Source organism: Cucurbita pepo, chromosome LG05 (assembly GCF_002806865.2).
Source record: "Cucurbita pepo subsp. pepo cultivar mu-cu-16 chromosome LG05, ASM280686v2, whole genome shotgun sequence".
In the NCBI taxonomy this organism is placed as follows: Eukaryota; Viridiplantae; Streptophyta; class Magnoliopsida; order Cucurbitales; family Cucurbitaceae; genus Cucurbita; species Cucurbita pepo.
In genome coordinates this window covers 4,863,275-4,930,210 of record NC_036642.1, presented here as the reverse complement: position 1 = coordinate 4,930,210, position 66,936 = coordinate 4,863,275, and the positions used below count along the sequence as shown (strand labels likewise).

The following is a 66,936-nucleotide window of genomic DNA, read 5'->3' as shown; positions in this document are numbered from 1 at the left end:
AAGGTTCTAGCAGATGAGATTGGTTCGTGGCATCTTAATGTTTCCATAGACGGGATTGTTTCTGCACTTTTGTCTTTGTTCCAAACAGTTACTGGAAAACGTCCACGGTATAAGGTGAAAATACTTGCTTCTTTTCCTTCAAATTTTATTGTATTGCACACACAAGGAGTGGCTAAGGTCATTCTCGTCTTGTTTTGCAGTTAGATGGGGGATCTAACGTCGAAAATTTAGGCCTGCAGAATATTCAAGCTCGAATCAGGATGGTTCTGGCTTTTATGTTTGCATCGCTCTTACCTTGGGTACATGGTAAATCTGGATTCTACCTTGTTCTGGGTAGCTCCAACGTCGACGAAGGATTGCGTGGTTACTTGACGAAGGTTTGATATTATTTGAGATATTTAAGCTGCATTGTTTCTTTTTATGAGTATCTCATGTTTAGATTCTCGACTCGACACAGTACGATTGCAGTTCGGCAGATCTAAATCCAATTGGAAGCATCAGTAAGCAGGATCTTCGAGCTTTTCTTAGATGGGCTGCCACGCATCTTGGCTTCTCATCGTTGGCAGATATCGAAGCAGCTCCTCCTACAGCCGAGCTAGAGCCAATTCGTTCCAACTACAGCCAGGTTCATCTCTTCCACTGTTCCACATCTCATATTTTTCTTCAGATGCATTTCTTATCCTAGAAATGGATTATAAATTTTTATAAATTGTTCCTGATGTTAATGTTTTTGGATCTATTCTTGCAACCTGTGGTTCCCCTTATGGGTGTAAATCAATCGGGTCGGTTTTGTCACCGATCAAACTGTTGGTGAGGTTGGTCCAAATTACTGTTCGACCAACTTTACAAACGGTCGGTTTAGTTGTGTATTTTAACATCGGTTTTGTTGCACGTGTTTTTCTGTTTTTAACAAATAGTTGCAGATAGGTAGATTGAATATGTTGTTGCCAGTACTTGTTGTTAAAGTAGTACTATTTTACTTGTAAACAGTTGGATGAAGTTGACATGGGAATGACATATGAGGAGCTCTCAGTCTATGGAAGGCTGCGAAAAATTTTCCGTTGCGGTCCCGTGTCGATGTTCAAGGTTTGTCCCATGTCGATGGAAATGACACTTTTAGCTTTTACTCACTTGACGATCTCATAATTTTTGGGAACTCTTTGTCCTTGTTTCAGAATCTCTGCTACCGTTGGGGTTCTAAGTTAACTCCGTCGGAGGTGGCCGAAAAAGTGAAACATTTCTTCAAGTACTACTCAATGAATCGACACAAAATGGTTGTTCTAACGCCATCTTATCACGCTGAGGTAAGTATATTCAATTGTATTGATACACAATTCATGTTTCTCGTTCTTTAGAAGCTTACAAAAATCTCGTTGCAGAGCTATTCCCCGGATGACAATCGGTATGATCTTCGTCAATTTCTGTACAACTCGAGGTGGCCATATCAGTTTCGAAAGATGGATAATCTTGTGAAGGAGTTGAATGGAGACAGTATTGCTATTAAGGAACCAAGTGGGATGGGGGTCGTAGCAGCAGGATCAGGGAAACCCAATGTTGGACTTTAGTTTATAAGCAAGGAAGTTCCAGTCTTTTTCGGGTCAAATTGGATGCCACAGGAATTGGACTTTTTTTTGTCATAATAATGTCTTGTTTATTTGTTCAGAGAATCAGAATGAAAAAAAAAAAAAAAAATTCTTTTTTCTTTTTTTTTGTTAAGGATTAATAAAATTATAGTAGGAATTATTTAGGTCAATCCAAAATTATTCTTTAATAATAAATAATAAAGTAGTATTTAAAAATGAAGAATTTAGTTAGATATTGGAAAAGCCAAGTGTGCGGAAATAGGATGAAATTATTAAAGTTGCACTAATTGAAAACTCTCAACATAAGTGATAATAAAATCCAAAATGTATCGCAAAAGAAGCTATCTAAAGAATTACTTACTACAACGTTTTCCATGGCCTCCTCCTACCACCTCCTATACTTCCTCTCATTTCTCAACCCCAAAGAAGATCAAAATAAAAATTACTCGGTTATTCGTTTAGAGCTCATCGTGAGACTCATCATCTTCCGCCGACTCCCCAGCCCCTGGGGCACCACCAGACCTTTGGTAAACAGCCGTGATGATGGGGTTGCAGACGGCCTCCACCTCCTTCAGCTTCTCCTCATAGTCTTCCTTCTCGGCACTCTGGTTGTCGTCCAGCCATTCGAGAGCGTCCTTAACGGCAGTCTCGATCTTCTCCTTCTCATCAGACTCGAGCTTTTCGGCAAGTTTGTCTTTGTCGTTGATCTGGTTCTTCATGTTGTAGACATAAGTTTCCAGGCTGTTGCGGGCGTCAATTCTTTCCTTCACCTTCTTGTCCTCCTCAGCAAACTCCTCGGCTTCACGAACCATCCGGTCGATCTCCTCTTGGCTCAAACGACCCTTGTCGTTGGTGATGGTGATCTTCTCAGATTTTCCAGTGCCCTTGTCTTCGGCCTTAACATTCAGGATACCGTTGGCATCAACCTCAAAGGTGACCTCAATTTGTGGGGTACCCCTGTTATGTTAAATGTTCAAAAACAAAGTTTAAACATCTGAAAACATTTGCGGGTGAGACAGAATAAAGGGTGAGGGGAAAGAGACGTACCTTGGTGCTGGAGGAATTCCAGTTAGATCGAATTTCCCAAGGTTCCTACAGTCCTTAGTGAGACTCCTCTCACCTTCGAAGACCTGAATAGAAGAGGATTTTAGCAAAAAAGAACATGATATGAAGATTGTAGAACGACTATACAATTTCAAGTTTACGTTTTTTTTTTGTCGAAGCATACCTGAATGGAGACGGTGGTCTGCTGATCCTGGTAAGTGGTGAAGACCTGAGATTTTTTGGTTGGGATGACAGTGTTTCTGGGGATCAATTTGGTCATCACTCCACCAACAGTCTCAATTCCAAGAGTAAGAGGGGCAACGTCAAGAAGAAGAATATCTGCATGGTAAGTGAAAAGATTTGTGAGTAAGTGAATACCAGGTTGTTAAAACAAGAAATTAAAAAAAAAAAAAAATCTACCTTTAGTTTCTTCACCACCCTCTCCACTCAAGATGCTTCCCTGAACAGCAGCACCATAGGCAACGGCCTCATCGGGGTTCACACCCTTGTTAGGTTCCTTGCCGTCAAAGTAGTCTTTGAGGAGCTGTTGAACTTTGGGAATCCTGGTGCTACCACCAACAAGAACGATCTCATCGATTTGGCTCTTTTCTAAGCCAGCATCTTCCATTGCCTTCTTCACTGGTCCCATGGTCTTTCTGAACAAGTCGTTGTTCAACTCCTCAAATCGAGCCCTGGTCAATGGCTCAGAGAAGTCAGTACCATCAAAGAGGGATTCAATCTCAACGCGGACCTGGTGCTGGCTACTCAATGCCCTCTTGGCGCGCTCACATTCCCTTCTGAGCTTTCCAAGAGCTCTGTTGTCCTTACTGATGTCCTTTCCGTGCTTCTTCTTGATCAATTTAATGAAGTATTCCATGATCCTCTGGTCAAAGTCCTCACCTGAGGAAATGTACGCATATGATCAAGTCAAGTCTAATAACGTGAAATCAGATGCCATCAATTTCTATCCTATAGCTTGATACCAGTGTTAGAAACTTGATAACTCTACTACATTTCTTAGAACCTTCGATATTTCTTTCTACCCCAACTCATCAACAGAGAACTTTGATAAAAAATAAAAAAAAAAAACAACTTCAAGCAAATTGTTTGGGCAGAATTAGTAGGGGCAGAGATTACACTAGTCCAATTGTCGTGCATGAGGAACGAAGACTTCGGATCCTAACGAACAACCCTTTACATTTTGAGTACATATAAGTGGATGATGATAGATTATAACTTTATTGTACGAGAAAATGCAATGTATGAACTGTTTAGAGAAATAACCTAGGGTGTTAAAATATTCCATTAATGTATTGAAAAAAAAGTCTATAAAGCAACAACCATACAAACATTAAACCAACAAAACTCTTACCTCCCAAGTGAGTGTCACCGTTTGTGGCAAGAACCTCAAAAACACCATTGTCAATAGTCAAGATACTGACATCAAAAGTACCACCACCAAGATCAAATACAAGAATGTTCTTTTCACCGCCTTTCTTGTCCAAACCATACGCAATGGCAGCCGCAGTGGGCTCGTTGATGATCCTAGCAACGTTGAGGCCAGCAATAATACCGGCATCCTTGGTTGCTTGCCTTTGGGCATCGTTGAAGTAAGCTACACATAAAATAACAGAACTCTGTAAGCAAACAAGAAACAACAAATATCGAGAATCTCAGAATGATAAGCATTATATTATTTACTAACCTGGAACAGTGACGACGGCGTCCTTGATCTTCTTGCCAAGGAATGCTTCGGCTGTTTCTTTCATCTTTGTAAGAATCATAGCACTGATTTCCTCAGGGCTGAAAACCTTGGTTTCACCATCCTTGATCTTTACTTGAATGTAAGGCTTTCCATCCTTATTCACAATCTTGTAGGGAAAAAGCTTGATATCTTTCTGAACTTCCTTATCATCAAACCTGTTTTAAAAACAGAAATTTTTCATAAGAAAACTTGAAATCGTTGATTCTGAATCAGTGAAAGTTGTCCCAAGTCTCAAGAGATGGCTGCATACTTTCTACCAATAAGTCTCTTGACATCAAAGACTGTCCTTTCAGGGTTGACAGCTGCTTGATTCTTCGCAGCCTCACCGATCAATCTTTCACTATCAGTGAAAGCGACCCAAGAAGGAGTGATACGGTTTCCTTGGTCATTCGCTATAATTTCTACATGACCGTTCTTGTAGACTCCAACACAAGAATAAGTTGTTCCCAAATCGATCCCAATGACAGTCCCCAACTTAGTCGCTTCCTCTTTCGCGATGGAAATTGCGGACAAGCATCCTGAAATTTCAGCCAGGTTAATAACAATAGACCCATGCATTCGTCCAAAACGATAAAATCAAATGCTTTCCAAATATTTTCTTCAATTCAAACTAAAAAATTCCAAATCAATGATTCAATGAACCTCGCTTATACATTCCACAGATCAAAAAAAAAAAGTATCAATACAAAAACATGTACTTCTTCGAAGCTTTAGCGGGTGAACCTATTAAGAGAAGCTAATGCACAACACTCCGAGTCTTCATTATCCTGACATTACATCTACATGCAAGACATAGGAAAAACACTTGCAACAAATTTTCAACACAAGAATTCAAACAAATGTCACTCTAGATCACCTTGAATCCCACATCCATCACCAATAAACAATATCAAGATTTACAGAGCAACCGTTCTCCGTTTAAAATCAACAAAATCAACAAATGTCTAGAAAACACTCCTGATCTGTCACAACAACTCTATAACAAACACCAGCCATTACAGTCCAGCAAAAAAGCAATCATGCTTAAGACTTCAAAATTACAATCTCATAAAACAGCACACAGATCTAAACACCTTGACCAACTAAAGAAACAATAATAAGCCAGATCTAAGGCATCGGAAGGAGAAAACATTACCGAAGAAAACGATTGCCAGTACGATCAGAGACCCTTGAGCTCTCCAGGAGCCAGCCATGGCGCTAGTGCCGCCGAAAAACTATCTCTGGAAGTTGAGAGAGTTGAAAGAAGAGAATGAAGAAAATGAAGAAAAATGCTTTGGAGTTCGTTTTTGGATTTAGAAATTTTTTTCGGAAAACTATCAGCGCGAGGTGAGGTCTTATATAGTGAGATCAATGAAATTTCAGGTTGCCACGACCCTTCATTTTGCGTAGAACCGTGTCATTCATGATGACGTGGACCAATCAAACTTCGTGTAACGTGTTTGCAACCAATAATATTGCGTTGAGTGTTGGGATGATCCACGCCGTTGATTTGGTTTTTGATTTATACGTGNTTAGTATATCATATAATAAATTTGTTTTTTCTTTTTTCTTTTTCTTAAATTTCGATGTTTGTGAAGAGGCTTCTACATAGTTCCATAAATTAAATTGTTTGGGATTAAAACATACCTTTCGAATAATTTTAAATTTAATTAAATTGAAGTTTGAAATTCCAAATTTTAATTCTAATGCCAACAAAATTAATGTTCATAATTATTTTAATAGATGAAAGTAAAGCTGGAAGTTATATATAATCAACCAGAATTTTTTAAAAATTAACTACATAAATATATTAATTTTGTCGTTAATTTAAATTAAATTAAAGTTTAACATCAAAATTAACTAAAATAGGTTCATAGGTAAAATTATGGCACTAAGATTTCTAAGGGTTTAGCCAAGGTTTAGCTCAGGACCTCATCGACAATATCTTCTGTTTCGTTCAAGCGTAAATCAAAGAGAATTGAAAGACTCAACAAATGAAAGAGAAAGGGAGTCTTGGCCGTGTTCGTTGGAGGCTGGGTACTTTTTCACAAGGGAGGTGGTTTTTTGGGATGGTATGACTCGGCTCCTTGGCCCGTAGCACCTGCTACCCTTTGAAGCTCCTTTGAAGCTTTTAAGTCAGGGGGACTCTAGAAGAGACTCCAAAATCTAACCCAAGCTAACCCACGGGGGGGGGGCCACAACCGAAAAGAACTGGCAAACTGCGGGAAGGAGGACACATGGGATACTTCCGATTAGGGGCTAGATTCCATGTGGGAAATATAGCACAAATTAAGATCCTCAAGTTGTTTGGTTTATCTTATTTTTATTATTTTTAAGATTTAGTTAGTAGCATATCTTGAAGATTTGGTTCGTAGAATATTTTGTCGTTCTCTTGTTTTTAGGATTAAGTCTTGTGATCTGTATTCTATTTAAAATGAACATTAATGAAGATCGAACTAATGATATGTATTATGTTTTCCATTTAAAATAAACATTAATGAAAATCGGACTTTTAATCCTGCTATTATTTCTCGAACTTCTAATTCTTAATTCTTAACATTTTTAACGTAGTATCAGAACTTCTAATTCTTAACATGTATAAGAGCATCATTTTTAACATTTAAACATTAAAAAACATGACATCAAAGCATCATTCTTAACATTCAAACGTTAAAAAAAAAACAATCGATGATCAACACATGCTTTTATATCATATTTTTTAATATTCTTTTCATGAAGTAAAAAGGCAACTTCTCAAATATGCCATCAACTAAAAATATTAGAGATTTAAATGTTTCCACCCTTAAGTAAGCTAGAGTTGATTAAGTTTGGTATATTTGGTCTAACTTTTGTCAAAATGATTTGAGAAAACCAAAGGCTCAAAACAGAACTCAAGAGATCCCTTGATGAATGGGAACGCCAGAAGATGGCAAAATATACGAAAGAATCATATCAAAATAAGCATAGCTCGGTTGTGCAATACTTCAAAAAGAGAATAGAAAAGAACCACTAATCATCTGTGGTGTCTTCTTCTGGTTTTACAAAGAACTCAATGAAAGCAATTCTACTGGGTTGCTGATAACCAGCAGAATCTATATGTGGGTGTGAAGTGGAGGGTCTTGCCACGGAAACCAGGTGCTGAACTTTTAGCATTCCTCCTCTCCCAATAGTCAACTTGCTTCCCCTATTTTCTCTGATCACACTGCTCGGTATGTTCGAAGTTGTCGCTCGTAGAAATTTGTATTTGTACCTGCACATATCGAAGCACAAAACAAAGCAGAAAAATTGCTCACATGTTAAGTATGAGCTAAGATTAGAACGTTTTAACTTTGTGGAGGAAGCATGTTACCTGTAGGATACCGGACGATCGCAATGGAACGAGATCAAAAGATCAGTGTTTGCATAGTACATGAAATCTACCTGTACAGGAAATAAGAATAGGTTGTATTGGTATTGTTACAACGTTACAAGGAGTTCAAATTTCAGTTTGTTTATGACAAACCATGCCTGCAAGTCTCCATGACCTTCACCTTTGAAGGTGACAGAAGGGGGAGATGGTTCTAGAGATATCTGGACGCTTGATCCAGGCCATTCAAGATCATCAATAGCTTCCTTCAGAGCTGCAGACTAGCATTAAAACTACATGCTTCAAGTCGAGTCGATTGATATTAACCACAGATAATATTTAACCTCCAACTGTTTGTGTAATTTTTATATGATGATCTGTAAAAAAATTATTCAGATTCGCATGCCTCATCCCTTCATATTGTTAACTTTCCTTCTAAGTATTTTCAGATTTGAATCTTCTAGCAATTGTGTCAGATATCATCTTTTAGTGCACATAAAAGGTTTCGAAGTTGCAATATGAACTAATACCTTGACAGTGAAACTGAGTGGGCTACTTCCTGCAGGTTCAAAATTGTAATCCCATGAAATGGTTTCTGGGATTCTGGTTCGGATCTCCGCATAAATACACGCATCTGATGAATCAACTGACCTGATAATAAACCCCAGATGAAATGACCAACGTTATTAGAGTCGTTGAATGGAAAACGAACATACAAATGAACTGTATTTCCTCTCTCAGATCTGCATAAAATAAGTGCACCAACACGTTCTTCAGGATAGAATACAAAGAAATTTTGAAAAAAAAAAATCTACAAGGGCCATAAATTTTATCATAAAACGGTTCAACAAGTTGATAGAATATCAAATTTTAGCAAAGGCTCGACTCCTATGGAGATAGTATTCCTTGATTATAAACCCATAACCATTCCCTAAATTAGCCGATGTGGGACTTTCATCATCCAACACCTCCCTTCGAACAAAGTATGTCTCCCCTTAATCGAGGCTCGACTCCTTTTTCTTTTGGAGTCTTAGTCATTTTTTACTATGCCTTCGAGGAGGCTCGACTCCTTTTCTTTTGGAGTCCTTTGTTCGACATTTGAGGATTTACCCATCTATTGACACGACTAAGTTTGGGGCATGGCTCTGATACCATGTTAGACAAACCCGACTCTCCACAATGGTATGATATTGTCCACTTTGAGCATAAGCTCTCGTGACTTTCCTTTGGGCTTCCCAAAAGGCCTCATACCAGGATAATATTCCTTGATTATAAACCCATGATCATTCTCTAAATTAGCCGATGTAAGACTTTCATCATCCAACACAGTCAAATTAAATTAACATCAGAATAGTCGAAAGCTTTATGTACTTGATTTTTTCTGCCAATACAAAGCCAAACATAGAGTCTAACAATAGATTCAAAACGTGATGCAACAGAGATGAAAGTAAATACTTGAGCAGAAGTTGCATGTCAGGTCCCGGGTATTTGATTTCAACGATGCTTAAACGTCCAGGAACAGAAAATGTATTCAAGCTATCAACAAAAATGCCTAAGCTCACTCCAAACCTTGGCCGAGCTTGTGCACTGTATTCATAACGAATGAAAACCTGTAGCGTAAAGAAGAGCAGCAGAATTTCAGCAACTCCAAAAACGGAAAGGAAGATGGAAGCATAAGAAACAATTTCCTTCTTCGAACATTAACTTTTCAAATAATGTACATTTCAAGTAATTATTCTTTATTTTGAACTTCAGCTACCACTTAATAACGCAAAACAAGCACGATATTTCTTTTCGCATCCAAATTACGGAATTAACACCAACAATCGATAAATAGGAGATTCAGATCATAAACTCAAAGTTCAAAACCTCACGCTGCAGATACACTTTCGCCTGAAGACAGCCGGATTCTTCAACGATCAAAACGACGCCATGCTCTGACAGTTCGATTACGGCATCCTGAGTGATAAACAAGTAAATCAATAACCTAACAAACAAATAAGGACATCAATCCAGACAAACAGAGAGAGAATCTGAAAAGTTCTTCGGAAAATGAACAGAAAGGGAGAACTGTAACTGAAAGTGGAAGAAAAATAGGAAAAACCTGATGGCGTTTCCATCGAACGGCAGTGAATGCATCCACCAGACCTTGGACGTTGTCAAGTTGACAAACCAGATCGGGCGCCTCCGCATCCACCGCCGATGAGCTCATGGTTTCAGCTTTCCCGCCAAATTGCCGGTGAATTTTTCTCCCTCCGTTCTCTTTCTTCTTTTTTGAATGCGTTCTCAGTCGACACTCAACAGGCTTTCGCCACCACCGCTTGCTGCTTAGTGAAATGGAGCGAAGGCAAATTGACGCTACAAAGACAACAATGATGTTTTCCACTAAATTAATTTCCACCTTTCTTAGATAAATACAATGGTAAAATACTCTAATTTGTATAATTTAATTTTCATAAATTATTGACTACCAAGTGGATCAGTGCACATGATACGGATTAAGTTGGGTTAAGAGATTTTTTTTTTACCCAACCCAAAAGTTTAGTTGGTTGGGTTACCCAACCCAATCCAACCCTCTATTTTCAGGTTGGGTTGTCCAGTTGTAAAACAAATTGAAGTGTGAACAAAATACCACCCTGACAAACTTATTAATACAAAAAAATTCTTAATATAGTTTATATATTTTCGGGTCAACCGTTTTATCCACGAACCCGAAATCACATTGATTTAGTTCGGATTTAGAAAAATGAACTAACTCAACCCTTATAGTTCGAATTGGATTGATCCGAGTTGTCGAGTTGAATGTACACCCTATATCGTACTACAAAATAATAAATAAATAAAGAAGACGAGATATCCTTAAAGAAGCGACTAGGGAAGGAAATGATGATACTAGATTTTGTTGGGCTGGGCTCATACTTGGAGCCCACGTTTAAAAGCCCATTGGAGCCGTAATGTTTACATCAAAACAGGAATTCCTCTTTTTAACTTTCAACATAAATTTTATTATTGTTATTATTTCAGTACAATAAATGTGGATGTGAGATTATTTAACTTCGAGAATATAAGCAAATACATTTATTGGTTGCATCGTAACTTTAAAATTATTATGAAAATTAATAATATTTGACATTTGTAACTAATATAATGATGAATCGTGACTTATTAATATTTAATATTTTAGTTACACTGTTAATATATTGTGGATAAGTATGATTTTTTAAGAGTAATAATAAAAAATAGAGGGTTAGACTGTGAATTATATTAAAAATGTTGAGACTGGTCCATTCAACTAACTCAAAATTTTAGATTAGTGGAGAAAAATTTAAGATTAAAAAATTGGAAATAGAGAGGTGGAACTAAAACTTTGGATCGAGATCGAGAGCATCACCATAAAGGTTCCAAATCGAGTGGCTAAGTACGAAAAAGTAGGGCACTCAATCATGTTCCATAAGACCAAAGAGGACCCTTCATTTTCCAAAGTGATTGACCATTTGGTTAGGAGGGCCCATATCCATTCAACTTTTGCCCATATTTGCATCACCCTGTGTTTGGAAGTTGGAAAACAATAACCTAAAGTGGAAAGCACCCAAAAAATAACTTAAAAACAACCACCACTTTCCACAACTTGAAAGTTCATTAACCCATTCAAAAAAAAATATATCATTACACGACCTAATGTTTTTTTAATGGATATTGACAAGCGTGGTTGACAATAGTTCATATTCACGATAGTATTAACTCACATAAACTAGGGTTTAGGGTTTAGAAGTAGAGAGTTGTCGTCGTGACAAGGTGATAGGACACAGATAACTCTACCTATTCTATCATTCTTCACAATTTTTTTTCATTTAATAAACACAAAATTAAAATATTTCAACTCGAACCTCAAGACCAACCCACTCAATTGAAGAAATAGCAAAAGGCGTGGAAACACGATTAGGTGAAAAGTGTACTTTAATAAGTTGAAGGAATTAGAACGTCACTAGCAAGAATCAAACCAAATGAAGAGACGTGGGGCTCATACATCAAATCAAATTGAAATTTGAATGACCTAAAAAAAACATACAACCAAATAATGAATCCAATATCTACCAGAAGCATCCAACTAAATTTTGAAAAAAAGATAAAATTTGCAAACAACATAGAATCATTTCCAACTATTAATTTTCAATAATATTCTTAATAATCTTTTGAAATTAAAAACGGTGTAAACTATGGATTTCAAATCATATACTTAATTTTTCTAATTTGACAATTTATTTTCTTAAAAAAAAATTAATGACATTTTTCTTNAAAAAAAAAAACAGTTCAGATAAGATTCAATGAATTGTTCTAGTGGTGTGTTGTCAATCAGAACTGCAGAACTGGGAGCATCAAAAGAAACGTCGTATTAATTGGGAATAAATGTAATATATAATAACATATAAACACAATATCCCACCTTATGAAAAAGATTAAATACATCTCCAGGCTTTCTTCCTAATATTCTTTTTAATTACTTTTTATTTTTATTTATTAAATTATTATTTGAAGTTAATCATATAATAAATTGAAATATTTGATCAAAACTTACTGGGATTTAACAATTTAAAGTCATTTTTAAAATTAACGTTATTACGAATTTTATTTTGAATGTTCTTAATAATGTGGTCGAAATTTAATTAAAAAAGTTATGAAGAGAATTTAAATATTCGATCCCTTAATTGAAAATACACACTCATTTACTATTTTTTTTACCTCTTCCTATTATCATCTTAGTCGATCTAGTAAACTCGAACATAATTACAAATAATTATTTGAAAAAAAAAATGTATTTTCTTTTTATGAATCATTGCTATGATTACTCTGTAATTTTAGTGGGAAAAATACTATTTTTTTACCCAAATAATCAAATTAAAAGAAAAAAGGAAAAAGTAGGAAATTAATTCATTGCACTTGGAAACACTGTGACACGTGTCAATATATCATTGGAAACATGATAATAATAATAATATAATAACACTACTAAAATGTCAAAACGCACCCGTTTAATGCCACATTCAGGAGTTAGTATAACTCCATGACCGCTTCACTCGGTATTTGTGATCTACCGTCTGCATTTCTTATTTTATATTAAATAAATAAATAAATTATATATATATATATATATTCACCTTTATTTTCAATCTTACACTTTTTTTTATTTTTAAATTTAATTATAGACCAGAACTTATTTTATAATTTTGATTGCATTAAATTAAATTCTAAGTTAATTAATCATTTAAAGCATTATAGCTCCACAAGTAAAGCTATTTTTTGTTGTGAATATTGATTTTTCTAATTTTGTTAAATGCATTTATTTGAATTGAGACAATAAATACATATTTACACGTCAAAATGTGTCATATTTTTATTAGAATCTGAATAATGAAATTGAAATTAAAATGGAGACTATAAATTTGACATTTAACGTTGACTAAATGAGTAATAAATTCAAATGAGAGAGAGAGAGAGAGGAGAGGAGAGAGAAGGCAGAATAAGTGGGGGTTTGACTCTATTTAACAAGTTACCATGTTCAAGGTAAGTTTTGGATAAGGTGGACTTAAATTCAGTGGGAATCTGCTGCATGCACAACCGCCATCTGTTCCCTCCAGTTTCCCTCCTCTTCCCTTCTCACCATTTCGCTACATCATTAAGGGATATGTTCGTGACGTGTTGGTTTTAGTATCATCAAAATGTACAAATTATGACATTTTATGTGTCATCTATGGACCGACCAATGTTTATTTCATTCATTATCTACCACATCAACCCTCCATATTTAATTTCGGATCATACTTTAGGTACTTTTTATTATAATCTAAACAAGTGTATTCAATCCCGTGAGTAAGTGTAGCCGTGAGATATTGTCTGCTTTAATCTATTATGTATTGTCATCCGTCATTAGTGTAACAGTTTAAGCTCACCGTTAGTAGATATAATCATTTTTTGACTTTTTCTAAAACTTCCCTCGAGGGTTTTTAAAATGCATTTGATAGGGAGAGGTTTGTTCTCCTCCCGAACTGATGTAGAATCTCACAATCCACTCTCCTTCGAGACTCAGCGTTCTCGCTGTCACTCGTTCCCTTCTCCTATTGATGTGAAACCTCCCAATCACCCTATTTGAACTCCAACGTCCTTGCTGGCACACTGCCTCGTGTCCACCCCCCATCGGGGCTCAGCCTCCTCGCTGGCACATCGCCCAGTGTCTGGCTCGTTTACCAATTGTAACGACCCAAACTCCCCACTTGCAGATATTGTTCTATTTAAGCTTTCCCTCAAAGTTTTTAAAATGTGTTTACTAGGGATAGGTTTCCACATCCTTATAAAAAAATGTGTTTCGTTCTTCTCTGTAACTGATGTGGAATTTCACACCCTTACCCATCTAACTCCTTCGGTGCATGCATCCTCGTTGGCACACACAGTCTAGTGACTAACTCTGATACTATTTGTAACCGTCTCAAGCCAATTAATAATTGATATTATTCATTTTGACCTATTATATAACGTTGTAAGACTTACAATTTTAAAATGCATCTCTGAATGTTTCGTCTCCATCAACCTCCCTGGGATCTCACAATAGTTTTTGAAGGATGCGCCGAGCTCTCTCCTTATCTCTCTCTCTTTCTTGATTCCCTTCCCATTCATTTCATGTCTTACAAGTCACCAACGCATTTCACTCCCTTCTATATATATACTAATACAACGCTCTCGTTTCCACTCCCACGCACAACACTTCTTCATCTTATTTTCTCTTTCCTTCGCCATGGTTTCTCCAGATGCCATTCGCACCGTTCTTGGAATCTTTGGTGGGTTTCTTTGAAAACACCTTTTCCTCTACTTCCCTCTCCATTTCTCGATCCATCAACTAATTTCTTGCTTCTTTTTTTCCAGGAAATGTCATCTCCCTGTTCTTGTTCCTCTCCCCAGTGTAAGTTCTAGCCGACCCACAATTTTTTTTCTTTTAATTCTCTGTTATATGACTAATAATCTCTTGCATGCCGCTCCGTCTCCCATTAAAGGAAAAATAAATAAATAAATAAATAAATAAATAAATAAATAAACCCAACCGATAGAGACAAAAATGAGCATTAAATTTCTCTTAATCTTGATGTTTGTAGGCCGACCTTTATCCAAATATGGAAGAAGGGATCGGTGGAGCAGTACTCGCCGATGCCGTATCTAGCCACGTTAATAAACTGCATGATGTGGACGCTGTACGGCCTGCCTATGGTGCACCCGGGAAGCCTACTCGTCGTGACAATCAACGGCTCCGGTACTGTCATCGAGCTTGTCTACGTCATCATCTTCTTGGTTTACTCCGACGGCAAGAAGAAGCGGGTGAAAGTGCTTCTGGTGTTGCTAGTTGAGGTCATCTTCGTGGCGGTTCTGACCCTTCTTGTCCTCACCTTGGCTCATTCCTTCCACCGCCGTTCCGCCATTGTCGGCACCGTTTGTATTGTCTTTAACATCATGATGTATGCGTCGCCACTCACTGTCATGGTCAGTAAAAATATATTTATTTATTGATTATGGAGATTAAAATATGTTTTATTATATTATATTATCCACGTAATCTGATGACGTGGCCTCACGAGTTTTGAATTGTGTGTGATTCAGAAACTGGTAATTAAGACAAAAAGCGTGGAATATATGCCGTTTTTTCTCTCCTTTGCATCGTTAGCCAACGGCGTCGTTTGGACTGCTTACGCTTGTATCCGTTTCGATCCGTTCATCACGGTAAATATAAATCCGCCGTTGATTCTTTTATTGACGTTAAAAACNTTTTTTTTTTTTTTTTTTTTTTTTTTTTTTTAATTTCAGATTCCGAACGGCCTCGGGACGTTGTCGGCACTTGTTCAGCTCATTCTCTACGCCACCTTTTATAAATCCACTCAGCGCCAAATCGCGGAAAGAAAAGGCCAAATCCATCTCTCTGAAGTCGTCGTTAACTGTAGCTACCCACCGGACAAAGCCGCCGGTGGTGTGGCGGGCACTGCTCCTGTTTCAGACACGACGGCGCCACCCCACAAGACTTGACCGGCGGTGGGCGGCGAGATGGATGAGTTGGATGCGTGGAAGTAAAAACCAATTCATATTCAAAAAGAACTTTTTTGTTCATGCTTTTGGGAATTATATGGTTTTCATAATAATAATAATAATGGTTTTATTTCGGTTTTTTTTTTCTTCTTTTCGGGAAGGGCATTTAGGACATTTGTACCACCTTTTTNTTTTTTTTTTTTTTTTTTTTTTTTTTTTTTTTTTAATTGGGTCTTTTTGTTTTCTGAAGAAAAAAGAATGGAAACAAAAAGGCGCTTTTGATTTAGATTTTCGTGCTCTTGCAATATATTTGGAAATTTGAAGTGTTCATAAGTTAGGTCTGGAATTGTATTGTGGCTTCTTAGTACTCTCTAAGAAATTTGAAAATGTAATTATTATTTTGTGAAAAGTGATAAACTTTATCCATGGGGGGGTTTTTTTTTTTTTTTTCGGTTAAAATAATTGACAATAGAATGCTAACCCATAATTCGGTAAAAAGACAAGTTGTGCTTATAGTAATAAGTTGATCTTTTATGTACAATAAGACAAGTTGTGTCTATAGTAATAAATTGATTTTGAACGAGATGTTCGTACTTACCGTTTCGTCAAAAGTGTTAGGATCGCACGACAATGCGAATACTCGATCTAGATGAACTCAAAAAACAGGATAGAAAAAATGCAAGAAAAATATTACCTAAAAAATTTATATTGGTGGCTCCAAGTGTGTACATATTGTATGGATGACTCAAGTACGTATATTTTCATAGAGAATATATATATAGTATAAAGCTTTTTACTATTTATGATTTGACAATTTAATTTAACGAGCATAGTTTAAAAAGTTCCACAATTTGAGGACTTCAAATCAGCGACCGGACATTTTTCCCGCCACAAGAAATCGCTCGACTAAATGCAACTCAACTCGTCGAATTTGATTTGATTTGAGTTGAGAAAGCTGAGAGAGAAGAAGCTGTGGCAATGGGAGAAACGAATCGATGGAAGGTGACCTATACCAAGCATCTCAAGCGGAAACGCAAAGTTTATCACGACGGTTTCTTAGACATCCACCGCTCCAGCAACAAGGTCTCTCTTTCTTCTATAATTTGTCTTCACTGTACATCTTTTGAATTCGTAGATTTGTTATTCTGCTGAAGAACTTGTCGAATTTCTGAGATTTTGGACTGGAAAGTATGGAGTTATCTAGCATCAGTGGCGTTGAAGCCTAGAATTTGAATTTTCTTATTCTGATTGTTAGACTAGTCGATTTGTTCTAATGATTAGATCGACACACAGATCATGCTCTATGATGAGTGCGCGAAGCTTCTAGAATGCAGGCTCTTAAAGCAAGATGAAGTAATTTACTCCGGCGAAACGCTTATATTCAACCGTTACCTTGTTCACATTGATGCTTCTCAGGGAGATCATAAGCTGGAGTCTGGTCTGAATTTCTAAGCAGGCAATGATAAGATACCTGAAAAATCTGTTGTGTTGCGAGGGAAAAACTTCCGAAATAGCTCTGTTTGCTTTGGTAATTAGTCTAGTTCTCCCTCCTTGGTTCATTTTTTTTTAACTGTTTCCATAATTAATGAGCACGTGATGAAGTTCATTTCTCTAATTGATTGGATTATGATTAATATTATTCTCTGTTTGTGACTTGCATTCGCATAAAATAATTAGAGGTAACTTGCATTATTTGGCCAATACACCATGTCTGTTATTGTTTCTCTCCCAATTGTTATTCCAAAGTAGTTTTGGCGATCATAACTTGGGCTATAATTTTAGTCATACTGGTGATTACCATTTACTTCATATGTGCTACTGTCATCATGTGTGTAGCAATGTGCTTTTGAATTAGGTTGTAACACTGTCATTCCTTTTAATTTCAGAATTTAAGAAGAGCAGATTGAAGTGCTATGGATCGCCACAAACTAGCCCAGACACTAGAATAACAGAGGAGACAGGTCAGTTCATGACTTCTTTTCTTGGTTGGGGGGGGTGGGGGGTGGGGGGAAAATGTGCAGTGGTTTGGTAGAGAATAATGTTGATGAATATGAGACCTGCCTTCTCGATAAAACATTGGAAGTAACATTGCTAACTCCTCTACTCAGCCTCAGAGCTAGACATATAAATAGGTGTTGTTTTTCTGAACTTCAAGTAACCTAATTACCTCCCTGGAATATATAGAAGCCATGCCAAAGGTAACTTTAATTGGAAGGTTTTTGGATTTAGACTTAAAAACATAATATAAAGAGAGAAAAGATATGAAAAAAGCTTATATTAGTGATGAGAACCGTAGTTGGAAGAGTTATGATCTGATCCCTACAACTTAGATAACACAAGATCGAGGATTCCTATTAAGAGATTGTGTGGAAGAAAGGAAAATTTGACAATTCCCCAAGTTGACAACCGTGGAAAATAGAGAAAGTTTTGTCGAGAATTGTTCGAGTCCTACATTCATTAATAAAGGGAAGATCACAGATATATAAGTGAGAGACACTACCTCTATTGGCATGAGGCCTTTTGGAAAAACAAAAATAATGCCATGAGACGTTATTCTCAAATTGTACAATATCATACCAATGTGGAGGTTCCTTGTTCCTAACAAGTGTTATCAAAGTTATGCCCTTATCTTAACTTAGTCATGTCAATAGAATGAATCCTTAAGTGTCGAACAAAAAAGTTGTGAGCCTCGAATGCGTAGTCATAGTGACTCAGGTATTGAACAAATGGTATATTTTGTTCGAGGGCTCCAGAGAAAGAGGCCTCAGGGGAGGCTTTATGGTGTACTTTGTTTGAGGGGAGGATTGTTGGAGTCTCACGTTGGCTAATTAAAAGATGAATATAAGTGAGAGACTCTATCTCCATTGACACGAGGTTTTTTTGGTGAAATCAAAAGCAAAGCCAAAGCCACGAGAGTTTATGTTCAAAGTAGATAATATCGTACCAACATGAATGTTCATTCTCCCTAACAAATTTATCTCTTGTAAAAAAAGGGCGTGTTACAAATATTTATAATACTTAGGGAAGGAAGATCTAGCTTTTTGAGCCATACAAAAGACATATGCGAGGACTTACTTGGAAAAATATTTGACACGAATTAAAAACAAGTGCATTTTGCAATATAGTGGGAAATTGTATAGCCAGAAAATACAAACTATGCCTTTGACCGAGAAGATGATGCTTTCTGGAGATTGAATTTGAAAAGATCAGCATGCAAAGTTCCATGGAGTAGAATTGTTCTAGTTTCTCGATCCTTTCGTTACACAAATATTTGGATGAAATATAAAGAACATTGTTATATATAGGGAATTAACTTATATTTAAGAAGATTTTCTGTGGTTTGTGGATTGTGAAGAAGATTCTGAAGTTTGCAAATATGGGAAGAGAATGAAGAGGAAACAAAGCATCGAGTCATATAAAGACCAGCTCAATTGCCTTGCCAATATGGACCAATTCCATCTGAAGTATTTGTAGTCTACTGTGGATTAGCTAGCTCACTGGTGAATGATTCATTGCCCCAAAGTTTAGGTTTCGATTGCTGTAAGATGAGAGATCGACCGTAGCTGCCATGGCAGTCGGTACTGAAGAAATAACCATTATTCTTTCTTGGGTTGAAATTACTTGTGAATCCAAAAAGTTCCTGATCGAAGTGACGGTAATGTTTTAGGTCCATGTCACCAAATCTGCCACATATAGCTGACACTGAGGTTTCGTTCCTCCTCTTTCTTGTCTAAAACGTTTACAGCTACCTCTGGAATTCAGAATGCATTGAGTTCTGAATAAATGGACCATTATTGACCTTTGACCATTATCTCCAACATTTGACACATCAATACTTTATTTGCTATTTTGTGATTGAAAACGAGAGACATAGAGGGCAATGTTCCATCTGAACGAACAGTGTTCCTTGTAACCCTGGTTCTTGCGCAAGGAGAAGAGTAATTGCATGTTAGATGGCTGAACTTTTGATTTTGAGGTAATGAAAGAAATAACAGCAATATGATTGATCTAAAGCCAGAAGCTTTGTTTTTTCTTGGAAGAACCATCAAGAGTCATTTCTTCTAATTTTCTGTTGATTCTTGTTCTGCATAGTTTTTGGGTTCAACAACATTTGGGGAAGGAAAATCGAATCTCAGACCTCTTGGTCGAGAATAGATATTAATTACCGCTGAGCTATGCCTACTTTGGCAAAAATTGCATAGTTTTACTTCTTATACCGAAGATTTGTTCTGCGGAATGCTAGATTTCTTGTGCAGTGTTGCAGTCGGTCGTTGAGCAAGAATTGATTCAGATATCAGGGATAACAGCCAGGGATACCAGAAGCTTCCCTTGCTGTTTCCACATTGGATTGATAGAACCTAAATGTCTTGAAATATAAAAGATCACCAAACTGCAAGATAACTCTCCAAATATTTAAGCTACTTGGGATGAAAAAGACCATAACAACTGCCTACCTTGTTTCTTTCCCGCTCCTTCTATTTGTAACCAAATACCATAACAACTCCCCTATCTAATAACTAACATACCCCTTAATAACATTCCTATCATGAATATTCTGGATTTATATGAAAGCTAGCATGAGAGGATGAAGAAGCATTGCTACTTGCAGTTTAACGTTAATGGATCCTTCAAGATAAGACCCTTGGATTATCACTTGAAATTGGTTTAATAATTACACTTCATATCTTCTGGTCAACTTCGTGTATGTATTAGAATTTTTCTATGATTGTATGTCATCATGATGACTTAATCAATTGAAAGGTAAAGTGCACGTGCCTCTTTTGGTATGGGTATTAATATATTTTCTGGATTGCTATGGGACCTTTGGTCTCATGGTATAGTAGAGATTGGCAACAGAAATTATGATACAAGAAAAGACACAAGCTTTTGCATTTCTGGTGAAGATGAAAAGGGATCGGGCAGGGATACTATGAAAAAAGGCTTTACGGCATGGTTTGTGAATGGTTATTGATGAATTCTGTCTGAACTCTTTAGTTGTTTATGCATTATACTTTCCATTTCATTGGTATGAAGAACAAAAAGGATTGAGTTCTCAAGTTTGTTTATGGATAGACTTGGACTAGACTGAAGAAAGATTAAATGGGTTATTGTGCTACGTACTTCCCTGCTACATCCTAAATTAACTTTTTAAATATACTTAATTAAATAACACAAAACGGCACCTTAAAAAGGAGGTTATTACACTTCAAATTTCCTCAAGTCATAAACTTGAGAATAAATCACCGATTAGGGCGATTTTGGAAGTTGGGGAATAATTTTGTTACCGGTGGCTTTTACAATTTACCTAAATCAACCCAGCCGAAGTGCTTCGTACCCTCATGAACGTGATATCTGCCTGCACCAAGGTCTACGGGTAGAGTCTTATCCATATCTATCTTCTTGCCACTGAATTTCCGAGTCTGCCTCAACAGCAGAACTCATTCAAATTAACATGGCCTTCACTTCCACTCTTACCGCTACTTCTTCAACCTCTCCCCTCTCCTCCAAACCCCTTTCCCTTCCTCAATTCACCCCTCACATTTCCTTCCCCTTTACGCTCAGATCCTCCAAATCCCTCTTTTCTCCCGACGGAATCGGCCCTGCTTTGGGACTCGGATTATCCGTGAAAGCCCAAACTCTTGAATTTTCAGGCTCGTTCTTCCAAGGTGGGTTCGGGACTGAGGATGAACCCCCTGCTTCTCCGGGGACAGGCTTCGCTGTTGACCTTGAAGATAAGGAGGAGCCTCAATGCCCTCCTGGACTTCGGAAGTACGAATCTATGGTGGTTCTGAGGCCTGACATGTCTGAAGATGAGAGACTCGCTCTCACCCAGAAATACGAAGAGGTAGTAACATTTGAAACGTTGGTACTTTCATGTTACCTTTCCCTTCCTCCTAAATTCTCTTTTGTTTATGAGTGAAAGAAAATGAATACGAAGGAAAAGTGAAAATTTATAGGAGAACTTTTGTATCTGTGAGTTAAGTCAATTTGTTGCTGTGTTTCAATTTTGTTGAAGATTATATACTCCTTGCGGTCTTCCTGAGAAACCACTTGCAAATGAATGAGTTAAGAGCTTTACTGAATCAGAACATTTAGACTGTAGTTTTTACAAGCTAGTTGCTTTTATGGGAATGCTAACGAGTGCGTGTAAGTAGAATTTAGAATTAGTTTGTAGTCTAAATTATGGGTTTTGTTAGTCTTGATTTGTATGATATAAATTAATGTTGCTTGTCAGATTAGCTAGCTTATAGTTTGGAATAGACAAATCAACATTTTGATCTCATGTTGCACAAAACTTATCCCGAACCAACTTTTTGTGCTTGAGAATATAGTATGGTGTTGAACGACTTTGATGTGAAAGGCACTAGCTGATTTGTTGAAAAGATGACAGTGGCAGCGTGAGACCATATTTATGAGAGAACATTCAAGAAAGGCAGGAAAGAGATGAAAGTTACCATACAATTTTGGAAAAGTTGCATGATCCTAATTGCCACATAGTTGCTTGAATGGGCAGTTCATTTCTAGAAGGGAACTGTTTGCTTGTCATGTTCTTTACAAGTATGCACACCTTATCATGAAGACATTGGAATACAAAGTTTGTGCAAAGTTTTTTTTATTGCTTTTTTGATGCATGTGTATTGTTATGATAAAATAAAGTAATATCGATATCATCTTTGTGAAAAATTCATTTTAGCTATCCTTGATATAAGTGGAGAATTCTGGTTGTCATGTTAAAGGTTTATGTGCTGTAAGCATAAACCAATGATTTTTTTTGTAGTTTTTGTTTTTTCTTTTTCTTTTTCAGTTCAACCAGTGGAGGTGGATATTTGAGCCTCTATCTCTTGGTGAAAGACGTATTCCTTAACTAGTTTGATTGTCTTCAAGTTGGCAATGATGATCTTAGTTGATTGAATAATTTTGGTCTTAGCTCTATATAAGCAAATGATTCTTTGGTCAAAGGGACAATCATTGGTGGATGAGAGTGAAGCTAGTTTTGTTTTCTTTCCGCATAGTGTTTGATAAAGAATGGCCCATTTTTTTGCAGTTGCTTGTTGCTGGGGGTGGCATGTATGTGGAGGTATTCCACAAAGGGGTGGTTCCACTAGCATATAGCATCAAGAAGAAAAACAAAGCTGGTGAAACAAACACTTACTTGGATGGAATCTCTCTCCTCTTCACCTACTTCACAAAACCCGAATCAATGGGAGTTCTCGAGGCAGCGCTTCAAGCAGACGACGACGTTGTTCGATCAATGAGTTTTAAGGTAAGGAAACGAAAGTACTAAGCATGGGATTGTAATAAAATTTGTTGGTCTTTTTTCACATCAATTTTATTCAAAGCAATGGAAGAGATGTGTAGTTGCAGTTTGTGGTTTTCCTTTCCAGAATGAGTGCCTGCTATTGTGACAACTCTTTATGGCCATTTAGGCTTTTATCCATAACCATCTGATTGGTGCTGTGTTTATGAGAGGGCTTCCAATGGAAGTGCTGTTTGAAATAGGAAAAAGGTTGGATAGAGAAAAGAAAAGGAATGTAGATTAGATTTAGATTTAGATGTTGATCTTTCATAGCTGGAAAATCCACTTAGTGACCAAGAACCTTTTTTTTAATGATCCACCAATCACTGTCCCGTTCTCTCAATCGACCAACACACTCCGTTCAAAGTGNAGTACGAGCATGGAGTACTAGGTAGAAGTTGTGGGGCTGTTTTCTAAATTACTTTTCGTTTTTTTTTTTCTTTTTGGTCCTTGAATCTGTGATCTTATAAACGGTAAAAGTTAAGTTTATTGTAGTTTTGAAATTTTTAGTCACAATTTTGTGATCGTGGAAGGAATAAGCTTATTTGTTTTCTAAAATTATAGATATTAAATTTGTAATTATAGGAAAAATAATTTACAAAGAGATATGAAGGAAAGTTTGATGTCACATCCGATGTGTTGTTTGTATTGTAATGATGAGGTTGGAACCGTAAATTTTACTTTATTATTATAATGCTTTTGTATTATATTCTTTTGCTTTTTATCTTTTTCATTATTATTATTTGGGCGCAGTCAAAGTATGGAAGGATGCTTCCTTAATATTTATGTAAAATATTTTTGTTCCAATCCTAAAAAAGCAACAAAAAGATAATGTGCCTTTCACCATTCTAAATGCTGTTTTTCTTTTTAAAATTATTATTATATTAAATATAAAAAAGTAACCTATATTACCCAATTTTGATTTTTCTTTAAAAAAAATTAAATGAATTAAAGTTGAACGGCCAACTAGAAATTTGAATTTGTTAACTTCATGAAAGGTAATAAATCTCGTAGATGTTAAATTATGCTCAAATTTATAATTATGTTAAGATTTTAATAGTACATAAATAAGACGTTATTAACCTATAATTATTGGATGGTTTACCTTAATTGTGAAATATTATACAAATAAATAATTTATTAGAAATTATTTGGTTTTATTTCAAATTCAAGAATTACAATTTTATGTGACTTGATAAATGATTTGTGATTTATTTAAAAGCAAATTCGAGACAATATCATATTGTGATTTCTTTAAAAAAAGAAAATTCTATATAATAAAAATTTCCTTATAAAATATTTCTATTAATAGAAATTAAAACAAATTGCAATGAAATGAGAAACTTGCAAGTACTTGTAACAAAATGATTTTTCTTTGTATAAAAGTTTAGTAAACAATCATTTCAAATCTGTTATTTGTCATATTTGCCATTCAACAAATGGACAGATTTTAATATTTTAATATTTTTACCACAATTTTGTTTCTACATCTTAATAAATTTATTTTCAAAAATATTAATATTTTGTCCAAATTTATAAATTAACTAGCTGAACTAGAATCAAATATATACTTTTAATTAAAAAATCAAAAAGTTAAATATTTAACTCTTTATCTCTTTTTAAATTAAAAAAAATCATAAATAAAATATTTGAATTAATTAATGAAAGATTCCACACTTTCATAAACATTTTATTAATTAGACTTTTTTTTTTTTTAATTGATTGAGGATTTGCAATCATACCCTCTAAAGTTTTTTTTTAGTCTTAACCAAAAAAAAAAAAAACACCTACAAATTAACTTCGAGATTATTAACCTACTCGTAATTTAACGGGTTAAAACATGTATTTTCAATAATAATAATAAATAAATAAAAGTCAACAATTTAAATTTCTTCACTTCAAGTGTAGTGGAAAAAAAAAAAAAAAAAAAAAAAAAAATTTATAACACTAACTGGAACATAATTCATCGATTAAAACACGACACATCCCATAAAAGTAAAAAATCAACCGAAAACCAAAACGTTGGGGTGAATTATGAGGTAGCTTCTTTTTCACCTACTAACCAAACAGCTTTAAACTTGAAGTAACAATGATTGATATTTGTGAAGATTGAAGAAGCAGAGAGATGTGTTGGTGAAAAAAGAGGGCCCTCTGCTAATTGAGTGGAGCTTTGAGGACATGTCTTATCATCTCTCTCTCAGTATCATTTTACACACAGAATAAATACCATTTTGTTTCATAATAATCCTTTAAATCTCTACATTTTCCTCCGCCAAAACCAACGCCCTTTCTCTGTTTCTTCAATTTTAGCTTCAAATTTGTGTTTAATCTTATAAATAAACAAGTTTGATGGGTGTGCCTCAAACTCCAGCAGCCCCTCCTCATCTTTATCCCCAAGCCCTGCAACTCAAGCTTTATCAGGCCTTCATTTTCTCCATTCCCATTCTCTTTTCCATTATTCTCTTCCTTCTTTTCTACTTGTTTTATCTCAAGAGAAGGGCTTCTTCTCTTTCTTCTTCTTCTTCTTCTTCTTCTCCTCCTCCGATTCTTCCCACAACTTCTAATCGACTCACTCTCTATGTTACAACTGTAAGTGAACTCCTCTGTTTCCTTTGCTTTAATTTTCTTTTGGGGTTGGACAATCTATGCAAAGTTTGAAGCTTTGATGTTCATCTCTCTGTTTTGGGAAGTGGGTGTTCGATTTTTGGTCTGATTGTTCTTGATTGTGCAGGCTTGTCGAGTGGATTTGAAGGCGGATAATCCCATTGACAAACTTCCCAAGATCTTTTTCAATGAAGAGCTAAGAAGCAGGGATTCTCTGTAAGTAAATCGCCATTTTTCTGACAATCTAAACTCTCTTGGTTTTTTGAGTTCTTTTGAAAGGAAAAAGATGTTCATGAACACTGCTTCCTTTAAATGGGTATGGGATATTGAATTCGCTAAAGAAGTTAAGAGTAATTTTCTTTCAGTTTAGTCCCTTATAGTTAGTATTTTGCAATTTAGTCATTGTTAAATGTTAAATAAATTGTAAATTTTGAAAGAGTAGAGGCTAAAATACATTTATCCAACTATTAACGATAAAAGGAACCACCGCCCAATAGTACTTTTATGAAAGAGCTTAATAGATACATTGAGACATCTTTATTAGAACAGCATAAGGTTAACACGATCGTCGTCTTGTTCGGTCTAGCTTCAACGTGCATTGCATAAGGGGTTGAAAAGGACAAATATATATATATATATATATATATAGAACAGTGAAGAGATAGAGGTGGAAGGGGAATAGGGAGCACACATAAGAAACAAAATAAAGGTAAAAGTGAAGCTCATCTTTTTTTTTTTTTTCTTTTCTTTTCTTTTCTTTTCTTTTCTTTTCTTTCCCTTTAAGGGATTGGAATCTGTTATAACATCCGCTCTTTAATTTGTCAAAAGTGGCTTTTATATTTTTGGTTCTAAAGCTGCTTTTGTTTTTGATTTCTTTTATTGAAAGGTGTTATTTGTAGAACCTTAGGCCGACAAAATTGTTATTGAAGATGAATGGCATGTTTCATTTTTCCTTTTTCTTCCAATTTCACACTATTCTTTATTCTTTTATTACTTTAATACATAGTTTGAAAAAAATAATTGATCAGCCTTCAAGATCTCTTGGTGTCGAGCACAAATAGAAATGATAAAACTGTTGACCTAAGCATAACTCTACCTGCCAAGTATACAAATGAATCTCCATTATAGGTCTATAAGCTCAAATCATTTTTGTAACAACTCAAGCTTACCACTAGCTAATATTGTCCTATTTAGGCTTTCCCTTTCGGACTCTCTCTCAAGGTTTTAAAATGTTGCTAAGAGAGGTTTCCACACCCTTATAAAAAATATTTCGTTATCCTCCCTAATCGATGTGGGATCTTATGAGATCTTACATCAATTGGAAAGGGGAACTAAGTGTGAGACACTAGGCCTTGAAGGGGATGGATTTGGAGATTCCACATCGGTTAGAGAAAATGAAACATTCTCTATAAGGACGTGAAAATCTCTCCCTAATAGACATGTTTTAAAACTTTAAGGAAAAGTCCAAAAGAAAAAACTCAAAAAAGATAATATCTACTAGTAGTAGGCTTTGGCTGTTACAGTTTTATCTTGCTCTTTGACCTGTGATAATCTCCGATTAGGGTGAGAGAAAGATTCGGACTTTAAGTCGAGATCATACTGTTCTCAGGATATGTGGGGTTGCAAATCAAAATCAACACTAACTCAAAAGAAAAAGCAATAACTTTCTTATCTACTTAATATCAGGTGCTGCGTCTGCTTGGGAGAATTCGAGATAAAAGAGGAATTGTTGCAAGTCCCATCATGCAAACATGTGTTTCATATTGACTGCATGAATCTCTGGCTCGCCTCCAACTCAACTTGCCCTCTTTGTAGATGCTCAGTTATCCCAACAACCCGATGTTCTGACCCGCCCGTTCTTGTACCGCCACAACTAACGCCGCCCCCGCCTCCGCCTCCGCCACTGGCTGCCTCATTGGAACTTCCCCTGGCTTCTAACCAGACTGCAGAGATGGTATCATATTCACTCCAACATCCGCAGCTGCAACAACAGATAGGATCAAGTCAGAGTATATGCTAAAGGCATTGATCAGACCTTGCATTGGAATCACAGGCAGAGTTTAAATGGACAAATACGTGAAGAATCAGCTGTCCACCATAATCATATAAATTTATATATAACAAACAAGCATTTTGAAACCTCCCCATTGTAATCAAAAGTTGGCCAGGCATTGTGATCTTCAGACAGCCAAAATAGTCCTGTTAAAGATCAGAATGTGAAGAGCTAGTACTTGAAAATTGCCAGGTAGAACGAACACTTTCCTGGCCCCCTTCCCTTCATTGCAATAACCAATGAATATGGAATTCAAATATGTACGGAAATAAAAGGTTCTAGTGTTGGGTTTGTGTGTGCATATGGTGTAAGCATCTCATGCAAGTTAAAACACGAGTAAAATGAACCTTTCTTGAAGCTTAAGCATCATATGATGCTTCCAGTCTTCTGCCTTGAATAAAATGATTGAAGTCTAGAAAAGACATATTTACATTGATCAGGAAAGAAAGGAAATGACTCACACAAACTCATCCCACCTCCAGAAGCCAAGTCTCTATGATATAATGCATTATTCCGACCATCCCATCGCACTCCTTTGGCGCCTATTTAGATTTTCATGTTAGCAAAAATCCAGCTTGGCTTCTAATTGGCTCTAAAAAATGTGCCGTCACATAAACAGCCCTTCGTTTGCCCCTCTTTCAATTTTATGATTTATTATAGACCCAAAACCACAACAAGCTCTAACAAAACAAACAAACAAGGGAAAGACATCTGACGTAGAGTTTGAATAACAAAAATTAAGTTCCTATCTCAAATTGCAGGGGAGTCGGGGATTACTACTGCCCCTTCAACTTCTATTGACGCCAGCTGCTTGCTTCCTGAGCTCATCTTTTTCACTTGCTCCCTAGAGCATATAAAAATTCTTCTCACCATGTTACAGAATTCTCTGCAAAAGAATGAAAACAAAGGAATGAGTGGAAACAAGGTCTACAAGAAGAATCATATAAATTGAAGTATGAGTATCTAATAGTACTCACTCCCATGGATCGTCTCCAACAAGCATCATATCCCCTTCATCGTCAGTATATACAATCTCCCACTTACCTCGTGCAGACAGCTGTCCCCTGACATCAAACATCTTCTCAAGTTCATCTATTAATTGGTCATAGCCTTCTAAGATGGTTAAGTCTACTGCCCTACCCACGGCCATTCCATGCATGTGAACCTTTTGGCACAATTGGACACCAAACATAAGTGACAAAGAATATAGCCTTTTTAGTTCATGAACACAATTTGTTTACAACAGAATTGAGTGAATGAGTTTGACTTCTGCACCTTGGTGCGGCTTCTAGTGTTAGTTGAGCTACTTTGAGTCTCCTTCAGAGATGCTTGTAATGGCTCTAACTTTCTTTCTATAGAGGCCTCTATGTTGTCAGATTTTGAATCGGACTGAGCCAATGACAAGGTGCTGATGCGCCCATCTGTGTCACTAGACATACTGCTCGGTTGAGAAGATGCTTTCTCAGCAGGAAGTTTAGCAAAATGATTGAGATCAATGCCAAACAATCTACAACTAGCTACAGTTTCGCCTTTCCACCCATTTTCAGTGGGATCAAGTATTTGATCATCACTTACCTTTGAAGGTCCTGACAGAATAGACCAACCACAGACAGGTACAGTTTTATAATCCTGTGCTGTGTCATTTACTGGGTCTTTATAACCATTGGATTGGGTAGAAAATAGCCAGGTCCCATCAGTCGGTGTTCTTGAGACACATGTACTGTTGCTGATAGTATCTATCTCACTATGATGACACAGTTCATTATTTTCACCTTTTCTGCTCTCAGTTGCATTACCGCACTGTTTACCATCATGAGATTGTGCCAATCCAGAATCCCAATGTGCTGACTTAGTCAAATCAGCACCATCTGCATTTCAATTAGAAACAGAGAATGAAATAGAAGCTGGAATACATATAGAATTGACTAATCCAGGTAAAAGACAAAAGAGAGCATAAACAAAATTGTCAAACCATGAGCTGGAGTTTCAGTTGATTGTCGAGGCCTTTTGTTTTTTGAAACGGGTTGAGACAAACTTGAGACCGCTGAAGACGTGAGTGGTTCTATATCCCAAGGCGAAACCCTGTCAGGTCTTAGAATAGATGTTTGCTCATCCCATTGAACCTGGAAACTGTTACATTAAGTAAATCATTCGAAAGGGGTTTGAAACAATGATGTTCCCGGTGGGGAATTGAGTAAGAGTAGCTCACTCTTAGTGATCTCCAGCTTGAATTGGCCCAATGAGGTGAAATATCTCCAGCTCCAATTATAGTTCCTGAAAACCTAATTAGTCGAGGAAAAAAAGTCAGGAGATAAAACTCAAACATCAAGAACATTAGTCATTTTTAATATTTATTTCACTACCTTCTCTCTGGAGAATCCTCTCCCTCAAAACGCATGTTGAATCTCATGCCAAGAGAAAATTTATAATTGACTGCTTCCAAGTATTTATTCAGACTTATTATGAACTGACAAGTCCTGATTTAAGGAGAAAACCGATTAGTCCTCTTCAATAAGAATATAATTGACTACCGAATTAAAATCCTGGAGTACCTAGGTTTATAATAGACTACAAAACGGGTTTGGGTTGTAACAGCATGAGATGCAGTTGCGAGCACTCCTAGGTGCATGCTCTGACTCGATATCACAGATGGTGGCATGCTGCTTTGCTGTTGAGCACGACGCCTCACCCCAACACGCAACTGTCCATTGTCTCCCCTATTAAACCAACTCACACGTGAACTAAAGCTTGAACCACCATAGAAATTAAATATAGATTGCTTCACATGATGATAGTACATAACGCACACTACATTTTAAAGGTCCGATAAATGGAATATCCAACCCCATCTTAACCTACTAGCTAACCAATTTTGTAATTTCAAGCATATTAAGTCATGTTTGTAACTAGCTTAAGTTGGTAATTTATGTTTTCATAAAACTCTAGCAACATTTTAATATTTATGCTCTCTATTCGTTTGATAGGACTGTTCCATATTTGAGAATGGCTTGCTGAGGACTCTATAATTCTATCAGAAAATCAATCACTGTTCTGCATTCTCGTAATCACAGCAGATACTGCTGGCTGCTGTTCTTCAAGCAAGATCATGCTCAAACAAACAAATCACTGCTGAATGAGTGATACTTGTAACATCTTTATAGCAGAAGTGTTTGCTCATGCATAGGGTTTTAGATGATATTTTGATAAGTAATCAACTCAACGAAAAGCTCTGATACCAAATGATAAGGAATCACTACATGAGAAGTAAGATTCGAATTACCTTGTTGATCAAATATCTCAAGGCAAGAACACTTAATTGAGATTCGAATCACTCCACAAGCAAGACCGATCATGTCAAGCTTGAATGATTTTAAACATGCAATCTAAATTACATAGAATTGCAAAAAAACTTAGCCCTTGGCCAAAGGAAAGCAAAAATGCTCTTTTTACTCCATTTTTCAAGTTTCCTTACAAAGACAACATACATGACTTCATATAGCCTCAAAATTAAAACCCTTAACCTTCCATGAGGCATTCCAAGAGTTGCAACTTTCATATTTTATGATCATAATTAGCCATTATGTATACTTTATGGTTATAATTAGCCACGATATAAATAAGCCTTAAAATACATTAAAGAAACACAAAACTCTAAATCATCACACCCAAAATTTGTAACCATTCAAGAATAAATAAAGCTTAATTCTTCTTTAATGTAGCATGAATTGCAACATCTTATGATAATTTGAACAACATTTTCTTCACATCTTCTTTGAAGTTTTATCTTGCATGATTGATGCCTTGGTTCATATCATGGAACACAAACAATAATGCACAAGATCAAACAATAACTCTTTTGTCCACGTATAATATCCTTTTCTATTACCAAAGAGTCCATAAAAACAAGTACTTGCATGCTAATTTTGCGTAGAGGTCATTCTGAAAGACTTAAATATTGAAAGCCTAGGAAATAAGAGAGTTTTAGATGAGGAAGATTCTATTTTGAGTTGGACCTATATTTTTTCATGGGTATTTGGAAAGCAAGATTATATTTCTCTCAGGTCATAATTCCTGGTCACAACTATGAAGCACGAATATGGATACAATACAACATGGACACAATGACACATCATTTTTAACAATTCTAGGACATGAACAAGGCAAAGGTACGTTTATTAAAATATATGTCATTTTATACCGGAAGGAAATTCAACGACAATAAATTTACGCATTTATATGCTTAAAAATGAATTTGATGTATTTTACTCATAATTTATTACTTTTGTCCAATATCATCATGGGTCAATTTAGCATGTTATTGACTTCGTATAACTAGGGACTAACACATCTATTGTGCTAATAAGTGTTTGACACGTGCCCAATAAGTGTTGGAGTGTCCAAATGTGTGACACGTGCCGGACATGGACACATTAGCCAAACTAAAGTCTTTGTGCATCTTAGGCTATTACAATAACTATTAGTGTGTTCTCGTAAAAAACATTGGAGGTGAGCTTTTGGATCGTAAATAAAGTTTTTCAAGCAATGTTAGAAGGAAAAAATTGCAATCATTAGCATACATTCTCAAGCTTTAAGGTAATTCGCAATAGACATGTAGGTTGGAAACTTCAGAATACTTAGCCATTTTGAGTATGTTAAGCAGCCTACAAATCCAAACCCCATAAGTTAGTATAGCTGATTTGTGCTCGAATAGGTCCTTTAGGTTTTTCCTAGGCTTTGTCTCTTTGTCTCTTTCTCTCTGTTCATGTGCCTTAAAGTATTCTCCATCTCTGTCTCTTTCTCTCTGTTTGTGTGCCTTAAAGTTTCGCATTTGATAAAGAAGAGGAAATTTAAAATTTGAATGAAGTTTTAAAAACTACTCTGTCCAGGTTTAGAGTTATCACAATTTGCTTCTCACACATAACAAATGCAATGAACAGGATGGATGGGGAAGGGAATAGATAAAACTGTTACCTCAAGAATACAAAGGAATCTCCAGCAGTTAATCTTTTAGATGTAACAAATGTACTCCACCCCGTCGTTAACAGGTGCCTTCGTGGCTGACCTGTTCAATATAATGAAGAATATTTTATTGGCATAGCAGACTGGATAAACAAACTTTCACACTGCTTGTAAAAGGGTATAACTTAACTTATCAAGTAAAATAACATATGATCGAGCAAATTGAATAGACCAATAATTAAAGGAAAAGCTCTTGTATAAGATCTATAAACGAAAAGATCAAGTGTAACCTCTAAAAATATGTTTAAATCGCCACTCATATCCATGAAGATCCTTGGCGACCAGATCCTGAGTTGGTGTAGCCTGAGTCATGTCCTGAAAATTTGCACAATGAAAATTTAGAAGTCTAAAACTTGGAGAGAGAGAGAGAGAGAGAGAGTCTTCTTGTAAAGGGAATAAAGAACAAGTCTCACCAAAGGAGGTAAGCACTCGTTCGCATGTTTTCGGAGGACAGAAAACCCACCATGAGTGCTGGTATCAGAAGCAGTTAAAACCTTACAGAACGAGTGAACAACTGGTTTGACAGGTTCAGGAGGGCATGGATCTAAACTTCTAGGCTCACTTTGCTGCAGATATACACCACAATGAAGTCCATTTACACCAGAAAAACAATTTGAAATTAGACAAAGCAAAATTCCATCAACAATCAAACTTTGGAATAAATTATATGGTTCTTACATTTGCTTCCGGCAACAAAGTTATTTGCGCATAAACCTCATCCGATTCATGATCTGCCTACAAGCATGGAGGAAAAAGATAAATAAGAAAACTGAACATTATTCACTAAATAATAGAGACCGACAATTGTCATGAAACCAAAGAGAGGGAATGAACCAATACCAATACTTGAAATCTTAAAAAGGTACAAGAAAGCTTAGCAGGTCATGCAGAAATTTTGAAGTTTGATATTCTGGGAAAGGGTCAAAAAGGAGAAGAACAAAATAAGAACGACAAGGTGCTCTTCTGCCTAGATTCCCCAACGCAGTGCCAAACATAAAATGAAATAAGCAGAAATAACAGAGTAACTTAAGATAAGAAAGAGTAGTACCCGCGGCTCTATATAAATCACGCGACAGAGAATCTTCGAGGAAAGATTAAACAGAGGAATTCTCTTATTCAGCTCCAGATTCGTCGATGCCTCTAACTACAATCCACGAGAAATGTTATAATTTCAATTCAAAACCACGCAAACTACATAATGATTTAGAAATTGAATTACAACAAACAGACTACATTATTCAACGCCCACAAAGCAACAAACACACAAACTTGTAGTTTCCGCATGAATCACACTCTTCGGAAACAAATTCCATGAAAAGAGAACACAAAACAAGAACCGATCTGAAACGAAAAATAAAAATAGAAATCAGACATACTTGTTCCATATGCCCCTGAGGGAAATAGAAGACTTTCTCATCAACTCGAGGTATATCAACCAGTGGACCTGCACAAGCCCTCCATAGCTCCATATACAGATCATCTCTTCCACGACCTATCAAGAAACCACCAATCTCAAACACAGAGAAAAACACCAACTTATATCCCCAAGAAAAGTCCAGGATTAACGTTATTTTACCTTGAGCGGAAACACAAGACTGCGTATACGAATCTCCTCCATGAAAAGTCATCGTCAAGCTCTCAAGTGAAACAACAACCAAAAATCGATGCAACTCGAAACAAATCCCCCAACGCCCCTGAACCGATCAGAACCAAACATGAGCCACAAAGACAAAGACAAACACTACAATTCCTTCCTTCACAAGGGGAAATACAGAGATATAGAGACAAGTCCCATTCCACGACGCTCAGTCAAAGACTGAACGCAAGAACTCACAGAAAACAGTAACCATAACGAAATTAAACCATCCACACGAACCTGAAACACCTTCGTCACTGATCCTGTGATAAAAACCGCTCGAAAATCAACCGCTAATCCTCTCTGTCGCTCAACGGGGGAGAAAACGCCGTCACAGGAAAGAATCGCAAAACGGCTTGGCGCGCGTCCTATTATACGGGAACTAGCTCTGTAGCTGCCCGAACTGGGAGCCTTCAGTGGACTCTTGACTCAACCAGGGTTAGATTGTGACCGGAGAAGATGACTAAGATGCCGGCGTGAGAGACGGAAAGGAGTGAGAAATGAAAGAAGGAGAGACGGAGAAATGGGTAACTGACGACGTTATATGACGGATGAAATAGTACGGCATCGGCATGCGTGTTGTTTGGGTAACGGAAGACATGAGAGATGTTAGCGGCGTTATCGTTAACAAACGCCCCCTTCAGTTGTCTGCTTCGTAGCAGGCAACATGGTTGGCTAGAGTTAACCAGGCAGAATATTTTATGGATTTTAATTTTTTTTTTTTTTTTTTTTTAGGTACAAATATTCCATTTCGGGGTTATGACCATTTATCATTACCACGCTGACCTGGATAATACCCTTTATTTTCTTTTACTTTTTTTAAAATTAGGTATACTCATTTTTATTGCCCAATTTTCAATATAAGTTAATATTTTTTTATATATATTCAACAATTTTATAAATCCACTTATGTACTAAACACATATTTTTGTTTCCATTATATGTACTTTGTCGTTCCACGTCAGCAAGCATTTTTTTTTTCCAACTCAGAGAGGTATTTCCCCTTTGGCAAAATGTAGATAAATATTAAGATAAATTTTTAATGGAATATTGATTGGTTTTTTTAAAATATATTTTTTAAATATATAATAATTGTAATCTTGAGTGCGTTTAGAATGACTCTTGAGTGCTTTCAGGTCAAATAACTTTTTAAAAATAATTAATTAAGTGTTTTTTTTTTTAAATAATGTTGAAATACTTTATTTTTTTTAAAATAATTTATTCTAATTTGATCAAAAACATTATTTTATTAATACAAAGTTTGTCAAACTCACATATGAACAACTTTTAAGATGCTGGTTAAAGATAAAAGACATCAAGTAGTTTATTTGGTAATTATCATCAAAGTATTTTTTTTTATATAATTTTTTTAGAAAATCTATTTCAACCTATTTTAAAATTTTTCAATCCAACCATTCAATAATTTTTTTTTAATGTTTTTCTTGTTATAAAAAGTCATAAAAACGTCGATTTTATAATATTACACGAGAATTATTTGTTATTAAAAGAGTCTCTTTCGACCCTGAAGAAATTTAATCATATTTGGTTAAATTTTCTTAGATATAATGAAAATATTAATGATATCGACATTATTTAACACTTAAATGTGAATGTAAAATGGTAATATTAATGAAGATGTTACATCAATATTTGATTGGTTTTATATAATAAGATTGAATGTACATTATTATTATTATTATTATTATTATTATTATTATTATTATTATTATTAGTGTGATGTGGGGTGGGGAGGAGTGGAGGAAGAATGGTGGGTTTGGGGATTTTGATATTAAAACCAGGGAATGTGGAAGATAGCAAGGACAGACCAATCAACTCCCTCCAACGTGTTTCCTTTTTCTTTTTCTTTTTCTTTTCCCTGTTACTTTATTGCCCGACACCTGTCCTCTATTCTATTTGCATTTTGGTCCTTCCATCTTTTCAAATTATTAATTTTTAAAATATCTATTTACTATTTTCAAAATAAGTACATTAAAAAGCATAGAGATGATAATTTTATAAAATGAACAATTAAATTTGACGTCTTTAAAACATGGTAATAATATATATATTTTACTTTTAGTTTATAATTATTTTTAAAATGTCAATATAATCTCTTATATTTTAACACTTTTGAGGATATTTTTGGGATATTTTATGTTAAAATTGGAACAGAATGAATAGAATATTAATGTAATAAAAGAAAAAAATAAAGCATGTTTAAATTTGGTAAATGGATAAAAATGGGGGTATTAATGAAAAGAGACAGTACTTTTAATTTAGAAAACATGAATGATTGAGACATCCTATTCTTTCTCACGTTTTTTTTCTTCTTTTTTATATTATATTGTCTTTAAATTTCGATACTTTTCCGTACAAATAATTGTTGGATTTAATCTTTGAAGTGACTTTTGTAATAGTCTAAGTCCACCACTAATAGATATTATCCGTTTTGGCTGGTTACGTATAGTCGTCACTTTCACTGTGGAGAAGTTTTTACACCCTTAAATGTTTCGTTCTCCTCTTCACTCGATGTGAGATCTCCAACTAAATAAGGCCAGGTTATGACGTTATATAGACCTAATTCAATGGTTCGAAAAATAACTTTTTTTTAACACAAATCTGTCTTATTAAACAATGAACTCAACCATAAATTTTCTGAGACATTTCTTTATTTATCTTTAAATATTTAATTAAAATTTATAATTCAATTTGAATATATATTTTAAAAATTGTCTTCTAATACAAAAATAATTATAAAATTAAATAAATATATTTATATATAGTTGTATTATAAGAATGACAACAACTTAAATATACTATTAGCAGATATTGTCTGTTTTGATCCGTTATGTATGACTATAGTCTCACAGTTTCAAAACACGTCAATTAGGAAGAGGTTTCCACACGCTCATAAAAAATATTTCGCTCTCATTTCCAACTGATGTGAGATCTCGCATATACCATAATAATATTCTTTTTTAAGGTAAAAAGAAAATTTACCATGTGATTGCAATTGTGGGTTTTACGAGATATATATATATATATATACATACATATAATAAAATAAAGTTTTTGGTGCAAAGAGACAAATGGAGGTTTGAGTGGGCTTTTGGTCCCTAGTTGTGGAAGAAATTAATATTAGGGAAATTATATGGTTGGGCCAAACAAGAACACATCTCAAGCTCAATTATATGTGTTTTTTCTTTTTAAAGGAACAAATTACATTTTGTATAAAGTTGAAAGCATGTAAGCATGTAGAGATTGGTCAAATGGTTATATCAAAAACTAACTCCATATGAGTATGAATCAATAATTCTTAAAAGTCATGAAAAGAAGAGACGATTCGATATTTGAATATGTATTGACCAATAATTACGAGTAGTTATATAGTGACGATCGCACTTAATAACTTTCCTATAAAAATTCATTGTTGGTGCTTTGAAGATTACAATAATCACATACGTACATAATTCAACCTTAATACAAGCAATGAAATATAATAATGACGATGTTTTATTAAGTATCTTCTTTTAATATACATATGATTAAGGAGTGTTTTAAAGGAGGTTTACTTCGAGATTAAGCCAAGGACATATGCAAAGATTGAAACCCATAAAATGGTGTTGGAATTGTGAAATTTGAGGGGCTGTGAACGAATGTTTGCATGGAGGAATTTGGGAGAAAAGGGCATTGAAAGAGAGGATTCGAACTTGAACTTGAACTTGAAGGTAATGTGATAGGTTGAACTCGAGACTTCAAGCTTCCATATCTTCGTCTATAATGTATTGAAATCACTCCAACTTGATTATATGGATTTGTTAGGAGTAGATGTACACTTTTCTAGAAGAAATTGGGAAGAAATAACTATTGTAAAAGAGAAAATCGAGTTAGGGACATAATGGGAATTTCTTAAAAGTTTTGAAAATTTGTAGCCTACGGAGGTTGAAGACGCTTGGGCGTGCAGAAGCGCTAGTGGCTGAGAGACAACAGACGTGTGACACCTGAGTAAAAGAGGGGGTACATGAATGAACCGAGCCCAACATGAATAAGAGTGATCCTAAGATATGATAACTAAGAAAGACTTAAAAGAAATAGGAGTTACTACTTATACTAACAGAAAAGAAATAAAAGTTATTACATATATCGGCAAAGTGCGCCTTTAATCGTAGAACTTCATAGTTAAACGTGTCTTTCTTGAGGTAATATGTTAGGTGGTTTCTTGAGAATTTTCCTAAGATATATGTGGGTGATAACAAATCATGTTAGAATGACTCATATTAGTTTGTAGGGATTACCAGGTGGGACAATGAGTATTCCTAATCATCGAGTTGTGTGCTACTTCAACTGCCAAAAAGTTTAGTACACGGATTAGTGTGGACAAGTCCCAAATCTCTTTTGTTGTATTTACTTGTGTTCTATTTTGAAAGCTTGTAGTAGTAACAACAGTAAATCGAGCTCCTTGATAAGGAGGCGCTGCATTGATGCTGTTGGATGATGGAAGTCCCACATCGGCTAATTTAGGGAATGATCATGTGTTTATAAGTGAGGAATACTAACTCCATTGGTACGAGACCTTTTGGGGAAGCCCAAAGCAAAGCCACGAGAGCTTATGCTCAAAGTGGACAATATCATACTATTATGGAGAGTCGTGTTCGTCTAACAGATGCTACCTCGTAGGTGCCACATTTCGACTCTCTCGAATCATTGTTCTTGGATAGAGTCTGTAAGCCTTTGCTTCATTTTGACTTGGTAACTGTAGCATCGTAACCCCGCCTTTGCTTCATTTTGACTTGGTAACTGTAGCATCGTAACCCCATTGCGCAATGTTACAACGCATGCTACTCCCTCGTGTCTTAAACTTAACCCCATTGCGCAATGTTACAACGCATGCTACTCCCTCGTGTCTTAAACTTAGCCACACAAAACCAGTAAAGTAAGTGTTGAAATTGATTAGAATCTAAGGAGTAACGACATGATCATTAATGAATAATTCCCCCCTTTCTATATTTTCCCAACTTTCTATCCCAATTCCACAAGCATTTCTTGCTATAAAATTACACTAAAAACACACATTATAAGTATGGACTGCGAAGTTCACCATCTTCCATCAAGCCTTCGTTCAATGGCAAGCAGGGCAACGAGCCAGACCATTTTCATTACACCCTCCACATCTCTCCTTTCTCTCCCCAATTATCACTTTACAGCTTCCTCCACACTCCAAACATGGCACAAATCTTGCCCCGCCGCACCCTTCGCACCCTTGCCGCCCTGCTCCCGTCTCCACCGCCGCTCGCCGTAGTATCCTCCGGAGCTTCCCCATCTCGTTCAGGGCTACTATTTCATCTGCCCCTCCGATGTACCTGTTGAGTATATGGATTTAAAAATCCGAACCTTATGGATGATTTTTATCATAGTATATTTAGCGGTGGTGCTTTAATATTTACCTTCCCTTCACAAACAGTCTCGGCACGGTCGCCTCGTCGCCGAGTAACTCCTTGAGCTCCTTCAAAAAGTCACCGTGCAATGCCACGTCACGCTCATCGACCACGACCTGCTGCAACTCCAGCACCGACTTCACTCTGTTACAGTCCTCGAACGTCCGTCGTACGCCTCTCAACGATGTTGTATACAGCACCACCGTCTCCACTCCTCCCGGCGGGCACTTCTCTGGGAACTCACTCAGTGGGTCGTACCGGACCGGTTTCTGCCCCTCTCTTTCCCTCTCCTGTCTGTCCCTTAATAGAAAAATGTTCTCTTTAACGGACCTGAACCGGTCCGGGTCGCCGGTTCTTGGCTCGGGTATTGTTGGCTCGGGTTTTGTCGGTCCGTTTCTGAAAGACTTGGCGGCTGGCTTGGTGGAAGACGTTAACTTGGAGTCGAGCTCTGCCACCGTGTGGAAGCTGGAGCTCTTGCGTGGGGCTTGTTTACCGACGGCGGCTGCGGCGGGTTTCGACGGCGGCGGTTCTGCAACAAGAGAAAATTCTTTATTGAGTTCAATAACGAGTAGGGAACAACGTCAAACGAAAATTTAATACCTTGGTTAGGAGTAACGGGCTTAGGAGGAGGTTGGAGCTCGCGTTGGAGGGCGGGTTTGAGATCTTCAAGAGCCTTACTGACCTCATCCCAAGAGTGAGGAGTCTCAGATTCCAAACTACTGAGCTTCTCAAGAATCGGAACCGGAACAATCGCAGCTTTCTCCTCCTTCACTGGAGATGCTGGCGATTGTGGCTCCTCCACCACTTTAACCCAAGGCTCCTCGATGGCGTTTATATCGAACACTGCAAAGCTAGCCGGAGCCGGCCGGTACACATCAACGGCGGCCTCAATTCGCTTAGAAGACGCACAGCCCATCGCCGTCGATTAATCAATTTCCCGGCAGTTGGGTTGTAGATTTTTTTGGGGGGGATTGGGTTTTCAGAGAGGTGGGTTTATAGAAGGGTGGAATTTGAAATGTGGTGGGAAATTTGTGGTTTCTTTTCTGTGGCGGAGAGGAAGGGGCTTATCCGATGAGAAGTGGCGTGTGAGTGGACAGGTGGATTAGGTGGCTGTCTGCCACGTGGGAGTTGAAGTTAAGGTGTTTGTCTGTTTGATTTTGGTGGATGCCTGCTAAAGTTGGCCCATCTGTCAATTAGAGACCTTAAAACTTGAGGGCTTTTAGTGAAATTATAGAGATAGAATTACATAATTGATATTTGGTCCTCGGTTCGGATTTAGTTTGCAATTTAGTTTTATACTTCTAAACTAAATGGTTAAAAGAGGAAAAGGTAAAAGGTATAAAATGGTTAAAGAGGAAGAGGCTCCAGTCTAGTCTTACCCCATTTTCGTTCATTTCCGGGGACCCTCTTTTTGGTTTTGGGGTCACTGCTGGTAAATGCGGCTCCTCCTCTGTATTTACCTATGGAGGGTGAAGGAACTAGAACTACAAAAAGGGACCAACAGTTGCTAACTATATATGAAAGGAAGGATTACCGTCATCATGCTGCTAACAAGCATCCATACCCAACCACTACTCGCCGAGCCCGCCTTGCCGGATTGGCAGTCACCAAAAAACTTCAGAATTTTAGCTGAAACAGCCTCAGAGTTGCAGTGCACATGAAAAGAAAACTCACGGCTAGCACTGCCAGTTCTTTACTTGCCAGCTTGGCTTGGTTGCTTGCAATTTTTTCAATATCTAAGCTGTAAGGAGAGACAGAGGGTGTTTAAATGACTGGCAAAATCATCTCTTAGTGAAACTATGAAAAAAAAAAAGAAAATTGATACGCCAAAATGAACATTCAGATAAATATGTTGAGGAAAAAAAAACACAAATTCATGAACTCATCTCAACTATCCTTCAAATGCTACTCAAGTTGTATTATACAAACCTTTGAGTTCATTAGTACCTCGTTTTTCTTACACATATTTTGCTCTTTTTGTTGGGAAGTGGAATTGAAAAATGGAGATTGGCAAGTGGTCCTCCGTTTGGACCGAACTTGACGGATTACCTTAAGTTGGAAACTTAATATAATAACTAAACATTTAAAGGTTTTTAAGATTCATATAAAATGTATAAATTCATCCATTCCCAGTGTAAATCACCAATTCTACTGACAACATGCCAATCAAAAGTAGTTCTCTAGCTTTTTAGGTCAAGAAAATTAAGATAGCTGTTTTAGGGTCAGGCCAATATAAGACACATTGCACCAAATAAACGGATACTTTATTGAAAAAGAAAATAACATACAAGTTATGTATTAGGAGAACTTCTTTATCTAACCTGAGCATATTGTTCTCTGTAGCCAATTCATTCATTAGCGATGTAGCAGCTGTTTTCCATGATTTGAATTCAGCTATTTCTTTTTCCTAACAAAATGGTAAAGGTATAAGTATTTATTGCAGTAACTAGTCAGAAAATGCATGAAAGTAGTTACTCACAATTGTCTCCTTCCAAACCATGAGATCCTTGACAACTTATTTAGTATTCTCCAGAAGCAATGACATTCTAGCCATCTTTTTTTCGAGATCCGGTAGAAGTTTCCCTTGTCGTCGGTTCAATTCTTTGATATAATCCTCTAGCACAGATAATTTAGTCTCAAGTGACCTCATCTTCTGCATCAAGATCTTCAGGACAGTGTCACCAGGTAGTCTACCGTTCAGCTGTTGTCTAACTTCAATTACAGGATTAGGAAACTTATTAACATTCGTGGGAACTTTTGCAACCTCTAGAGCAAGACTTGCCTGATCATCCATACTTTCTCTCCATGCACCGGTAGTCGATAAGTTCATTTCATCGTCGTCTATCTCATTAACTGAGCCAAATCTGAATTTGAAGAAGTCGACACGGTTGAATTAGGCTCTTCGTCTGAAATTTTCTTTGGAGCAGCTTCTGAAGAGGTGACAAAGAGATCTTCAAGCATCCTCTCCATGACATCCACACCATAAACCTCTACTATACTCATTGTGCAGTAAAACTCTGATCCATAATGACTAAGAACATCCAACTTTAAGTACCTAACCCATTTTGGTTCAGGAAGCTTGAAGACTTGAGCATGTTTTACATTGGCAGCAACAAAGTTTCCCAATTTAGGCCATGTCTCCGTTGGATAGCTCAAACTGCCAGACAAATTGAATGCCTTGAAATTAGAAGAATAATGTTCAATCACAGCATCGACTAAGGTCTCTTCTGAGAGCTCAATCACAACATACTTTTCTCCCACAGAACAAGGGTTCCTCAGATACTTATCATGGTCTTTCCCCAATATATTACATGCTCCTTTTGCTTCCTTGTTATGAGCAACAACCTTTGCACCTTTCGATGAAGATGCATAGTTGTAATCTGATCCATCCGGTTCAAGCCGATGAGTAATGTTAACTAACTGATCAGGCATGTCGCCTTCTTTATCTTTCATCGTAATGTTGCGAAATTCGTCCAAATTAAGATATGTGGGGTGAGCTCTTCTGCCACTAGGACCTTCTGATGTTCTGATGAGTTTGTTTCTTCTCTGACTGTTGTACTTGGCACATTAAAGATGGATATCCAAGTGCACTCAAGACTGCTACTTCAAATGCCTTTGACTCTGGAAGTGAGCAATTTGAATTTGCATAGTTGTGATGAACATAGGATTCATTACAGTTCATTGACACATTGAGTTCAGACGATCCAGAGTTCATACTACTGTTTCCATTTGCTATGGATGAATAGGCGTAATCATCTAGCTTCTGATTTCCAGGACTAGGGAAAATAGTGCTATTCACAGAAGAAGAATCTCCTGGAAAACATGACTTCAGTAACTCCAACCTAATTTAAGGTACAAGTACAAGGAATCAACCTTTCAAAACCATTTCCGAGCGAGAAACTATTGCAATCATCATCAAACAGAGAACTTCTAAACAAAGAAGCGCCTAGATAAACCAATTCAAAACGATTCTTATAGCGTAGAGAATCATTTACTTTTTCCTTGTGAGACCTAGGAATTCGGATAAAAATTCAAGCCATCCCCTCGATAACAACATATTTGCGTAATAATTATGGGAAAACAGAAGGAAAGCGAAATCACATTATCAATAAAACACTCAGAAGATTGTGAAAAAGTAACATTAAGATCCAAACTGTGTTAAACAATCAACTAAACAGTATCCTCCATTCTGTTCCACAAAATCATTCTACGAAAGATGAGTCAGAACATAGCGCAAAAGAAGAAAAGGAAAGTTCAGTTAAAACAGCAAGAAACCAAAATAAAAATCCAGAAGAAAAAACAAATTGAATTGAAGGATTGTACCAGAATCACCATAACCAAGGACGAGCTTGGAATAGAACAAGCAGACGAGACAAGAGAGGGAAAAGAGCAAAGACCAGAAGAAGTCGTATAAACTCGTCCTCTTGTTAACGCAGTTGTTTTGGTTTTGATTGTTGTTGTTGACGACGATTCCGCCATTGTTATGATCTTTCTTGCTATTTCTAGCCCTCTTCTTACTCCGGTATCTAATGCACAACAGATCATCTCGCGAATCCTCCATGTTCAACTACAAACATGCGAGAGTTTGATCAGTGGGTAGAGGAAGATGAGAGAGAGAGAGAGAGTTTCTTCAGTGATGGGAAGCTTGGACATGGAAATGCAATCGCCATGGATTTTTGTTTGTGGCTAATTCATTGCTCTCAACCTCCAGAACTACCGGAATCCACTTTCTGCCATTTGAAATTCAGTTTTTTTTTCTTTTTTCTTTTGGGTATTATTAATCAAAAGAAAAGCAGATGATTTATTCATAATTTTTTCGTTACTTTTTTTGCTGACGTGGATAAAAAGAAAATAAAAAGGAAACTAAATTTTAAGATAAAATAAATGGATATTGGGCTTTTTTTTTGTGTTAGTGTAAATCACTTTGAAAATGAACCAAATTAGCCATAGAGAAAATTATGTAGAAGGGCTGAGATTATATCTGTCCTCAACTAAAACAATGCATTTAACTAACAATCACAGGAGATCAACCATAATAAAGAGGCTACTCCCACCAGTTTCTTGTCTCTGTTTAGACAGAAAATTACACTTTCTTTTTATTATATATAGCTTTTAAAAGGGATTCTCATGCGTTCTTCAAGAAAGATGGAGCTTCAATTTGCAATTGTGTGAGGACAGAATTTGAGCTAAATCAGAAACATAGTTGCTTACTGAATATGGAACTCCCATGTCGGATTCCTAACCAGCACCCCTTCGACAACATTACACGAAGCTTCGACAACTCGAGAAATGAAATGAAATGACGTTGATTGATGTTAATCAACGCCCTTCCGCTGTGCTGATTCTACATACTGTTCTGCAAGCTTCTTCACCTTTTCACCCTCTTTGATAAGAAAATTTGCATTCTTATCTTTGGAATGGTACTTCATGACCTTCTCGGTGGTTTTTTGGACTGCCCATCTGTATTGTTCGGGTGTTATGATCCCACTCTTGCACAGAGGTCGGATGTGCTCCTTGATGTATGTTTCGACCTGCATTGAGTTATTCTCCAAAGATTATAATATTTGAGGCGTTATTCGATCAGTTCGATGTAAAAAATAGAACGATGGTTCAGGGGTGAGGGATAAAGTGATGAAAGAAATCGACCTTCTTAGCTACAGAATTGTTGCTATCAGACTGCTTATTGTCATCAGCATTGGCTTTCCCCTTCTTGTGGGGAGAACCCTCTCCAGCAGTGGGGATTGGAGAAACAGTGGTAGCAACTGCTCCTTTTACACTCTCCTCACGTTTAATGTCCGATTCATTTCCATCTTGAATTAGCACAGAACTTCCATCATTGGAAGAATCTTTCTGCTCGGAACCAAATGCTGGAGTAGGCACACAACGCTCATCTGTTGGAGTTTCACCTGGAAGATTCTTAATTTGTGGCTCTGTGTCAGGTCCATAGAGTTCTTCATATTCTGCCAAGGAAGGTTCTTCAACTTCGGTACTATTCAGAGGAACAGCAACAGAGCCTTCATTCTCACCCTCTGAAGGGGCTGTTCCGGCCTCCACATTAGTTTCATTTTTCGGCAAACAAGAAGCATCCTTCAGAAGTTCAACACTCTCCGTTCCCTCAGACTTTTCGGCATCTGATGCCTGAATCGAACTTTCAGTGTTTAGGGTGGAAAGAATAACTTTCAATTTTGATTCACCTTCATCTGGTGGTTTCAAAACCTTGGTGGTAGCTTTCGTGGTGAAGCAGCTTTCTTCTTCTAGATCGTACTCAAAATCACCATAGATATCCAAATCTGGCTGGTCATCCATTTCTATTACATTTTCAGGTTCATCGTCTTGCAAGTCTTTCATTGGGGCATCATCATCATCGACTTCAGTTCTGTGTGGAGGGCTACTCACAGGTGAATCAGATAAAAGACCTGCATTTCTTAGTGCTTCTTGAACTTCAGGATCTGTTTCTGGATGAGTGGCTAGTTCAGTTCCATCAATCGGATCATTTGCCTGGGATGAGGAATCCAAATCTGCTGCTGCTGTATTTAATCTGCCAGTGTCGGTGCGATGCAATATCTCCTGAGAACAAAGATTAAGATATACAACTTTGCTGTTTGACCTATCAGCAACCTCCTTTTCTATGTTAATGGCATCTGCAACGGCCAACTCTGTCTCTGCTGTTCTGCGCATGACTGTCAAATTTGTTTTCTTCAAGAACTGCTCCGTCAGGCGGTAAAGCTGAGCCTGTGCATAAGTTGCAATAAAAGGAATGAAAATAAACGAACAACTTGAGGCATTCAATCAACTTAAACAAGTACAACAGTTGACCACCATCAGATGTATTAAATGGATGGTCTACAGAAATCAACGAGAAGGTTCTTGAACCAAGCGCTCAATTGAAAAAAATTGCCGCATACATTTCAAGGATACTCAAGGACCATTAGTAATATAGCAACTGAAGTGTATATTTAAAATTAATGGCTGCAACACAAGGATCCAATTGAGTAACCACACAACATAATCAGTATTAATTTAAAATTTCGAAAAGATCTTTTGACAGTTTTAACTAAAGCATTTTTGGAGTCTTAAACTTGAAGAGAAAAGAGAACTTTCAGTTTTAACCGCAAGGGGAAGCCTTTTGACTCGAAACATTTCTAGTGACTGCTTTATCATGGTGAAAATGATACTCTCCCATTAACAATTATAGACATCTTTTGGCCAATTAAATGAACCTTTTGTAATTCCACCCCTTTCTGTAATTGTTCATTCTTTCCGTTACAATTTGTTTCCTATCCAAAACAAACAAACAGAAACTAGCAGTTTTATTGAATAACAGGAGATGTAGCATCCAAAGCAATGGTCAATAAACTCTCTCCTTTTCCTGATAGAAGCTCTCTCTCATTTTTCAAATAATTTTTTTTCCTTATTTGGTCAATATGGCACTTGGAAAACTCTTTCTAAGCACACACGAAGAGGGAGGAGAAAAGTCATTTTTAAACTTTGCAAAGAAGTAATATTGTCAAAGCACAAAATCTTCCGCACCTGCCTTACTGACATGGGAATTTTATTGTGGCGACTGGGTTCCAATTTTGGTCTCATGTCTATTGGTAGCTGAGCCTGTTTACAGAAACAAAACACGACCATATGTTTCAAAATTCAGACATACAAAATATTATATAAAGTTCCGCACAAGAAACTGAAAATACATACTAGCAATGGATAATTTCCTTTAAGCACAGCCAAGTCTTCGTCCTTTTTGTTTGCTGCACTGGAACCATCACCAGTTTTCCTAGCAAGAACTTCTAGAGCCCATTTTCTTTTATCAATTGCATTATTGGATGTAGAAGAAACAGTATTCTGTGGTCTAATCTTAGAACCAACTGATGCTTCTGAGTTTCCACTATGATTTCCTTTACTAGAACCCGCAGCACTCTTCGAGGCAGACACGGAACAACTATTCCCTGCATTTACTGCCAGAGGAGGAATACCAGCCTTCGTTGGAACCTTACTAGTCCCTGTGAGTGGATCTTTCTTCTGATCCAAAGAAGAGGAAGATTTGAAAGCCGAGAGAGGCTTGATGTCATTATTCCGTGGGAAGACGGATGTATCTGCTACATATAATCGAGAAAGAATCGGATTTGTGGGCTGGCCTTCAGAATCTTGTTTTGCATCTGGACTCGGACCATTTCTTAAGAGGTCAAGGACGGATTTCAAAGTTGCAATCTTTTCGGGCTTTCTCACTCTTATGCAACGATGCTTCCAGAATTCAATTTCACAGTCTCGGTCCCAAGCACGCTTCCTTCTTCCATTAGTAGCCCCATATATTTTCTTTGTCAGACTCTCACGTATTTTCCCCTTTTGCAATAATGATTTTTTCGCCTTCACAGCCAAAGCTGATAATCTTTTCTGAGTCTCGGTTTTAGGGCCTGATATTGCAGCCCTGAACGCATCAAGTAGCTTAGAATCCAAAAGGTTTTCCCCAAAATCTTTTGCGCATTTGTTGCGAACTGCTTCTCTTATTTCATTTCTTAGTTTCTGAACTAGCATGGATGATTCCTGATCCTCGCCAGCTCTTCTCATGATCTTTTTGACTCTCAAACCAGTCAAATTTTCTCGCTCATCCAACTCTTCATCATTAGAATTTGAGCATGCCCCCCTTCCTGGAGGGGGCCTGCGGTTTCGGCCCCGAACTATACTCATTATATCAGCATTGACACCTTTCTTTCTTGATATTCGCTTCAAGCTGGCTTCTGTAGGAACTAATGGCCTAGCCAAACTCTTTGCAGTATCATCTTGCTCAGTTAGCTCCACATCATTTTTAGAAGGAACTGGTTGATTCTTCCCCAGAACAAGTTTTATATCAGAATTGGCTTTATCACCTCCATTATCAGCAGTCTTCTGGATGTGATCACTGAGGGATTTCAGGAACCATCATGACAACAGATTATAAGATTCAAATTTAATCTAAATGGAATTTGTAGAATATAAGTCAAAGAAGCATGTACATCTAAGTAGATTTCAATTAGCATTGGTCAAAAAGTGCACTTGAAACACAATTCATCAACGATAGAGCTTCTGGAGCAAAACAAGAGTACGTTTGGAGATCAAAGGCTTATTAAGCCTGAAGTTCTTAATGGGCAGTAAAAACTTAATATTTTGGTTTGGAATGGTTAACTTTCTTTATCATCCAGAGATGGGAGGTCAAGAATAAACTGAGTATCAGCTCCTAAAGCGAAGGAAGCTAGTCAATTCATAAATTAAGTGAGTTGGCATCAAAAGTCAGAAATTAAGTGGGTTAATGTTGATATTGTGTTAGGCGAGACAAAAAAGAAAGAGAACAAAAAGTATTTACACCAATAGGCGAGACAAAAAAGAAAAGAAAAGAAGATAACTGTTATTAGATAACAACATTGAAACAGTCTGTAAACACATTGCGAGGAGCGAATTGCTGGAAACTTTTTTTTGCTTAAGAAGCAGACTTTTCATTGATAAGCTGGAAACTGTTCTATAAATTTGCATTTGATAGTTTATAGAATTAACCTGCAATCTGTGCGTTTCCTCTTTACACCAATAAGTATAGATGCTTCCGGGGTGGTTTGAGATGCGACATTATCAACTGAAAATATCCAGAAAGAAGTGAGTACAGAAACACCACGAACTCCTTCCTAGTTTCCAAAAACTACATAAAGAGGTAAAACAATTTGAACTTTTCTCTGGACTTGCAATAATTCCCAAAAGCAACAGAGGAAATACTTCCGTACCTTGTAACAAGTGTCCTTCTGAAGAAAACAACTCCGGCTTAACGTGAACACTTCGATCCCCATTTTCATCATTCAAGTAATCAACTAAAAATGCATTAAAAATAACAGCAATGAGCTAAGCCTAAACATAGAGATAAATTTCCTGTTGATTGATATCTTTAGATGGAAAAATACCAGACAAGAATGTGCCCACAGATAAACCAAGATGAAGACCCATGCTCAATTCATCTTTAGACATTTTGTTTACAGGGTGGGATATATTTGAGGAACTTCTGGTGCTTTCAAGGCTACTTGACTCGGTCTTAATTTCATCAGCACTTGTTTTCAACCCAACATCTGTAGGGGAATCATAATGAAAACTGATGGGAGTATCATGTGACAAAGAAAGTTCCAATTCTTTGTCCCCAAGTGCTGGAACAGCAGAAGTAATTTCCATTGATGGGGCTGGCAGAACGAGAGTATTCTCCAATGGTGATACAGTGGCATTTGGCCTACTAGCTTCCGAAGCCAATATGAAATTTTCAATTTTTTTATTTTTTTCAATTTCATCGGTTGACAAAGTGTTATCAGTTTGTACTTCATTAACCTGATTTCCTCCAATCATTGAGACAACCAATGCTGTCTCTCCAGTATCAGCAACGGATACAGACACCTTTCTGGAAAAACTTTGTGCAACCGAAGCATTCATTGAATCAAAGTCACTGTTAAACTTCAGAACTGAATCATTGATAGAAGTTTCCTGATCAATAGCCCCACATCTGCAGGAAAACCATAATACAGATGTGAAAGACAAATAAAGAAGAGGCAAACCCAGGACTGGGTAAATCTGGGTTTAGTTTGAAGAATGTAATTTGAACTTGTAAGACTGGTCATTTTATAGAACTAGTTGAACTTCAAACATTTTTTCTAAAGGACCTACATAAATGCTATGTCAAATCTTATCTTTAATCACCTCGCATTTTAAAAACAAGGCTGAAAGAAGCATGCGCTGCACAATAATACTTTAAATGCGGGGTTTATAAACTTATCAGAAAAAAGCTGAAAAAAAACTTTTCCTGCTCAATCAGTCATTGTTATTACATTTATAGTAGTTTCAAGCTTTTACAGTATGCATGAAAATCAGTCTGAATTAAACCAATAGTTACGAAGCATAAAGGAGTAAATCGATTACTCTGCATCCAATAATGGAAACTGCAAAATCTAGAAAGATAATAAAACAACAGTTTCTCTGACTAACCTTGGGCATAACCATGTACTTTCAGTTGTATCTTCAGGATCAAAATCAACACAGAATGCATGATACCTGTCCCCATACAATTAAAACGTGAACTTATGGAATAAAAGTCAATATAATTCAGTTTTGAACTCAATCACATAACACAAATCAGTAAATCATTCTACATAATCATTTTGTATCCAAAACAAATATAGAGATAATGGAGAGAGAAAAATGAACCCAAGGTATTAAATTGCCTTGCACCAATGTAAGGATGCGGGATGGGGAAGCTAACCCAGGGAAAAAAAAGAGTTAATTAAATAATCAGTAATATAAGAAAAATAAAGAAAGAAAAAATAAAAAGAAGCAACTCAGTTGACTACTTTTTTTGAAATTTTAAATGATGAGAATTGACGGAAGGGAACTCCAGCTGATCATACTAAGAAAGGACCCGAGTGTTGGAGATGCAATTGTTTCTTTCTAATCAGAACAAACAAAAGAAAGCTAAGAAATCCAGAGCCATAATGTTTCCTTTTCTTCTTGAATGAAGAGCCATTGTCAATAGAAAGCCTTGAGCCTTAAGGATGGTGCACCAAAACTCTGGAGCAAAGTTGCATTTAACAAAGATGTTGTCCTGAACTTCGTTACTATTTGTACATGGGACACACCATCAAGGCAATAAGGAGCAGTTCAACTGTCTCTTTTGGATCACCTTGTGAATTGATGCCACCTTTGTGACTAAGCTCCCAAAAAATATCTGATCTTCTTTGGGTATTTGAGAAGTTACAAGCATGGTTAAGAAAGGGATGCTTGTTATTGGAAATAACACCGAACAAAGGCAATCATAAATATATTATATATGTAGATCATATGCTTAAACATGCATGCAAATACATGTATATATGCACATGAGAACATACGAATATATACATATGCAAGCATCAATGCATGTGTGTACTTCGGGCCGAATGCTCCAACTTTACCATGTATCACAAGAGTCACAAGCAATTGAGGTATCAAGATCAGATTCTCCTTCAGTAAACCCAGATCCATTTCTAATCTTACAGCCATCACCATCCAAGCAGATAACTGCCTACAAAATGAAGCAGTACATTAGTAATTATACATCGGACTTTCAATTATTCAATACTATAATATAACAGTAAAAGTGGGTAAACATTTTCCAGGGCAATAAAGTTTCCATCCTTTATTTCTAGTAAATTTGAAAAAAAAATTAGTGCTGTACCAAATTTGAAATTTCCAGGGCAATATTTATGTGAACGTTACTTGTAATAATACATGATCAATCTGAACTAAATCTCCTTCCTAATATTAATAATTTATTACCTCACATCTTTTAAACTTTAGCATATAAAGAAAATAATATGGATATTCTGAGTAGACAAGTATTTGTTTCAATTGAACTACTTATTTCCGTAACTATTGCTTTCGTTTCCTTTTCTTTTCTTTTTTTTTTTTCTTTTTATGAAAAATGAGAATTGCATTAAAAGGAGAAAAATGGGGTGAACAAACCTAGAGGCCGGGGTAGAAGGAGCCCCAGCCTTGAACAAAATAAAAGAACGTTTTCCAGTTGTTCAAGACTGTAGTAAGGTTTTAATACCAGAGAATTTCCTGTGACTATACGCTCAACTAGAAACTGTATGCTGTTCACTTAAAAAAACTCAAAATAAGAAGACTTATCCTCCAAGACCCTCTGATTTCTTTCCAGCCAAACGTGCCACACCTGTGCCCTGACCACACAAGACCACAAAATGTTGGCCCTTTGGGCGTTTTCCACCCTGAACACGCCTCTAGGAGTCAGCTTTCTTTAGATATCGGCAAACAACCACTCACCCCAAAGCTATTCATGAGGGAGAACCAACCATTGGCAGAAAATAGGCAATGCAGAACCAAAAGATCCAGATTCTCCTCTTTCAAGGCAAAGACAGCACACCGACAGTGAGAGAACCCAGTTCCTGCATTTCTTTTGAACCATTTACCGAGTATTCCAAAATTCTATGAACTATAGACCTCAAAAAAAAACCTTCACTTTTTAGGGCACTTAAAATGCCAAATAGCATTTAAAATATGAGACTTCACTGAAGAGGCAGAACCCATCAACTTAAAAAAAAAAAACAGACTTTGAGGAGAACACCCCCCCTGCATCAAGAGACTACAAAGATCGGTCATTGGACTCTCCCAACTGGACAACATCAAGTGCATCAATCAGCCCAACCCAGCTTTCCAGCTCCCTATCAAAGAGACCTCTCCATAGTCTACCAATCTATCGCCTCACTATTCCGCATCCTGCTTCATCGAAATGGAGAAAGTATCTGGGAATTTCTCATCCAGCATTAGACCCCCCACCCACTTGTCCTTCCAAAATCTAACCTTACTCCCATTATTTACTTTAAAATTAAGAAACCAGAAGAAGTTATAGTTCTAGGAAATTTCTAACCATGACTTTCCTCTCGCTTTTCCCTTCGGCTCAAAGAGTCTTCCAGCCATTTGGCTCTTGACCGTAAACACGACCTATCAACCTTCTGCGAAGAGCCCTTTCTTCTTGAGTGAACCTCCACAACCACTCAGTAATAAGGTGCTGTTTCTTTGCTGGTAGGCTCAAAAACCGAGACCCCCATAAGTAATGGGAGAAAAGTTTTTCCCCAATTCACCAAGTGACAAAACGGTTTATGAGTTCCTCCATCCCAAAAAAGAAAAAAAAAAATCCCCCGTTTCCTGTGTAACTCCCACAAGATCCTTCAGGACCGAAAAATAATAGAGAGGGAGACTACAAAGAATCGATTGAGTTAGGATAAGATAACCTCCTTTAGAATCCTTGTTGTAAATTAATCAAACACCTGGTCCCAAAAAAGATTTTTCCTGAAAATTTACCCCCAAAGGATCCCAAGGTAATTGAAAGGCAGAGCATCAATTCTACAACTTAGCATTGCAATTGTGCCTTCTCTCATCCTCTTCAACATCAATCTCAACAATAACCATTTTATTTAAATTAAGATTAAGGCCTGAAACATGTAGAAAGATAGAAATAACAGACCACCAATTCATCAAAATGGAGAAAATATCTGGGAATTTCTCATACAGTGTTATAACCCCCACTCAATTGTCGTTCCATAATCTAGCTTTACTCCCATTACTTACTTTAAGAAGAAACTTGAAGAAGAAGTTATAGTTCTTGGCAATTTCGAACCATGGCTTTCCTCTCGCTTTTCCCTTAGGCTCTAGAGTCCTCCACCCATTTGGCTCTTCACCATAAACACTAGTTATCACCCTTCTCCAAGAGTCCCTTCTTCTTGAGTGAACCTCCACAACCGCTTTAGTAATATTGCATTGTTTCTTTGCTGGAAGGCTCCAAAGCTGAGACCACCATAAAGTAATGGGGGAGAAGTTTTTCCCAATTCACCAAGTGGCTACACTGTTTATACATTCTTCTATCCCAGAAAAAATTCCTCACCAACCTATCCATTTCCTGAGTAACTCCCACAGGAGCCTTCAGGTCCGAAAAATAATAAAGAGGGAGACAAAGAACTAATTGGGCTAGGGTAAGACGACCTCCCTTAGAAAGAGTAAGGTTACTCCACTTGCATATCTTTTTTGCAAATTTATCGATCACCTGGTCCCAGAAGGATTTTTTTNNTTTTTTTTTTTTTTTTTTTTTTTTTTCTTCCTAATTTCCTCCAAAGGAATCCCGAGGTAATTGAAAGGCAGAGCATCAACTCATCCTCTTCAACATTAATCCCAACGACAGCTATTGTAGTTAAATTAAGAGAAAGTTCTGAAGCATGTAAAAAAGTAGAAATAACAGACCACCAATTCTCAAGCAAATCTTCTTGGTTTGGGCTGAAATAATTGTATCATCTGCATCTTGAAGATGAGAAATCTCAATTTCAATCCTTGCCGCATGAAAGCCCTTGAGAATCATTCTTTAGCAACAAACAGAATCAGCCCTTAAGAATCTTTCCGTAACTACTGCTTTCATCCAAAACTTTTTAATTTGAAACCTTGCAACCCAGCCTCTTTCTCAAATTCCTATAGTGTACCCCATGCTCCATTGCAAAAATCATCTTCGATTTGAACCACATGGCCTTTTATTGAATAAGATCTCCAAAAATATCCNCCCCCCAAAAAAAAGAGAGAAATATTTCTTTTGCGCAAGATTTGCACTAACTTGAAACCTAGACCACCCGCCGATTCTCAATGAAAGTTTGAAAACCACAGATTATGATGATCCAGCATTTTCAAAAATGAAAGTTAGTTCATTTANAAAACTATTTAAAAATAAAATAAAATTAAAAAAAAAAAAAAAAAAAAAAAAAAAAAAAAAAAAAGAGCAGCTCATCTTATCAGGACTCCCAAGAAAATTAAAATTATCAAAAAATCTTCTTTTTCTTGTGTAGTGATTGTCGGTTATTATAGAAAATTGGAACAAATGTTGATGAAAATTGACCCCAAAAGTGCTAGAAGGATTAAAAAAGAAAGACAAATTACATTCTCGTCAATATAGTATGATGGAAAAGAGATGTTACTCTTTCCCTCAAAGCACCAATCGTCATTTCTGCAGAGAAGTAGACATGAGATGTTAGTTTACTAGATTTTGAAAAACTAATAAGAGTGAAAATATAAGTGGGATCAATTTGACGATTTACATATAATTCCACATGAAAATTTAATAAGTGTAGCAATTATTACCAATAAATATAAATATGTGAATTCCAGGAAACATACTTTAATTCTCTCCAAAGCAAATACATTGTAACAAGGCCTGGACAGCCAAGAAATCAGTAAGGAGCAATGAGACATGGGCAAGAGGGCTATTATTATCTGTAACCTTTAAAGGTATATTATGCTGACAAGAACAAGCACTGTAGGTTTTTACGAGTGTTTAGGACAACTTGAGTGACCCTTGACGATTCTCACTGTCATATCTTGTAATCAGATGGTGAAAAAGTAACAGAAAATGGAGTGTGGTGCCATATATTACAGAATATAGATTACATTCTCTACTCTTCACTAGAATAGGACTCCTATAAATATACATATGTATGTATGTGCGTATGTGCGTATGTGCGTATGTATGAGTTTGTACGAACGTAAGAGATTTTTATCTTCTTGTCAATCCTGTGGCAAGAAAAGGCTTAAGGATTTCTTCTTTTTTTTTTTTCTAGTAGGTTGTTAAGATTTATTCCTCCTCCATCTGGTAAGACCTACCGCTTGAGGCATGCGTAACCACTATGGGAGGTTACTTAACATCATTGCACATCCCAGAAAATTGCATCTAAGCTAATTTGATAACTTTTCCACCCAACTTGCTCCATGCACATTACTAACCATCTTGATGAAATTTTGAGTCAACCAACATTGCACAAGCTCCAGTTCAGTAATGTCCAACAGAATAAAAGCTCTTGTGCAATGTGAAAACAGCTATTTTTACTTTCTTTTCAGTTTTAAGAGTCCAAATTGCATCATTATTAGAATACAGCTCTGATGAATATGCATCAGTAAATATGATAGTATTCTCCTTTGCTAGCCATTTTGTAACACCATGTATACCACATAAATGCATTGGAGATCAGCATAAATAATTGTACAAATAATAGAAAAAATGAAATAAGCAAACCTGCTAAATGATTCTTCATCTACTTTGTTGCTCCCAATAGTATCATACACCTACAAACCAGATCAAGATTTCAAATTTCAGCTATTCCTCAAATTTTTTCTTTATCGAGAAATCAAACTTCCAGTGAGGAAATGAAATAATACGTAACAGCAAAGGCCTGCAACAATGCTAAAAATGTAAGCAAAAGGTATAGCTTTGAGCGAAGAAATGTGTAACTTACTGGAACACATGTGATGAGCTGAAATTCTTTCTGGCAAAGTGGACAAAGGTTTGTAATAGTTGCCCAGTTGTCAATGCATACAAAACAGAACCTGAAAGAAGATGGACAAATTGTTATAATTATAAACCATTTGTAAATGCATACAAAACAGAACCAGAAAATAATATGGACAGAGGATGATAAATTTTTCTTATGAAAATCAACACTTTGCTTAACATGAAAAAAAATATAAAAGAGCATGCAAAAAGACAGCGCAAACCAAGGAATCATGACGACTACCTATACAAAAACAGACTCCCACCCAAAAGAATAAGTCCTAGCAGATAACTATAGAACTAAACATTGAACCTAGCCGTAGAGACCAAACCTCATCACTAGCTCTTACTCCTTTAAAAATCCAATTGTTCCTCTCAATCCAAATGTGCCATAAAACTGCAATAGAATCCAACCCTCAAAAGGAACCATCCCTTGTCTCGAAAGAGGTGGAACCCAAAAGACCTCGTGGATCAAAGAACAAAAATCTCTATGCAGGCTAAAGAAACCCCAAACCGCAACAAAATGTGGTCTCCGTTCCAAAATGGAAGATGCTAACAGACATTTCTAAGGGACGTGATCAGACCCTCAACCATACGTCAATAGACAATGCATCAGTGGGTCCTCAATAAAAGGACAAATCTCTAAGCAAGGTCCAATATGTTCACCTTCTCCAGTAAAACCTACCTAGCAAAAGATTTTACCTTCTTAGGAAGTTTCACCTTCCAAAATGAGGAATAAAGAGAACATCTAAGGGCAGGTGCATTGCAAAAATATCTGTCCTCCTCAAACTAACTGGAAAATCCCTTAACAACTATATGAGATTCACTGCGTCAGACGTCTCCCTGTTTGACAGTGGACGCAGAAAACCAAGAGAAGGTTTATAATTCTAACCCAATACTCGATGCATACAAAACAGAACCTAAAAATAAGATGATGGAGGTTTGTACTTGTAGCCCAATTGCCAATGCATACAAAAACTGAACCTGAAAATAAGATGGTGGAAACATCTCTCCTACCCTCTCTCCTCTCTCCCTCCCTACAATGAAGGCTTTGGAGCCTTGCAACTTCAATCTACTGTAAAATAGACAGCCTTTCCACATATCTCCCTCTAGTAAGTAGCATCATATATCGACATTCTTAACGAAAGCAGTAAAGCAACACAAGTTGACAAGGGTATTTATCTGGGTGACACGGTTCAACAAAATAATAACACCAAAATAAAGCTGAAAAAAATACATAAGATCTTTTGAACACAATGAATAGTGATGACCACTACATGATTGTGGACAATTGGAGTTGACATAGGTACACCTTGAAAGTTGGAGTAGCTACTAATAAAGGCACTTGAGCTTTGTAAAGGACCTGCCAACTTTATATGGTGGATGAATCAAGTTCTTCAATCCTTTATTGATAAATTTTCAATGTTGATGTCATCATACAAAGAGCATGTCTGAATCAGATAACTTGTATCATTGAACAGGAGGTTATTCAGGAGCATTACACGTAAGCAAACTATTTAGCGTAACCAAATGCACCACTAGCAAACTTCACTTCTTAGGAAATGCAGTAGGTGAACAAGCGAGAGAAAATCCAAATTGGAAGTACTATAGTAGTGACCAGTGACGGCTACTGTGAAAGAAATTCAAAGCTTCCGTAGATTGATCACACTTCACCGCAATTTCATCACAAATTCAATTCAATAGCATCGTCCCTCGTTATTTATTTTTTCTCTCGTGAATTAAAAAAAAAAACGTACTTTGGGTAGGGGAACAAAAGGATATCTGCAACCTCCTAGACTAACCTCAAATTTTTCTCAGCAAATTACGTAGTTCTGGGGCTTGATTTTGAAGAAAATTTCGCGAGACTTGATGAGCACAAATTGTGACGGATAAGAGGCAATGCCAAAAAGAACTTCAAGAGGGTATTTGGTTGGCCAGTTAAATCAATAGTAATGAAAGCAATTCTTAGACACAATTATAATGATATCCCTATTCACAACTTCCTTTTCCTTCTCATTAACCTTCATTCCACAAGTATGGTTAAGTTTATACCAGTTTCTCAACCTGGATGGACGCTCAGCCTTTGACCAGCTATGCAAAAGGTTTCATACCTAAGCTAACCGACACCTCCTAAGAACTAGTCACCACACACCTACTAAACTCCAAAATTAACAGAAAGCCTTTCAGCCATCTAGGTTTCTATTTCTAGGAACTTCAAATCTATTTCCGCCACTACTAATTTCAAGCATGAGAAAGAGAGCTCATGAGAAAGAGGAAGCCCTTATGCACACCTTTTTCACCTCAAGAAGTTCAGTCAAAGAGAAAAGCTTCTATTCTTCTCTAAAGAGCACAAAGAGATCGGGTAATTCCTGTCTTCCATCTAAACTAGCATTAAGAGACATGGCTAAAACTAAATCAAACTGAGAGGATGCTGAGAGTTGAGAGAGATACGAAAGAAAATCCATCTTTCAGAAGTTAATCAAGCATAAAATGACATGAAATTTCCAGGAACGGAAACTGAGTAAGCATGTGTACCAGTGCTGGCAGCAGTCCAGAACACCCCTATCAACAATGACATCCATGCATATCCCACATCTTTCCACCTCATCAGAAACCTCCTGTAACACGAGAACAACTGTATCAATAACCATGATGAAAATCGTAAGGGGGAATAAGATATGAACATAACCACAGATTCTTTTCAACTCCAAAAGGCCTCTACTGCATTCAATACGATCATACTATGTAGTATTAGCTGATGGCGACAGAAACAAAGAGAAAAACAAAGATACTAACTAGAAACTTACATAATTGATATCGTAAGCCTCTGCAGTTTCTTCCTCCGTTCTCCCACTTGGAACCAAACCCTCCTCCATCATATTACTCGTAGGATTCCTAGAGGTCAAATAACGGAATATGTTCAAGCAATTACGATGCAGAAAGGTGTAGATTAATCACCCGTCCCATAGAGTACCCCCACAACTCCTATTTTAGACGTTGATGAAGTGGAATTCCGATGAGCTAGAACTCCATTTAGAGGAGCCCATTGGAATGCTTTTCCAGGGCAATTTGTTTGTTCAGAATCACGTTCTGTGAAGGTTCCGTGGCGATGGCGGTCAGATCATCGCTGAAAATGGAAAATTGCAGAAGAGGGTAGGTAAGTTTCACATGAAATTGCGGAACCGATGATCTCTCTCTCTCTCTATCTCTTCCGGATTTTCTCTCTTTGCTCGGTTTTTCCAGAGAGAAGGTCCGACGATTTTAGGTTCTGTCAGTCAGTTTGAATTGGGCTACAGAACGGCGGGCCCGTCCATGGCCAATTATCTGGGCTTCTCTGTACCCATTGACCGATTAACAGGAGCACTTCTCAACTTTCAAATATACACCAATATTAAATTATAAACTTCATCAAACAATGGTGTCTATCTAGTAAGGGTCTACGGGTCGGGTCATGTTTTTAAATCCAAGCCAGATACTCTAACTAAATCCGTCCTTTACAGACGGGTCGGGTCAAATCGGGTCATATTTTAAATTAAAGTGAAATATCCAAACTAAATAGGTCATATATATATATATATTATATAATTGAGATTGAGTTAGGTAGGCACATATTATGTCACTTTATGGGGGTGATATTTAATGTTGCAATTCATGTCACGTTAAAGAAAAGTCAAGCTTCATTTATTTTTTTATTGTTACAAATTTTGGGTGAACGTTAATCTAAAGTTCTACTTTGAAAATGTTCATGGCAAGGCAAGTCAAGAGTTTTTCATTTTGAGGTCCTATAAAATCATGTATGTATGTTATATTTGTAAAGTAAACTTGAAAATAGAGTAAAAAGATCATCTGTGTTTTTCTTTAACCAATGACTAAGTTTAGTTTAATCTTTTCTTTAACCAATGACTAAGTTTAGTTTAATCAATAATTAAGTTTATTTAATTTTTTCTTTAACCAATGACTAAGTTTAGTTTAATCAATAATTAAGTTTATTTAATCTTTTCTTTAACCAATGACTAAGTTTAGTTTAATCAATAATTAAGTTTATTTGCAATTATATCTAGTTTAGATTGCATGTATTGATTCATACAAGCTAGACATAATCAATCTTCTTTATAATACTTATTCGAATTTCAAACTAGTATTACTAACAAGTTGCAAAACTAGTATTACTAACAAGTTTCTTTGCAACGTAGTTTGTTACATGTTTAAAATCATTCAATTTTAAAATGATCGATTTGACTTATGAAGTAATTGAAATGTTTAACAAGCGAGATAGATATATGATCACACCCAAAATAATAAATATTATCTATTTATTCTTGGCATATTAAATGTTACCATTAAGATAGTGAGTGAAGTGGAGATGAACGTGATTATTTTGTTAAGCAAGCAACCATCAAATTAGGTAGAGGGCCCTCATTTATAGCGAAGAAGGCCCAACCACCACTCCCATTATCAGTAAAAGACCCAAATTGCTGCAAAAACGCATCACATCCATCCAAACTTACTTACAGAACTTGACATTTACTATAAACACCAAGTCATTAAAACAGAAATCATCTCTAGGTAGGCTGCAGTATCGTCTTTCAAGTGATGAAAATATGGGTATCGAGTTCATATTGAGGATCTTAATGGGAAATCTATGAATTTCCAAATCTAATGGATTGTTGAAACCCCTAAATTTTGAGTGAACCTGGGGATAGCAAGTTCCCCACATTTCCTAAAATAACAACTCGAAGTATCCATGAAGGTGTAGATTTTCCCTTGTCAGAATTATAAACAAGGATAACCTAAACAAAATGAAATGGTTTAGCTCCGTTAACAATTTGCAATTTAACCTACGAAGAGACAATTCTCAAATGCTAATCCACCGTACATACATAATTGATAAAATACAGGTCTTACAAGTTCAAAAGCAGAAATATCTAGGAGTACCTATAGATATTTGACTGCAACCGCAGATGTGGTTGCCACCACTGGTGAATGCCATGAGCTTGTTTGAAGTCCTGTACAGGAGATAAATTTGTGATCAGGTTTGCTGATGGAATGAGATGAAGTGGCTCTGAATCCCTCCCAATTGCATTCATCAAAAGACCTCCGATCGAGTTTCGGGTTGCTAATCGCTCGATGCTTCCTGCACCTATCTCTTCCATGTTCTTCCTGTGTTCGAAATATCCAATGTATTCTGATCCTATATGATCTGATGGATTAACAAATAGAGATGGTACCCATGCTGAAATGGCAAAAAAGGGTTCCTCGGGTGGATTCCTCTGGTTATTGCTACTGGCCTTCAAAGCAAAGGCAAGTCCTGCTGTGATAACACTGCCAGCAATCCGTATTCCATGTTTCAATTTCTTGTCCTTGATTCTCTCAATTGGTGCAGAGAAGAATGGTGGATTGAAGAGATATGATTTGAGGAAAATGCCTGTTCTTGCCATGGTTTTTCCAGTGAGCATTGCCATGGCTGACCCCAGGGAATGGCCAGCTAACCAGAGATTTGAATCACCAACAGTAGCAACCATGTTTCTGACCACTTGCATTGCGATCTCAAACCGTGATGTCCGATGCAGACCATTTTGAATGAAGTGGAGATCTAACTCTATATCACGAGAGACAGAATCTGGTTTGGTCAGGGTGCCTCGGAAGGCAATCACATAACGGGGACTCCCATCGTTCTTGTGGTCGCCTTGAAGCAACATTGGTTTAAATTCATAAACGGCACCAAAAATGGAAGAGTCAACATCATCGACGAGTGGACGAAGCAACCGAAAGTGGCAGAATTCCCACCAGCGGGGAGCTAAGGCCTGAGAACCTTGACGCTTCTCCTGTCGATCCCGTTCTAATATGTAGACACCTTGAACCAAACAAGCAGCAACTGACCTTCTGTGATCGGCATTCTCCCTGCAGTCATAATGTTATCATCTACTCAATCAAATAATTTAAAATAATCATTAACAACATAAAACATTATTAAAAAAACATCACAAACTATGAAATTCAGGGAGGGGAAAATAGAGCATATGCAAAAAGGGTTAAGGTTTTATTGTTCATAGAATTGATACAGACCGAACAATTTATTTATACTAAAATCTGTCTAATTTTGAATCATAATTCAAATAGGAAATAACTCAAACAAGAAAATCTAATATAACTCTAAATAATTGTCTTAAAATATGATTCTAACAAAAACTACTTGGTTCATGTACAAATCGCCAAAGCTGGAAATAAATAAGTGAACATTTGGGCCGATCAACTAAGGGACCCTCTGAAAACATTTCAACATTTCATATGATAGTAATAAACATTGGACTTCTATTTTTATGACAATAGGAGGAAAAATTATTCTTACCAATTAACAGGAGTCAAGTGTAATGGCCCTGAAAGTTCAAAAACTTCCCTCTCAGAGGCCATTACACTCAAGATTCCTCTCCTTTCCACCTGAAAGCCAAGCTGCTCTTCACCAAGGAAGACAAGGTTCAGAAAGTGATTAGAACGTCATTGAACCTGTCTCGGACATTGTAACATCAAGCACGAAAAAAAATTGTAACAATTAAAAGTTTGTTCACCAAAATGCAAAATTTACAGAAGTTCAATTCCTTCTTTTTTATCGGACAATGAAAATATAACCTTTGAACAAAAAATAAGGTTTAAATTTATGTATAAAAAAGGTTCGTCCGTTAGCTTATTGTCATCTAGTAAAAAGATAAGGCGCTGCCCCAAAACTACCAGAGTATTGATTATTTAAGCTACGGGAGCAGAAAAACAACATATTAACCTAAACCAATTCGCTATTGCTCTGGATTTCTCATACAACCACAATGTAGCTATCCATTATTTCTCTTTATTCTCATATAAAATAACTGCTTGTTTTTTCGAGATCGTTTTCCAGAACATCACGCTCCAGAGTCTAGAGCATCAATTGCAGAAAGCCAAAACGAGAAGATCTATCGAAACAAAAATCACAAGTCCGATATAATTAGCACTGTTACAAGAAGGAAGTCCAGGAAAGAGGAGATCAACAACTTTGATCTTCAAACATGCAAACAATCTCCGCGATGAAAAACATTGGCATTTCAGAAACCACTGCCGATCTAAATCAAAATTGAAACAATCAACACGACATTGCAAATCGAAAGGAACAACAATAAAAACGAGACGCCTACCATGAAATGAGTCTGTAAAGAGAAAAATCAGACGGGTAAAAGGCAATGGACTCACAAATTACCTTACAGACGGCAATGCATCGGCCGAACCGACGCTTTGAAGAAGGACTTCGTCGATGAATGCAAGTTATTCGGAATCGGAAGCTCTTGATTTCAATTTACAGGCGACGCTTGACCTTTACGGGGAGAGAGATAAAAAGCAACAAGACACCGACTCTCTTGGGAGGTTTTGCCTTTTTTTAATTTAATTACAAGTTTCCCTCGCACCTGATTTATCGTTTATAACCTACCAAGTAAATGTATTGTTAACTCTTTTGTTTTAATTTTTTTTATTTCTTATTTTATCACAATATTTTAATAATTTTCATGTTTTTTTAACCATTAGTTCTGAAACAAAATTCAAAAATAAAATAAATTTTCATTCCTTTTTTATTTTTTAAATATGAATGATTTCATAACCAGAAGTAAAAATAGATAAGGAAACAGATAAATTCATAAATCTCATAGGTTGAAATAGTGGTTAATAAATTTAATTTTTAAAAATTACACGTAAATGAGGCCTAAAAATTATTTTCCTTCTTCAATGCTTCAAAACTTACCATCAAAGTTATTAAATTTTAATTCATTTTAATTATAATATGCAAAGAGAGAGAAAATAGACGTAAAGAAAAAAAAAATAATACATTAATTTCTGTCCTAAAATGAACGATAAAATATATATGATTAAGTTTGGTGTACGATATTTCAAGTGACTAATTAACCTTGTAATAATAACTGCAAAATTACTACAATATCAACTCTTCAATCATTTGCTAATTATGCTATTTCCTATTCTAACGATATTAATTGTTTTTAAAATTTGTTAAAAACGTGAAAGTACGAAAATTTGAACCTCTAATCTTACCATCAATTATATGAGTTATATTGATTTTAACTTTTATTTTAGTTAAATGCGCAATTCTCAAATTTACCTTTAATGGATTTTACCTATTTATGTATTAAAAAGTTGCAATTAAGTCCTTCTAAAGTGAATAATATATTAACATTAAATTAATGTATGAGTCTAATTATTCAACTAATTCACCAATTTTAAATTGAAAGTGTCATTTAAATGCCCAAATATATTTATAAAACATTAATTTGACCACGCCAATCTTTTTGCTAGTTGAATGGTCGAATTAAAATATTTATAATTACCCAAAATTTATTATTATTATTATTATATATTATTATTATTATTATTATTATTATCATCTTTAAAGTTTTATAGGTTGAATAATACAACTAAGATAAATTAGGAGAATTTCCTTACTTTTCCCTCTAAATTATGCCTATCTTATTTATTAAATTAATATATTTATATGTTTTATCGAATTATATGCAAAATTAAACTTTAATTATAATGGTGGTTATTAAAATATATTTGGATTCTAAAAATATAATTTTGATGAATTTTGTAATTTTTAATATTTATTTAGTTATAAGAGAAAAAACCAGTCATATTGTTAATTCGTAGCTGTAATTTTTTGGGATGGCATAGTTGTAATTTAAGTTATTTTTTCTAAGAGATGTTCGTAACGTGAATGATTCATAATTTGTATTTACATAATCTTTTACAAAGGCTTCAAGATTGACCGGCTATTCGAAACACGGGCGGTTGATCAATAATGGCTTTCGGAATCTCATTTTTTCTCCTCATTCGTCCTTCGAAGAAGATCAACGCTATCAACAGAGTAACGAACGCCACAAAGAAACATATCTTCAAACCCTTATCGGCGTTGACTCCATGGAAGCCGACGAAAACGTTCGAAACTCCCAATACCATTGCGGTTCTTCCTACCCAATAGTGAACGAAGTTCCAATACTGCCGGCGTATGGATTCACGCGACGGCCTTCCCATGAACTGGCAAACCTGTAGCAAAAAAGAATACAGTTTCAGATTGCGAAGCGGTCGGGGCGAAGCGTTAGAACAGAGGATCATCGGCTACGGTTAACGAACCTCGAGACCTGCAAGGAAAAATACAGTGTAGCCGAGGAATTTGTGCCCTAGGAAAGTGGCGTTGGTTCTCTGGTACAGATTGCGTCCTAAAGAGATGGAGATGATTCCGATGAAGAAACCGATGAACTGTGTTGAAGAATGAAAGTAATACCACGACGGTTCGACGTGGCGGAAGTATCTCGCGATTAACAATCCAGCCGGCGTTAAAATGCCCCAGCCGATTACCGCCGCCATTCCATGGTATCTTCTTAGGTCGCTAGGGTTCATTGGTTGCCGTGCTACGCGACCTGCATAAAACGGTAAATCGATAAAATTCGAGCCCTAATTTGTTGAAATTCGGTCTGTAGGAAGAAGAAATTGGGGGAAAAACCTGTGCTGAACTCGATGTGTGTGGTGGTACTGTTAACATGTTTAGGGAGAAGGCCATTTCTTAAGGGATTTCCAGAGCCGATGGCGATTAAAATTGGTTGATGAGATAGGGAACTGCTGAACTTGAGCTGGAAAGCAATGTAGAGAAGCTCTCCATGAACAACAACGGCAGGGCTTGCAGTGGTGAAATGCAAATCGCCTTTGTCAGGTATGACTCTGGACATGTTTTTGCCTTCTAAATAGTATTGCCTTAATCCAGAGACGCCGTCTCTTTCTATCCAAGCCACTATGGCGCTCGATCCCACCATTTTTCCGTCGCCGGAAAATCCGATTCCGATCCATCTGTAAGCGTGTCTCCCTGCTAACACCAACGTCGTCACGTTCTGATCGTCTTGGTAAAACTGCAACATACATCGGTTCAGAATCGGGTGAGATATTAGCAGTCAAAATCGGGTTGATTTCATGGATTTCTTCCTCTGTTTCTGATTCTTTTCAAGCTTCTCTATAGGTTTCTTAAATTTCCTAGGTTTAAACGAAGCTAAATTCCGAAAACAAGAAATGAAATAGTATCGGTAATACGAAAAGTAAATGATGGATTGAGAAAATTACATGGAAGGAAAACGTCTGTTGCCAAATGAGGGAGCAGGCGAGGCCGGAGAGATCAGAGTATGGAGTAGGAAGAATCTCTCTGAGATTTGAACTGCAGCTTGGCGATTGAACGTCGGAGG

At 36.5% G+C, this 66,936-nt stretch overlaps 11 protein-coding genes and 1 long non-coding RNA gene across 23 annotated transcripts in view; 4 read left to right on the top strand and 8 right to left on the bottom strand.

Moving 5' to 3' along the window:
- Window positions 1-1,692, top strand: part of LOC111795963 (glutamine-dependent NAD(+) synthetase-like) — a 5,135-nt gene extending 3,443 nt beyond the window's left edge. Inside the window, exons 9-14 of the mRNA XM_023678619.1 lie at window positions 1-114; window positions 201-377; window positions 458-625; window positions 991-1,086; window positions 1,176-1,304; window positions 1,380-1,692. The exon at window positions 1-114 is cut by the window's left edge and continues 25 nt beyond it. Coding sequence (XP_023534387.1) covers window positions 1-114; window positions 201-377; window positions 458-625; window positions 991-1,086; window positions 1,176-1,304; window positions 1,380-1,565 — 870 coding nt within the window. The 3' untranslated portion in view covers window positions 1,566-1,692. The remainder of the gene's footprint in view (window positions 115-200; window positions 378-457; window positions 626-990; window positions 1,087-1,175; window positions 1,305-1,379) is intronic.
- A 140-nt stretch (window positions 1,693-1,832) lies between these two features.
- Window positions 1,833-5,705, bottom strand: LOC111795968 (luminal-binding protein). The gene is made up of 8 exons (XM_023678627.1): window positions 5,528-5,705; window positions 4,643-4,910; window positions 4,333-4,547; window positions 4,000-4,242; window positions 3,048-3,527; window positions 2,812-2,966; window positions 2,631-2,713; window positions 1,833-2,540 (listed from the first exon to the last, which is right to left on the bottom strand). Exons 1-8 carry the CDS (start codon window positions 5,583-5,585, stop codon window positions 2,042-2,044), a joined length of 2,001 nt encoding a protein of 666 aa, XP_023534395.1. The 5' UTR covers window positions 5,586-5,705; the 3' UTR covers window positions 1,833-2,041.
- A 1,542-nt stretch (window positions 5,706-7,247) lies between these two features.
- LOC111796019 lies at window positions 7,248-10,088 on the bottom strand. Of its 3 annotated transcripts, XM_023678700.1 has the most exons (7): window positions 9,822-10,088; window positions 9,587-9,676; window positions 9,173-9,327; window positions 8,248-8,368; window positions 7,879-7,998; window positions 7,721-7,791; window positions 7,248-7,621 (listed from the first exon to the last, which is right to left on the bottom strand). In XM_023678700.1, exons 1-7 carry the CDS (start codon window positions 9,927-9,929, stop codon window positions 7,381-7,383), a joined length of 906 nt encoding a protein of 301 aa, XP_023534468.1. In that variant the 5' UTR covers window positions 9,930-10,088; the 3' UTR covers window positions 7,248-7,380. The 3 variants fall into 3 exon arrangements, with proteins under 3 accessions (XP_023534468.1, XP_023534469.1, XP_023534470.1); XM_023678701.1 differs by lacking the exon at window positions 7,879-7,998; XM_023678702.1 differs by lacking the exon at window positions 9,822-10,088 and having other exon boundaries at window positions 9,592-9,680.
- Window positions 10,089-14,447: 4,359 nt separating this feature from the next.
- LOC111796025 (bidirectional sugar transporter SWEET4-like) lies at window positions 14,448-15,918 on the top strand. The gene is made up of 5 exons (XM_023678710.1): window positions 14,448-14,547; window positions 14,633-14,669; window positions 14,860-15,241; window positions 15,359-15,478; window positions 15,563-15,918. The coding sequence occupies exons 1-5, from the start codon at window positions 14,505-14,507 to the stop codon at window positions 15,776-15,778; spliced, it is 798 nt and encodes a 265-aa protein (XP_023534478.1). The 5' UTR covers window positions 14,448-14,504; the 3' UTR covers window positions 15,779-15,918.
- A 5,081-nt stretch (window positions 15,919-20,999) lies between these two features.
- Window positions 21,000-23,242, top strand: LOC111796035 (30S ribosomal protein S6 alpha, chloroplastic-like). Its single transcript, XM_023678726.1, has 2 exons — window positions 21,000-21,623; window positions 22,824-23,242. Exons 1-2 carry the CDS (start codon window positions 21,231-21,233, stop codon window positions 23,061-23,063), a joined length of 633 nt encoding a protein of 210 aa, XP_023534494.1. The 5' UTR covers window positions 21,000-21,230; the 3' UTR covers window positions 23,064-23,242.
- A 1,998-nt stretch (window positions 23,243-25,240) lies between these two features.
- Window positions 25,241-28,030, top strand: LOC111796032 (probable E3 ubiquitin-protein ligase RHA4A). Its single transcript, XM_023678723.1, has 3 exons — window positions 25,241-25,664; window positions 25,807-25,895; window positions 27,366-28,030. The coding sequence occupies exons 1-3, from the start codon at window positions 25,425-25,427 to the stop codon at window positions 27,697-27,699; spliced, it is 663 nt and encodes a 220-aa protein (XP_023534491.1). The 5' UTR covers window positions 25,241-25,424; the 3' UTR covers window positions 27,700-28,030.
- On the bottom strand, window positions 27,154-34,778 carry LOC111795966 (auxin response factor 9-like). Of its 5 annotated transcripts, none has more exons than XM_023678623.1 (17): window positions 34,628-34,778; window positions 34,328-34,445; window positions 34,128-34,243; window positions 33,800-33,895; window positions 33,430-33,486; window positions 33,165-33,317; window positions 32,982-33,066; window positions 32,704-32,794; window positions 30,285-30,449; window positions 30,096-30,209; window positions 29,942-30,014; window positions 29,705-29,855; window positions 29,008-29,600; window positions 28,710-28,897; window positions 28,510-28,618; window positions 28,194-28,274; window positions 27,154-27,878 (listed from the first exon to the last, which is right to left on the bottom strand). In XM_023678623.1, exons 2-16 carry the CDS (start codon window positions 34,377-34,379, stop codon window positions 28,200-28,202), a joined length of 2,118 nt encoding a protein of 705 aa, XP_023534391.1. In that variant the 5' UTR covers window positions 34,380-34,445; window positions 34,628-34,778; the 3' UTR covers window positions 27,154-27,878; window positions 28,194-28,199. The 5 variants fall into 5 exon arrangements, with proteins under 5 accessions (XP_023534391.1, XP_023534394.1, XP_023534390.1 ...); XM_023678624.1 differs by having other exon boundaries at window positions 27,575-27,660; XM_023678626.1 differs by lacking the exon at window positions 28,194-28,274 and having other exon boundaries at window positions 27,154-27,660.
- A 4,533-nt stretch (window positions 34,779-39,311) lies between these two features.
- LOC111796006 lies at window positions 39,312-40,975 on the bottom strand. The gene is made up of 3 exons (XM_023678681.1): window positions 40,423-40,975; window positions 39,832-40,351; window positions 39,312-39,747 (listed from the first exon to the last, which is right to left on the bottom strand). Exons 1-3 carry the CDS (start codon window positions 40,736-40,738, stop codon window positions 39,507-39,509), a joined length of 1,077 nt encoding a protein of 358 aa, XP_023534449.1. The 5' UTR covers window positions 40,739-40,975; the 3' UTR covers window positions 39,312-39,506.
- A 3,794-nt stretch (window positions 40,976-44,769) lies between these two features.
- LOC111795950 (uncharacterized protein At4g10930) lies at window positions 44,770-60,012 on the bottom strand. 2 transcript variants are annotated; one of them, XM_023678594.1, is made up of 14 exons: window positions 59,485-60,012; window positions 59,213-59,295; window positions 56,643-56,733; window positions 56,423-56,472; window positions 55,294-55,360; window positions 51,771-51,880; window positions 50,809-50,874; window positions 49,746-50,329; window positions 49,572-49,655; window positions 49,351-49,426; window positions 47,521-48,721; window positions 47,353-47,427; window positions 45,469-46,554; window positions 44,770-45,353 (listed from the first exon to the last, which is right to left on the bottom strand). In XM_023678594.1, the coding sequence occupies exons 1-14, from the start codon at window positions 59,554-59,556 to the stop codon at window positions 45,138-45,140; spliced, it is 3,861 nt and encodes a 1,286-aa protein (XP_023534362.1). In that variant the 5' UTR covers window positions 59,557-60,012; the 3' UTR covers window positions 44,770-45,137. The 2 variants fall into 2 exon arrangements, with proteins under 2 accessions (XP_023534362.1, XP_023534364.1); XM_023678596.1 differs by lacking the exons at window positions 56,643-56,733; window positions 59,213-59,295; window positions 59,485-60,012 and having other exon boundaries at window positions 51,771-51,876.
- On the bottom strand, window positions 52,255-53,940 carry LOC111796054. The gene is made up of 2 exons (XR_002815276.1): window positions 52,671-53,940; window positions 52,255-52,586 (listed from the first exon to the last, which is right to left on the bottom strand). It is a non-coding gene; the product is annotated as an uncharacterized LOC111796054 (long non-coding RNA).
- A 1,404-nt stretch (window positions 60,013-61,416) lies between the features above and the next one.
- Window positions 61,417-64,092, bottom strand: LOC111796010 (GDSL esterase/lipase At4g10955-like). 5 transcript variants are annotated; one of them, XM_023678689.1, is made up of 3 exons: window positions 63,903-64,092; window positions 63,027-63,132; window positions 61,417-62,578 (listed from the first exon to the last, which is right to left on the bottom strand). In XM_023678689.1, exons 2-3 carry the CDS (start codon window positions 63,086-63,088, stop codon window positions 61,603-61,605), a joined length of 1,038 nt encoding a protein of 345 aa, XP_023534457.1. In that variant the 5' UTR covers window positions 63,089-63,132; window positions 63,903-64,092; the 3' UTR covers window positions 61,417-61,602. The 5 variants fall into 5 exon arrangements, with proteins under 5 accessions (XP_023534457.1, XP_023534453.1, XP_023534452.1 ...); XM_023678685.1 differs by having other exon boundaries at window positions 63,027-63,768; window positions 63,903-64,091; XM_023678684.1 differs by having other exon boundaries at window positions 63,027-63,181; window positions 63,903-64,091.
- A 1,341-nt stretch (window positions 64,093-65,433) lies between these two features.
- Window positions 65,434-66,936, bottom strand: part of LOC111795997 (cytochrome b561 and DOMON domain-containing protein At3g61750-like) — a 1,803-nt gene continuing 300 nt past the window's right edge. The window contains exons 1-4 of the mRNA XM_023678670.1: window positions 66,818-66,936; window positions 66,210-66,609; window positions 65,840-66,126; window positions 65,434-65,752 (exon numbers count right to left, since the gene is read on the bottom strand). The exon at window positions 66,818-66,936 is cut by the window's right edge and continues 300 nt beyond it. Of these exons, the coding sequence (XP_023534438.1) occupies window positions 65,465-65,752; window positions 65,840-66,126; window positions 66,210-66,609; window positions 66,818-66,936 (1,094 nt within the window). The 3' untranslated portion in view covers window positions 65,434-65,464. The remainder of the gene's footprint in view (window positions 65,753-65,839; window positions 66,127-66,209; window positions 66,610-66,817) is intronic.

Excerpts from the sequence above, each read along its gene's own strand:
- LOC111795950 (XM_023678594.1), bottom strand. The coding sequence starts at position 59,556 with ATGATGGAGGAGGGTTTGGTTCCAAGTGGGAGAACGGAGGAAGAAACT. Across the intron at positions 59,296-59,484 it reads AGGCTTACGATATCAATTAT|GAGGTTTCTGATGAGGTGGA; the intron begins GTAAGTTTCTAG and ends CTCGTGTTACAG. Across the intron at positions 45,354-45,468 it reads ACAATTCTGTAGCTAAGAAG|GTCGAAACATACATCAAGGA; the intron begins GTCGATTTCTTT and ends AACTCAATGCAG.
- LOC111795966 (XM_023678623.1), bottom strand. The coding sequence starts at position 34,379 with ATGACTTTTCATGGAGGAGATTCGTATACGCAGTCTTGTGTTTCCGCT. Across the intron at positions 33,896-34,127 it reads CTCAGGGGCATATGGAACAA|TTAGAGGCATCGACGAATCT; the intron begins GTATGTCTGATT and ends CGTGGATTGTAG. Across the intron at positions 28,619-28,709 it reads GTTGGAGACGATCCATGGGA|AGAATTCTGTAACATGGTGA; the intron begins GTGAGTACTATT and ends ATTCTTTTGCAG.
- LOC111795968 (XM_023678627.1), bottom strand. The coding sequence starts at position 5,585 with ATGGCTGGCTCCTGGAGAGCTCAAGGGTCTCTGATCGTACTGGCAATC. Across the intron at positions 4,911-5,527 it reads ACTGGCAATCGTTTTCTTCG|GATGCTTGTCCGCAATTTCC; the intron begins GTAATGTTTTCT and ends CTGAAATTTCAG. Across the intron at positions 4,243-4,332 it reads CGCCGTCGTCACTGTTCCAG|CTTACTTCAACGATGCCCAA; the intron begins GTTAGTAAATAA and ends TTTTATGTGTAG.
- LOC111796006 (XM_023678681.1), bottom strand. The coding sequence starts at position 40,738 with ATGGGCTGTGCGTCTTCTAAGCGAATTGAGGCCGCCGTTGATGTGTAC. Across the intron at positions 40,352-40,422 it reads GCCCGTTACTCCTAACCAAG|AACCGCCGCCGTCGAAACCC; the intron begins GTATTAAATTTT and ends CTCTTGTTGCAG. Across the intron at positions 39,748-39,831 it reads AGACTGTTTGTGAAGGGAAG|GTACATCGGAGGGGCAGATG; the intron begins GTAAATATTAAA and ends TATACTCAACAG.
- LOC111796035 (XM_023678726.1), top strand. The coding sequence starts at position 21,231 with ATGGCCTTCACTTCCACTCTTACCGCTACTTCTTCAACCTCTCCCCTC. Across the intron at positions 21,624-22,823 it reads TCACCCAGAAATACGAAGAG|TTGCTTGTTGCTGGGGGTGG; the intron begins GTAGTAACATTT and ends ATTTTTTTGCAG.
- LOC111796025 (XM_023678710.1), top strand. The coding sequence starts at position 14,505 with ATGGTTTCTCCAGATGCCATTCGCACCGTTCTTGGAATCTTTG. Across the intron at positions 14,670-14,859 it reads TTCTTGTTCCTCTCCCCAGT|GCCGACCTTTATCCAAATAT; the intron begins GTAAGTTCTAGC and ends TGATGTTTGTAG. Across the intron at positions 15,242-15,358 it reads CGTCGCCACTCACTGTCATG|AAACTGGTAATTAAGACAAA; the intron begins GTCAGTAAAAAT and ends TGTGTGATTCAG.
- LOC111796032 (XM_023678723.1), top strand. The coding sequence starts at position 25,425 with ATGGGTGTGCCTCAAACTCCAGCAGCCCCTCCTCATCTTTATCCCCAA. Across the intron at positions 25,665-25,806 it reads TCACTCTCTATGTTACAACT|GCTTGTCGAGTGGATTTGAA; the intron begins GTAAGTGAACTC and ends TTGATTGTGCAG. Across the intron at positions 25,896-27,365 it reads CTAAGAAGCAGGGATTCTCT|GTGCTGCGTCTGCTTGGGAG; the intron begins GTAAGTAAATCG and ends ACTTAATATCAG.
- LOC111796010 (XM_023678689.1), bottom strand. The coding sequence starts at position 63,088 with ATGGCCTCTGAGAGGGAAGTTTTTGAACTTTCAGGGCCATTACACTTG. Across the intron at positions 62,579-63,026 it reads CACTTGACTCCTGTTAATTG|GGAGAATGCCGATCACAGAA; the intron begins GTAAGAATAATT and ends TTATGACTGCAG.
- LOC111796019 (XM_023678700.1), bottom strand. The coding sequence starts at position 9,929 with ATGAGCTCATCGGCGGTGGATGCGGAGGCGCCCGATCTGGTTTGTCAA. Across the intron at positions 9,677-9,821 it reads TTCGATGGAAACGCCATCAG|GATGCCGTAATCGAACTGTC; the intron begins GTTTTTCCTATT and ends TTTATCACTCAG. Across the intron at positions 9,328-9,586 it reads AAGTGTATCTGCAGCGTGAG|GTTTTCATTCGTTATGAATA; the intron begins GTTTTGAACTTT and ends TTTACGCTACAG.